Consider the following 72,089-nt stretch of genomic DNA (forward strand, 5'->3'; position numbering starts at 1 on the left):
TGGCAATGGGAAAGAGTGGAACGAATCGGACAGCTCTTCCAATGGGCCGAATGGCCTGCGTCATTCCGTGAAACTGGGCGACAGAGCTCTCAAAAGCCGACACACAGCTCTACAATACGGCCTGCCGGATAACCCGACGAACACGCACAGGGGGAGGGAGCGCGCCGCGAGAGGGCTGCTGACCTTGTTCTGGTCGCCGCTGCTGGGCGACGCCGCGTAGTCGTGGTACATCGGGGGCGCGGAGCCGCGCTCTCCGTCGTCCGACAGCGACTCGGGCTCCGTCTTCACCTGTGCCAGCTGCTCCTTGATCATCACCAGCTCGTCGTCCCTCACCCGCAGGAGTTTCTGGCAAAATAGAGCAGAGTTTAAGCGAGAGCTGGCTGGCGCCAAACTGGCACCTGCAGCTGAGAGAGAGTGAGAATGAGAGCGAGCGACAGCGGGAGAGAGAGAGAGAGACACAGAGAGAGGGAGAGAGTCTGTTTGCGTGTGAGCGAGTGAGTGCGTGCGTGCGTCCAGAGGCTCTGCTCAGTGCGGAGTCGATGAAGTGCAGCCAAAGTGTTAAGAGAGGAGAATAAAAAATAAAACTACCAGAGAGCACGGGGCGTGTGAACAAAATAATCTCTTTATTGTAGATGGTCTTTCTTTTTTTTTGTTTAAATGTTCTTTTTTTTCTCCCCCCGACAGAAGACGATACAGAATTTTGCTTTCGTTTCTGGCCGATTCGTACCAGGCGTGTCGGACGCAACGACTCTGGAGCGGCTGAACTAGCAAGCGAGAGCTGGGACACGGCCAGGGAAAGTAGGGAGGGAGAGGGAGGCGAAAGGAGAGAGAGCGGAGGGAGCAGGAAGGTGAAGTGAGGGTATATCGGCAGGGGGGGGTGAGATTATACAAGGACAACGCAGATAAGAGGAATGCGGAAAGCAAGGAGAGGAAGGAAAAGGCAGGGCAAAAATTAGGAGGGCGAGGGAGCAGGTACGCGGGGACAATTGAAGGGTGAGCGAGGGGAAGCGGGGAAAGGGAGGTGGGGAGGGAGAGGTGGGCGAGAAATGGGGACAGTTAAGGAGCGGTTAGGGGGAGAAAGGGGGGGGAAGCAGGGAGAGGAGAAGATAAGCCACAGGGGGGAGGGGAGAAAAGTGAAGGGGGCCACGGGGGGGGGGGGGGGGGGGGAAGAGGGGAGGAAAGAGGAGGCCACGGGGGGGAGAGGGGAGGAAAGAGGAGGCGCCACGGGGGGGGAGGGGGGAAAGAGAAGGAGGCCACGGGGGGGAGAGGGGAGGAAAGAGGAGGCCACGGGGGGGGGGGGAGGGGGGGAAAGAGAAGGAGGCCACGGGGGGGGGGGGAGAGGGGAGGAAAGAGGAGGCCACGGGGCGGAGAGGGGAGGAAAGAGAAGGAGGCCACGGGGCGGAGAGGGGAGGAAAGAGAAGGAGGCCACGGGGAGGGGAGGGGGGACAAAAAAGAGAAGGGGGGGGGAAAGAGAAGGGGCCACGGGAGAGAGAGAGGGGGCAGGAAAGCAAAGGTCAATGGGGGAGGGAGGAACAAGAGCGAGGGGAATGTGAACGAATAGCCATATCAGGTAAGTCAAACGCGGACATACTGGAGACTACAAATCATCAGAACAGGCCCTGCATGATTGGAAGGGCCTGGAACTCCCACACCGCCAGGGATTTAGCCCAGAGAAAGATTTACAGCTCCCAGCGGGCCGCAGCCCCGGTCACCGTCCTTCTGATGCTAAGAGGAGAGTTTTCCTGCCGACTCTCGCCGAGTACGATTCCTCAAGGCCTCCGCTGCCTCTCTCGAGTGGCAACTCCTCATCTGCGAGTGCCAGCTATTCTACCACAGGAGCGGCGCAGTAGCCAAGCCAGATCCTGACTGGTTTCTCCCCCCAATACCGAACACGGGGTGCCGAGGCCCACAGCAGCACCACCTAGCGGCTGCCCCTGGCGACCCTCAGGCAGCTCAACCCAAGATGGGGCTGGGACCTGGGATCGTCACTGGCCCTGGTGACTCATGTAAAGGGGCTGTTTATACTCATTCCAGGTATCACTTTCTCACCAGGGGGGGGGGGAAAGACACACACACACACACACACACACACACACACACGGGGGGGGGGGGGGGGGGGGAGGACACACACACACACACACACACGGGGGGGGGGGGGGGGGGGAGGACACACACACACACGGGGGGTGGGGGGGGGGGGGGGGGGGAGGACACACACACACACACACACGGGGGGGGGGGGGGGGGGAGGACACACACACACACGGGGGGTGGGGGGGGGGGGGGGGGAGGACACACCACACACACGGGGGGTGGGGGGGGGGAGGACACACCACACACACAGAGAGGGGGGGGGAGGACACACACACACACACACACAGAGAGGGGGGGAGGACACACACACACACACACACAGAGAGGGGGGGGAGGACACACACACACACACACACGGGGGGGGGGGGAGGGGGGGGAGGACACACACACACACGGGGGGTGGGGGGGGGGGGGGGGGGGGGGAGGACACACCACACACACACACACACACACACACACAGAGAGGGGGGGGAGGACACACACACACACACACACACACGGGGGGTGGGGGGGGGGGGGGGGGGGGGGAGGACACACCACACACACACAGAGAGGGGGGGAGGACACACACACACACACACAGAGAGGGGGGGGAGGACACACACACACACACAGAGAGGGGGGGGAGGACACACACACACACACACACACAGAGAGGGGGGGGAGGACACACACACACACACAGAGAGGGGGGGGAGGACACACACACACACACACACACACAGAGAGGGGGGGGAGGACACACACACACACACAGAGAGGGGGGGAGGACACACACACACACACACACACAGAGAGGGGGGGGAGGACACACACACCACACACAGAGAGGGGGGGGAGGACACACACACCACACACACAGAGAGGGGGGGGAGGACACACACACACACACACACACGGGGGGGGGGGAGGGGGGGGAGGACACACACACACACACACACACAGAGAGGGGGGGAGGACACACACACACACACACACACAGAGAGGGGGGGGAGGACACACACACACACACACACACGGGGGGTGGGGGGGGGGGGGGGAGGACACACCACACACACAGAGAGGGGGGGGAGGACACACACACACACACAGAGAGGGGGGGAGGACACACACACACACACAGAGAGGGGGGGAGGACACACACACACACACACACACAGAGAGGGGGGGAGGACACACACACACACACACACACAGAGAGAGGGGGGGGAGGACACACACACACACACAGAGGGGGGGGGGAGGACACACACACACACACACACACACACACAGAGAGGGGGGGAGGACACACACACACACACAGAGAGGGGGGGGAGGACACACACACACACACACACACAGAGAGGGGGGGGAGGACACACACACACACACACACAGAGAGGGGGGGAGGACACACACACACACACACACACAGAGAGGGGGGGGAGGACACACACACACACACACACAGAGAGGGGGGGGAGGACACACACACACACACAGAGGGGGGGGGGGGGGAGGACACACACACACACAGAGAGGGGGGGGGGAGGACACACACACACACACACACAGGGGGAGGACACACACACACACACAGGGGGAGGACACACACACACACACACAGGGGGAGGACACACACACACACACACACACAGGGGGAGGACACACACACACACACAGGGGGAGGACACACACACACACACGGGGGAGGACACACACACACACACACACAGGGGGAGGACACACACACACACAGGGGAGGACACACACACACACACACACAGGGGAGGACACACACACACACAGGGGGAGGACACACACACACACAGGGGAGGACACACACACACACACACACACACAGGGGGAGGACACACACACACACACACACAGGGGGAGGACACACACACACACACACACACAGGGGGAGGACACACACACACACACACACACAGGGGGAGGACACACACACACACACACACACAGGGGGAGGACACACACACACACACACACACAGGGGGAGGACACACACACACACAGGGGAGGACACACACACACACAGGGGGAGGACACACACACACACAGGGGGAGGACACACACACACACAGGGGGAGGACACACACACACACAGGGGAGGACACACACACACACAGGGGGAGGACACACACACACACACAGGGGGAGGACACACACACACACACACACACAGGGGGAGGACACACACACACACACAGGGGAGGACACACACACACACACACAGGGGGAGGACACACACACACACACAGGGGGAGGACACACACACACACACACAGGGGGAGGACACACACACACACAGGGGGAGGACACACACACACACAGGGGGAGGACACACACACACACAGGGGGAGGACACACACACACACAGGGGGAGGACACACACACACACAGGGGGAGGACACACACACACACACACACACACACACACAGGGGGAGGACACACACACACACACACACACACACAGGGGGAGGACACACACACACACAGGGGAGGACACACACACACACACAGGGGGAGGACACACACACACACACACACACACACACACACAGGGGGAGGACACACACACACACAGGGGGAGGACACACACACACACAGGGGGAGGACACACACACACACAGGGGAGGACACACACACACACAGGGGGAGGACACACACACACACAGGGGGAGGACACACACACACACAGGGGGAGGACACACACACACACACAGGGGGAGGACACACACACACACAGGGGGAGGACACACACACACACACAGGGGGAGGACACACACACACACACAGGGGGAGGACACACACACACACACAGGGGAGGACACACACACACACACACACACACACACACAGGGGGAGGACACACACACACACACACACAGGGGGAGGACACACACACACACAGGGGGAGGACACACACACACACAGGGGGAGGACACACACACACACGGGGAGGACACACACACACACAGGGGAGGACACACACACACACAGGGGAGGACACACACACACACAGGGGAGGACACACACACACACACGGGGAGGACACGGGGAGAACACACACACACACAGGGGGAGGACACACACACACACACAGGGGGAGGACACACACACACACACACACACAGGGGGAGGACACACACACACACACAGGGGGAGGACACACACACACACACACAGGGGAGGACACACACACACACACAGGGGGAGGACACACACACACACACAGGGGGAGGACACACACACACACACACAGGGGGAGGACACACACACACACACACAGGGGGAGGACACACACACACACAGGGGGAGGACACACACACACACACAGGGGGAGGACACACACACACACACAGGGGGAGGACACACACACACACACAGGGGGAGGACACACACACACACACAGGGGAGGACACACACACACACACACAGGGGGAGGACACACACACACACACAGGGGGAGGACACACACACACACAGGGGGAGGACACACACACACACACACAGGGGGAGGACACACACACACACACAGGGGGAGGACACACACACACACACAGGGGGAGGACACACACACACACACAGGGGGAGGACACACACACACACACACAGGGGGAGGACACACACACACACACAGGGGGAGGACACACACACACACACACAGGGGGAGGACACACACACACACACACAGGGGAGGACACACACACACACACAGGGGGAGGACACACACACACACACAGGGGGAGGACACACACACACACACACAGGGGGAGGACACACACACACACACACAGGGGGAGGACACACACACACACACACAGGGGGAGGACACACACACACACACACAGGGGGAGGACACACACACACACACAGGGGGAGGACACACACACACACACAGGGGGAGGACACACACACACACACACACAGGGGAGGACACACACACACACACACACAGGGGAGGACACACACACACACACACACACACACAGGGGGAGGACACACACACACACACACAGGGGGAGGACACACACACACACACAGGGGGAGGACACACACACACACACAGGGGGAGGACACACACACACACACACAGGGGGAGGACACACACACACACAGGGGGAGGACACACACACACACACACACACAGGGGGAGGACACACACACACACACAGGGGGAGGACACACACACACACACAGGGGGAGGACACACACACACACACACAGGGGGAGGACACACACACACACACACAGGGGGAGGACACACACACACACACACAGGGGGAGGACACACACACACACACACAGGGGGAGGACACACACACACACACACAGGGGGAGGACACACACACACACACAGGGGGAGGAGACACACACACACACACAGGGGGAGGACACACACACACACACAGGGGGAGGACACACACACACACACACACAGGGGGAGGACACACACACACACAGGGGAGGACACACACACACATCACACACAGGGGGAGGACACACACACACACACACACACACAGGGGGAGGACACACACACACACACAGGGGGAGGACACACACACACACACAGGGGGAGGACACACACACACACACAGGGGGAGGACACACACACACACACACACAGGGGGAGGACACACACACACACAGGGGGAGGACACACACACACACACACACAGGGGGAGGACACACACACACACACAGGGGAGGACACACACACACACACAGGGGGAGGACACACACACACACAGGGGGAGGACACACACACACACGGGAGGACACACACACACACACAGGGGGAGGACACACACACACACACAGGGGGAGGACACACACACACACACAGGGGGAGGACACACACACACACACAGGGGGAGGACACACACACACACACAGGGGAGGACACACACACACACACAGGGGGAGGACACACACACACACACAGGGGGAGACACACACACACACAGGGGGAGGACACACACACACACACAGGGGAGGACACACACACACACACGGGGAGGACACGGGGAGAACACACACACACACAGGGGGAGGACACACACACACACACAGGGGGAGGACACACACACACACACACACACAGGGGGAGGACACACACACACACACACACACAGGGGGAGGACACACACACACACACAGGGGGAGGACACACACACACACACAGGGGAGGACACACACACACACACAGGGGGAGGACACACACACACACAGGGGGAGGACACACACACACACACGGGGAGGACACACACACACACACGGGGAGGACACGGGGAGAACACACACACACACAGGGGGAGGACACACACACACACACAGGGGGAGGACACACACACACTCACACACACAGGGGGAGGACACACACACACACACACACAGGGGGAGGACACACACACACACACAGGGGGAGGACACACACACACACACAGGGGGAGGACACACACACACACACAGGGGGAGGACACACACACACACACAGGGGGAGGACACACACACACACACAGGGGGAGGACACACACACACACAGGGGGAGGACACACACACACACACACAGGGGGAGGACACACACACACACACAGGGGAGGACACACACACACACACAGGGGGAGGACACACACACACACAGGGGGAGGACACACACACACACAGGGGGAGGACACACACACACACACAGGGGGAGGACACACACACACACACAGGGGGAGGACACACACACACACACAGGGGGAGGACACACACACACACACACAGGGGGAGGACACACACACACACACACAGGGGGAGGACACACACACACACACACAGGGGGAGGACACACACACACACACAGGGGGAGGACACACACACACACACAGGGGGAGGACACACACACACACACAGGGGGAGGACACACACACACACACAGGGGGAGGACACACACACACACACACAGGGGGAGGACACACACACACACACACAGGGGGAGGACACACACACACACACAGGGGGAGGACACACACACACACACAGGGGGAGGACACACACACACACACACACAGGGGGAGGACACACACACACACAGGGGAGGACACACACACACACACACACAGGGGGAGGACACACACACACACACAGGGGGAGGACACACACACACACACAGGGGGAGGACACACACACACACGCAGGGGGAGGACACACACACACACACACACAGGAGGAGGACACACACACACACACAGGGGGAGGACACACACACACACACAGGGGGAGGACACACACACACACACACAGGGGGAGGACACACACACACACAGGGGGAGGACACACACACACACAGGGGGAGGACACACACACACACAGGGGGAGGACACACACACACACAGGGGGAGGACACACACACACACAGGGGGAGGACACACACACACACACAGGGGGAGGACACACAGCACACAGGGGGAGGACACACACACACACACAGGGGGAGACACACACACACACACAGGGGGAGGACACACACACACACACAGGGGGAGGACACACACACACACACACAGGGGGAGGACACACACACACACACAGGGGGAGGACACACACACACACACAGGGGGAGGACACACACACGGGGGGGGGGGGGGGGGGAAGACACACACACACACACCGGGGCGGGGGGGGGGGGGAGGACACACACACACACACACACACGCAGAGGGGAGGGGGAGAGACACACACACACACACACGCAGAGGGGAGGGGGAGAGACACACACACACACGCAGAGGGAGGGGGAGAGACACACACACACACACGCAGAGGGGAGGGGGAGAGACACACACACACACACACGCAGAGGGGAGGGGGAGACACACACACACACACGCAGAGGGGAGGGGAGACACACACACACACACGCAGAGGGGAGGGGGAGACACACACACACACACGCAGAGGGGAGGGGGAGAGACACACACACACACACGCAGAGGGGAGGGGAGACACACACACACACACGCAGAGGGGAGGGGGAGAGACACACACACACACACGCAGAGGGGAGGGGGAGACACACACACACACACGCAGAGGGGAGGGGGAGAGACACACACACACACACACACACACACAGACACACGCAGAGGGGAGGGGGAGAGACACACACACACACACGCAGAGGGGAGGGGGAGAGACACACACACACACACACGCAGAGGGGAGGGGGAGAGACACACACACACACACACACAGACACACAGAGGGAAGTTAGACCTCGTAAAAAAAAAGAGGGAGGTCAATAAACACGTACCCCGAACTGTGTAGTGGCAGCTTCGGCTGGTAACAGAATCGGGGAACAGAACAGGAGAGGGAAGGAGGATGTGCAGGAGGGGAGAAGTGGGGGGGTGGGGGGTGGAGAGGGGGTGCCGGGGAAAGAGAGGCACAAAGAGCAGAGGACGACAGCTTGTTCATTCTCGAAAGTGGGTCCCAGCTCAGCCCAACGACATGCACCAAGTCCTTCGAGAGCGCCTCGCAAAGAGGGCCCGGCCTCCAGCTCCCCGAGGGGCCCGGCCTCCAGCTCCCCGAGGGGCCCGGCCTCCAGCTCCCCGAGGGGCCCGGCCTCCAGCTCCCCGAGGGGCCCGGCCTCCAGCTCCCCGAGGGGCCCGGCCTCCAGCTCCCCGAGGGGCCCGGCCTCCAGCTCCCCGAGGGGCCCGGCCTCCAGCTCCCCGAGGGGCCCGGCCTCCAGCTCCCCGAGGGGCCCGGCCTCCAGCTCCCCGAGGGGCCCGGCCTCCAGCTCCCCGAGGGGCCCGGCCTCCAGCTCCCCGAGGGGCCCGGCCTCCAGCTCCCCGAGGGGCCCGGCCTCCAGCTCCCCGAGGGGCCCGGCCTCCAGCTCCCCGAGGGGCCCGGCCTCCAGCTCCCCGAGGGGCCCGGCCTCCAGCTCCCCGAGGGGCCCGGCCTCCAGCTCCCCGAGGGGCCCGGCCTCCAGCTCCCCGAGGGGCCCGGCCTCCAGCTCCCCGAGGGGCCCGGCCTCCAGCTCCCCGAGGGGCCCGGCCTCCAGCTCCCCGAGGGGCCCGGCCTCCAGCTCCCCGAGGGGCCCGGCCTCCAGCTCCCCGAGGGGCCCGGCCTCCAGCTCCCGAGGGGCCCGGCCTCCAGCTCCCCGAGGGGCCCGGCCTCCAGCTCCCCGAGGGGCCCGGCCTCCAGCTCCCCGAGGGGCCCGGCCTCCAGCTCCCCGAGGGGCCCGGCCTCCAGCTCCCCGAGGGGCCCGGCCTCCAGCTCCCCGAGGGGCCCGGCCTCCAGCTCCCCGAGGGGCCGGCCTCCAGCTCCCCGAGGGGCCCGGCCTCCAGCTCCCCGAGGGGCCCGGCCTCCAGCTCCCCGAGGGGCCCGGCCTCCAGCTCCCCGAGGGGCCCGGCCTCCCGCCAGGCCACACGAATTCCAACGAACACACCTCTGGCACGGAAGCAGGATGAAAAATCCTCTCCTCCTTCTCCCCGGACCAAAATAAAAATAATGTCTCCCGTGCATTTTAACTCTTCCCCCCCCTCTCCGCCCAGGTACTTTCCCCTTTAAGCATGGCCCTGCCCCGGAGGAGGTGGGGTGGGTGGGATGGTGATGACAAGTAACAGGAACACTGGCCTCCAGAACTCGACCCCACAGTGTGTTGTGAAGAGATAGGCAGGTGTCAGCCTGGCGATGGATTAAGGGTAAGCAAGCATGCCATTAAGGTATGGAGGGGGGGGTAGAATTTCTCGTGCCAAACCGCAGCGGATGGAATCGCCCTGATCCCGTAGCGTTCTCAACTAAGTGCCGGGAGAGCGGGTGGGAACGGCGGATTGCTCGGGGTTGAGGGGAGGGGGGAGGCCCGAGCGGAGAGATCCAATTGCAACGTCTGTATACGATACCTGTTCAATCCGGGTTACGTCAGGGAGGGGGGAGGGGGAGGAGGAGAGGGGCGGCCGAGCACGAGGGATGGCAGCGAGTCTCGTCAAGAGCTAGACGTCAGCGAAGTGAGGGCTGGTTACGGGAGATATGGCGGGGAGGGGGTTGCCGGGGTGGGGGCGTAACCTTTTTTCCAATGAAGCTCGGAAGATTACTGCAGTTAGAGAGAGTCTACAGTGCACTGTACGAGTGACGGAGCCAGATCTTAACATGGACGTACCACTGCCCCCCCTGGCCAACGCCTGCGAATACGGCAGGTCAAAGGGCACAACCACCCCCCCACTCTCGCTCCGAGAAGGCGGATACCATCAAACCAACGTCAAATACCCACCTTCTGAAACCGGTCAGGAGCACGGCCCCTTTTGCGCTCGAAAGAAACAGCCACGTGACATCAAGAGCACCCCCCCTCACCGCCTCTGTCGTCAACCCCCGCCCCCCCCCCCCACCGGCACGAGGGGCCGGGGGACAAAGCTTCTGATCAGCCGCTCCCCACGGGGAAGCGGCTAGCTCTCAGCATCTCAGCCGCGCTCACCTCCCCGCCCCACAGCAGCAGGCACCCAGCCCCGTGGGTGGCGGAGAGGGGGGGCATAAAGTAGGGTTCATAAACAGCAGGCAGCGTCCTTCAAACTCTAGTCCCTTGCCCCCTCCCTCCATATAAGACCATCGGTTGATTCCCGAACAGATTCACTCAATACCAGAAACCCCCCCCTCAAAAAACTTAACCACCTCTAATGGGGGGAAAGCAAGCGAACCAGATGGCATCACATTGACCGCAATTCTTACAGGAGGGCCGAACGGTGGACGAGAGAGCGGCAAACACAAACGCGGACCCTCGCCCGCCCAGAGAGGAGGCGATGGGAGTCGCCCCCTCCCGCCCACTTACCCGTGCTCGGATCTCGCACTGCCGCAGGCGGCATTTCTGGCGAATCTTGTTGGGGCCCCCGAACTTCTTCATGTCCTTGCAGAAGTCGCACTGGCCGCAGTCCTCTGTCCGGCGGCACGCCTCGCACTCCCCGCACATGCGCGCCGATCTCTTTATTTGCTTAATGACGGGGAAAGTTGGGGAGGGGGGGGGGGGTTGGAGAGAAAGGGGGGAGGGGGGAGACAGAAACAGAAAGAAAGGGTTTAAAAGACGGTTGACGCAAAACAGGACGCAGCGAAACCTCAACTCCTGCGCGACTTGGGGACAATCGAAAACGGCAGCGGTAACGGTACGTGCGGAGCTAACTTTGGGTGGGGAGGGGGGGAATTGAATTACAGAGAATTTACAGCACAGAAACAGGCCATTCGGCCCAACTGGTCTATCCCGGTGTTTATGCTCCACACGAGCCTCCTCCCTCCCTACTCCATCTCACCCTATCACCATCTCCTTCTATTCCTCTCTCCCTCATGTGTTTATCGAGCTTCCCCTTAAATCCATCGATTCTATTCCCCTCGACCGCTCCCTGTGGGAGCGAGTTCCACATTCTCACCGCTCTCTGGGTAAAGAAGTTTCTCCTGAATTCCCTGATTCCCTGCCTGAAAGCAGATTCAATAGTAACTTTCAAAAGGGAATTGGATAAATACTTGAAAAGGAAATAATTTTCAGGGCTACGGGAAAAGAGCAGGCGGGGGGGGGGGGGGGGGGGGGGGGGGAAGACACTAATCAGATAGGTCTTCCAAAGAGCCAGCACAGGCACGATGGGACGAATGGCCTCCTTCTGTCGTGTATGTAAACTGGTGGTGTGGGGGGAAGAGGGAAGTGTTTATTAAGCAATATAGAACTCTACGACAGAAGTCCTTTGGACCTGTGGAGTGAACAGGAATGACCCAAAGCCTCTTATTGACCGCTGATGGCGAATGAACTGCATGCACAAGTCACAAACTATTACAAGTGGGTTTATCTGTCAGACCAGCATTCAAGACAAGGTCATGGGGAGTCTGTGCTGGACGGCACTGCTTAACGTTACGGCCTGCCTCAGCGACCCGCGCTTCAAACTAATTCACCGGCCCCACTAGTCACAAGGCAGACTAGGGGGATTAAAAAACACCAACGGGATTCTGACCGGACGGTCACCCACGTGGAAACCGGAGGGAATGTTCCTCTCTGAACGGAAAGAAATAGCTGTTCCCTCTCCGTTAATTCACGGGGTCCCCAGGAAGGCGGAGGTCTGATAGGTGGAGAGTGGGACCGAGGTGAAGCCTTGCCGATCGCAGGGAAAACAGGCACGGAGAGGAATTTCACCCCAATCTGTTTGAGGAAGGGTCTTTACTCCCATTACCACTCAACTGGACACGTGAAAGCATCACGGCAAGTAGGTACAAGGCCCCGGGGCTGAGTGCGGAACGTGGGAAGGCCATTCAGCCCCTCGAGCCATTCAATTAGACCGTGGCTGATCTGTATCTTAACTCCATCTTACCCGCCTTGGTTCCGTAACCCGTAATAAAAATCAATCAATCTCAGTTTTGAAAGCTCCAATTGACCCCCAGCATCCACAGCCTTTTTGGGGGGAGAGTGTTCCAGATTTCCCCCTCCCCTTTGTGTGAGGAAGTGCTTCCTGACATCACCCCTGGCTCTAATTTTAAGGTTCTGCCCCCTTTGTTCTGGACTCCCCCCACCAGAGGAAATAGTTTCTCTCTCTCTCTCGACCCTATCGAATCCTTTAATCATCTTAAACCCCTCGATTAGATCACCCCTTAATCTTCTACACTCGAGGGAATACAAGCCCAGTCTGTGCGACCTGCCCTCGTAATTTAACCCTTTTAACCCCGGTATCATTCTGGCGAATCTGCGCTGGACCCCCTCCAAGCCGATATATCCCTCCCGAGCTCACGAGACACACACTCGACCTGCCGGTCCTTACATTTGCTGCCACTTTCCGCTTGTCCATTCGCATCTCGCTCTGCTCTTTCCTCTTCTCCAGCTCCGCCTCGCCGTCCCGCTCTCGTTCCTTCTCTTTCTCCTTCGTCTTCTTCTGACGGTATTTGATGGCGAGCGTCGGGTCGTTAACTGGAGAGAAGCAAAAAGGGGGGGGGGGGGGGGGGGGGCAGAGGCTGGTTAATAAATGAAAGGGGGCTGCTCCCTCGGGACCAGGGGCGGGACGATTCACTGCTGGGGGCGCGACAGACAGACCGGGGGTTGGGCACAGACAGACAGACACGGGGGGCGCCGCAACAGACGCGGTGGGGGGTCCACACGACAGACTGCTAAATATGTTACAGCTAAAGTCGCTCGAGTTGTTTTGTGCTGCAAAATGAGATTGATAGCGGTCAGCTCGGGGATCCTGGAGCCAGCACAGCGAGTAAGACCAACACCTCCCCGCACCTCCTCCCCACCGCCGGCCGCGGCCTCACCTCGGCACTGCTGGCAGTACCACTGCCGGATGCCTTTGGCCATCTTCTCGGTGATCTGGATGCAGCTGCCATGGAACCACTCGTTGCACTTGTCACAGCCGCTGTCCGGGGTGGGGGGGGGGGGAAAAAGAGAAGAGAAGGTTACACAGTGAACGGGACGGCCCCTCCGTCTCCCCCCACCTCGCCATCCAGCGCCTCGCCCTGGCCGCTGCGAACGGACCCAGAACGGCGCCGCGGCGGCCAAGCTATTTGACCGCGGGGGGCATCAGAAGCTAGTCGAACGTCCGGGCTGCAGAGGGTCACCTGGGGGTGGGGGTAAGAACTCTAGCCCGGGGCGGGGAGCCGAAGTCAATCGCAGTAGCCCTAGCATCCTCCACTCCCCCACCCCATTTCACCCGTTCAGGAGCGTGACCAGGCAGGGTCAGTCCCGGGTCACGTTGGGCTTTGGAAGAGGGGTTCACTGCTGCTCGAGGCTGTCGTCACAAGAAACTCTTTCCACTGGCGGGAGGGTCGGTAACCAGAGGACACGGATTTAAGATAAATCGGCAAAGAGCCAGAGGCGGAGATGTGGAGAATTTGTTTTTTTATATATAAACACTGCGAGTTGTTCTGATCTGGAACGCGGTGCCTGAAAGGGCGGGGGAAGCAGGTTCAATATTAACTATCACACACCCTCCCCATGCCCCTAACGCTCCATTGCCGGGGGCAGCCGATCCACTCACTACCATGCCACCAGGGGTCCGGCGACACTAGCTATTCAGGAACGGTGGCCACCCTGTGAGGCCCCGCCTCTGCCCTGCACCGTCCGGGCACAGCGACCGGTGTGTCCCCTGCGGGAAGGGGCTGCACGCCAGGACGACACCTCCCACCCCAAGTAACCAAAACCCTTCTGATATCTGACCCCCTGCCAAGGGGTTGGGTTCAGTGGCGCCTCTCGGAGGGGTGGGGAGAGGGGGTACTGAATAACCCACACCTTCAGGTCTGGCTGCTTTAAACAAAAAGGGGCAGAAACGAAACGCAGAGCGAGCGAGAGACAGTGAGCGAGAGACAGCGAGCGAGAGACAGACACACACACACACACACATCCCTCCTCCTTGTAGTTAAGGACTTTTGCACGGAGATGAAAACGGAGCGAGAGAACGCCCAGGTCGAACCTCAACTCCCCCCACCCCGGTCACTCACATCATGAAGCAGTTGATGTCAGGCCGCCGGCAGATGCATGCAGTAGACGGGGGCGCTGGCCGCGTCAGGGTCCGTCAGTTCCAGGTCTTCCAGCCGAGCAGCCTCCAGGCTCACCGAGTCACTTGCCGCGGCGTCCTGTCAACAGGGAACGGAAACCACCGGTCAGGTCGCTGTAAACATGTGAACGGGGGGAGGCCATTCAGCCCCTCGAGCCTGTTCCGCCATTCAATTGGATCATGCCTGAGCTGCACTGTAACTCCGTCTACCCGCCTTCACTCCATATCTCTCGATGCCCAACAACAATCCATCGATCTCAGTTTTGAATTTTCCAATTGACCCACAGCCTTTTTGGGGGAAGACCCCCCACCAGAGGAAAGAGTTTCTCTCTCTCTCTGCCCATTCAAATCTTGTAATCATCTGAACACACAGGCCGCTCCGCACCCTCCCCAAACACACACAGAGCCCACCGTCCCCCACTCCCCCCAACACACACACAGAGCCCACCGTCCCCCACTCCCCCAAACACACACACAGACCCCACCGTCCCCCAAACACACACACAGACCCCACCGTCCCCCACTCCCCCAAACACACACACAGACCCCACCGTCCCCCACTCCCCCCAAACACACACACAGACCCCACCGTCCCCCACTCCCCCCAAACACACACACACAGACCCCACCGTCCCCCACTCCCCCAAACACACACACAGACCCCACCGTCCCCCACTCCCCCAAACACACACACAGACCCCACCGTCCCCCAAACACACACACAGACCCCACCGTCCCCCAAACACACACACAGACCCCACCGTCCCCCACTCCCCCAAACACACACACAGACCCCACCGTCCCCCACTCCCCCCAAACACACACACAGACCCCACCGTCCCCCACTCCCCCCAAACACACACACAGACCCCACCGTCCCCCACTCCCCCAAACACACACACAGACCCCACCGTCCCCCACTCCCCCAAACACACACACAGACCCCACCGTCCCCCAAACACACACACAGACCCCACCGTCCCCCCAAACACACACACAGACCCCACCGTCCCCCACTCCCCCAAACACACACACAGACCCCACCGTCCCCCACTCCCCCCAAACACACACACAGACCCCACCGTCCCCCACTCCCCCCAAACACACACACAGACCCCACCGTCCCCCACTCCCCCAAACACACACACAGACCCCACCGTCCCCCACTCCCCCAAACACACACACAGACCCCACCGTCCCCCACTCCCCCAAACACACACACAGACCCCACCGTCCCCCACTCCCCCAAACACACACAGACCCCACCGTCCCCCACTCCCCCCAAACACACACACAGACCCCACCGTCCTCCACTCCCCCAAACACACACACAGACCCCACCGTCCCCCACTCCCCCCAAACACACACACAGACCCCACCGTCCCCCACTCCCCCCAAACACACACACAGACCCCACCGTCCCCCACTCCCCCAAACACACACACAGACCCCACCGTCCCCCACTCCCCCAAACACACACAGACCCCACCGTCCCCCACTCCCCCCAAACACACACACAGACCCCACCGTCCCCCACTCCCCCCAAACACACACACAGACCCCACCGTCCCCCACTCCCCCAAACACACACACAGACCCCACCGTCCCCCACTCCCCCCAAACACACACACAGACCCCACCGTCCCCCACTCCCCCAAACACACACACAGACCCCACCGTCCCCCACTCCCCCCAAACACACACACAGACCCCACCGTCCCCCACTCCCCCAAACACACACACAGACCCCACCGTCCCCCAAACACACACACAGACCCCACCGTCCCCCAAACACACACACAGACCCCACCGTCCCCCACTCCCCCAAACACACACACAGACCCCACCGTCCCCCACTCCCCCCAAACACACACACAGACCCCACCGTCCCCCACTCCCCCCAAACACACACACAGACCCCACCGTCCCCCACTCCCCCAAACACACACACAGACCCCACCGTCCCCCACTCCCCCCAAACACACACACAGACCCCACCGTCCCCCACTCCCCCCAAACACACACACAGACCCCACCGTCCCCCACTCCCCCAAACACACACACAGACCCCACCGTCCCCCACTCCCCCAAACACACACACAGACCCCACCGTCCCCCACTCCCCCAAACACACACACAGACCCCACCGTCCCCCACTCCCCCCAAACACACACACAGACCCCACCGTCCCCCACTCCCCCCAAACACACACACAGACCCCACCGTCCCCCACTCCCCCAAACACACACACAGACCCCACCGTCCCCCACTCCCCCAAACACACACACAGACCCCACCGTCCCCCACTCCCCCCAAACACACACACAGACCCCACCGTCCCCCACTCCCCCCAAACACACACACAGACCCCACCGTCCCCCACTCCCCCAAACACACACACAGACCCCACCGTCCCCCACTCCCCCAAACACACACACAGACCCCACCGTCCCCCAAACACACACACAGACCCCACCGTCCCCCAAACACACACACAGACCCCACCGTCCCCCACTCCCCCAAACACACACACAGACCCCACCGTCCCCCACTCCCCCCAAACACACACACAGACCCCACCGTCCCCCACTCCCCCCAAACACACACACAGACCCCACCGTCCCCCACTCCCCCAAACACACACACAGACCCCACCGTCCCCCACTCCCCCAAACACACACACAGACCCCACCGTCCCCCACTCCCCCAAACACACACACAGACCCCACCGTCCCCCACTCCCCCAAACACACACACAGACCCCACCGTCCCCCACTCCCCCCAAACACACACAGACCCCACCGTCCCCCACTCCCCCAAACACACACACAGACCCCACCGTCCCCCACTCCCCCAAACACACACACAGACCCCACCGTCCCCCACTCCCCCAAACACACACACAGACCCCACCGTCCCCCACTCCCCCCAAACACACACAGACCCCACCGTCCCCCACTCCCCCAAACACACACACAGACCCCACCGTCCCCCACTCCCCCAAACACACACACAGACCCCACCGTCCCCCACTCCCCCCAAACACACACACAGACCCCACCGTCCCCCACTCCCCCAAACACACACACAGACCCCACCGTCCCCCACTCCCCCCAAACACACACACAGACCCCACCGTCCCCCACTCCCCCCAAACACACACACAGACCCCACCGTCCCCCACTCCCCCCAAACACACACACAGACCCCACCGTCCCCCACTCCCCCAAACACACACACAGACCCCACCGTCCCCCACTCCCCCAAACACACACACAGACCCCACCGTCCCCCACTCCCCCAAACACACACACAGACCCCACCGTCCCCCACTCCCCCAAACACACAGCCCTCGCTGTCACATCTCGCCTTGACCTCAGGGATTTCAAGCCATGATCTTCTGACTCAGAGACTGACCAATCCAAGCTGACAGACCCGCGGGTGTCTCTCGACACGTTTCTCTTTCTGGACGTATAGAATTGTAAACAATTTTACAACACCAAGTTATAGTCCAACGATTTTATTTTTAATCCCACAAGCTTTCGGGGGCTTTCCCCTTCCTCAGGCGGTGTCCACACCGCCTGAGGAAGGGGAAAGCCCCCGAAAGCTTGTGGGATTAAAAACAAAATCGTTGGACTATAACTTGGTGTTGTAAAATTGTTTACAATTGTTAACCCCAGACCATCACCGGCATATCCACATCATAGACGTATAGATGTAGATAGGCGTATAGATGTACATATTTATATATACACACACGTGTGTGCATGTGTATACGTGTGTTTATAGATGAGAGTACATGGATCGATACATATGTATATAGATCTATACACGCCTATATATGTGCGGATACAGACACCGCGAGTTACGCGCGGATCTGTAGAATTATAGAATGGTTACAGGCTGGAAGGTGGCCATTCGGCCCATCGAGTCTGTTCTGGCTCTCTGCAAGAGCAATCCAGTTAGTCCCATATACGCACAGATACACTATATATATACACACACACATATACACACACACCTCCGTATACCCGCAGATACATATATATATATATATATATATATACACACCTCCGTATACCCGCAGATACATATATATATATATATATATATATACACACACCTCCGTATACCCGCAGATACATATATATATATACACACACCTCCGTATACCCGCAGATACATATATAAATATACACACACCTCCGTATACCCGCAGGTACATATATAAATATACACACACCTCCGTATACCCGCAGATACATATATATATATATACACACACACACACCTCCGTATACCCGCAGATACATATATATATATACACACACCTCCGTATACCCGCAGATACACATATATACACACACACCTCCGTATACCCGCAGATACACATATATACACACACACCTCCATATAACCGCAGATACATATATATATATATACACACTCCTCCGTATACCCGCAGATACATGTATAAATATACACACACCTCTGTATACGTGCAGGTACATATAGTATATGTCTCCGTATACGCGCAGGTACATACAGATCGCTATCCGTGCACCCGCGAGCACATATAGACTATATATATATATATATATATATCTCCGTACACCCGCAGATACATATAGACTATATATATATATCTCCGTACACCCGCAGGTACATATAGACTATACATATATATATATCTCCGTATACCCGCAGGTACATATATACTATATATATATATATATAAATATATATATATCTCCGTACACCCACAGATACATATAGACTATATATATATATATATATCTCCGTACACCCGCAGGTACATATAGACTATATATATATCTCTCCGTACACCCGCAGGTACATATAGACTATATATATATATATCTCCGTACACCCGCAGATACATATAGACTATATATATATCTCTCCGTACACCCGCAGATACATATAGACTATATATATATATATCTCCGTATACCCGCAGATACATATATACCATATATATATATCTCCGTACACCCGCAGGTACATATAGACTATATATATATATATCTCTCCGTATACCCGCAGGTACATATAGACTATATATATATATATCTCCGTACACCCGCAGGTACATATAGACTATATATATATATCTCCGTACACCCGCAGGTACATATAGACTATACATATATATATATCTCCGTATACCCGCAGGTACATATATACTATATATATATATATATAAATATATATATATCTCCGTACACCCACAGATACATATAGACTATATATATATATATATATCTCCGTACACCCGCAGGTACATATAGACTATATATATATCTCTCCGTACACCCGCAGGTACATATAGACTATATATATATATATCTCCGTACACCCGCAGATACATATAGACTATATATATATCTCTCCGTACACCCGCAGATACATATAGACTATATATATATATATCTCCGTATACCCGCAGATACATATATACCATATATATATATCTCCGTACACCCGCAGGTACATATAGACTATATATATATATATCTCTCCGTATACCCGCAGGTACATATAGACTATATATATATATATCTCCGTACACCCGCAGGTACATATAGACTATATATATATATCTCCGTACACCCGCAGGTACATATAGACTATATATATATATATATATATATATCTCCGTACACCCGCAGGTACAGATAGACGATATATATATATATATATCTCCGTACACCCGCAGATACATATAGACTATATAAAAATCTCTCCGTACACCCGCAGATACATATAGACTATATATATATATCTCCGTACACCCGCAGATACATATATACTATATATATATATCTCCGTACACCCGCAGGTACATATAGACTATATATATATATATCTCTCCGTATACCCGCAGGTACATATAGACGATATATATATCTCTCCGTACACCCGCAGGTACATATAGACTATATATATATATATCTCCGTATACCCGCAGGTACATATAGACTACATATATATATCTCTCCGTACACCCGCAGGTACATATAGACTATATATATATATCTCCGTACACCGCAGGTACATATATACTATATATATATATATCTCCGTACACCCGCAGATACATATAGACTATATATATATATATATCTCCGTACACCCGCAGATACATATAGACTATACATATATCTCTCCGTACACCCGCAGATACATATATACAATATATCTCTCCGTACACCCGCAGATACATATAGACTATATATATATATCTCCGTAACACCCGCAGGTACATATAGACTATATATATATATCTCCGTACACCCGCAGGTACATATAGACTATATATATATATATCTCCGTACACCCGCAGATACATACAGACTATACATATATCTCTCCGTACACCCGCAGGTACATATATACTATATATCTCTCCGTACACCCGCAGATACATATAGACTATATATATATCTCCGTACACCCGCAGATACATAGAGACTATATATATATATCTCCGTACACCCGCAGATACATATGGACTATATATATATATATCTCCGTACACCCGCAGGTACATATAGACTATATATATATATCTCCGTACACCCGCAGGTACATATAGACTATATATATATATATATATCTCCGTGCACCCGCAGGTACATATAGACTATATATATATCTATCTCCGTACACCCGCAGATACATATAGACTATATATATATATCTCCGTACACCCGCAGGTACATATAGACTATATATATATCTATCTCCGTATACCCGCAGATACATATAGACTATATATATATATATATATATCTCCGTACACCCGCAGGTACATATAGACTATATATATATATATATATATATATATATATCTCCGTACACCCGCAGATACATATAGACTATATATATATATATCTCCGTACACCCGCAGATACATATAGACTATATATATATATATCTCCGTACACCCGCAGATACATATAGACTATATATATATATATCTCCGTACACCCGCAGATACATATAGACTATATATATATATATGTCCGTACACCCGCAGGTACATATAGACTATATATATATATATATATCTCCGTACACCCGCAGATACATATAGACTATATATATATCTCTCCGTACACCCGCAGATACATATAGACTATATATATATATCTCCGTACACCCGCAGATACATATATACTATATATATATATCTCCGTACACCCGCAGGTACATATAGACTATATATATATATATCTCTCCGTATACCCGCAGGTACATATAGACGATATATATATCTCTCCGTACACCCGCAGGTACATATAGACTATATATATATATATCTCCGTATACCCGCAGGTACATATAGACTATATATATATATATCTCCGTACACCCGCAGGTACATATAGACTATATATATATATCTCCGTAACACCCGCAGGTACATATAGACTATATATATATATCTCCGTACACCCGCAGGTACATATAGACTATATATATATATATCTCCGTACACCCGCAGATACATATAGACTATACATATATCTCTCCGTACACCCGCAGGTACATATATACTATATATCTCTCCGTACACCCGCAGATACATATAGACTATATATATATCTCCGTACACCCGCAGATACATAGAGACTATATATATATATCTCCGTACACCCGCAGATACATATGGACTATATATATATATATCTCCGTACACCCGCAGGTACATATAGACTATATATATATATCTCCGTACACCCGCAGGTACATATAGACTATATATATATATATATATCTCCGTGCACCCGCAGGTACATATAGACTATATATATATCTATCTCCGTACACCCGCAGATACATATAGACTATATATATATATCTCCGTACACCCGCAGGTACATATAGACTATATATATATCTATCTCCGTATACCCGCAGATACATATAGACTATATATATATATATATATATCTCCGTACACCCGCAGGTACATATAGACTATATATATATATATATATATATATATATATATATATCTCCGTACACCCGCAGATACATATAGACTATATATATATATATATCTCCGTACACCCGCAGATACATATAGACTATATATATATATATCTCCGTACACCCGCAGATACATATAGACTATATATATATATATCTCCGTACACCCGCAGATACATATAGACTATATATATATATATGTCCGTACACCCGCAGGTACATATAGACTATATATATATATATATATCTCCGTACACCCGCAGATACATATAGACTATATATATATCTCTCCGTACACCCGCAGATACATATAGACTATATATATATATCTCCGTACACCCGCAGATACATATATACTATATATATATATCTCCGTACACCCGCAGGTACATATAGACTATATATATATATATCTCTCCGTATACCCGCAGGTACATATAGACGATATATATATCTCTCCGTACACCCGCAGGTACATATAGACTATATATATATATATCTCCGTATACCCGCAGGTACATATAGACTATATATATATATATCTCCGTACACCCGCAGGTACATATAGACTATATATATATCTCCGTACACCGCAGGTACATATATACTATATATATATATATATATATATATATATATCTCCGTACACCCGCAGGTACATATAGACTATATATATATATATCTCCGTACACCCGCAGGTACATATAGACTATATATATATATATCTCCGTACACCCGCAGATACATATAGACTATATATATATATATATCTCCGTACACCCGCAGATACATATAGACTATATATATATATATATCTCCGTACACCCGCAGATACATATAGACTATACATATATCTCTCCGTACACCCGCAGATACATATATACAATATATCTCTCCGTACACCCGCAGATACATATAGACTATATATATATATCTCCGTAACACCCGCAGGTACATATAGACTATATATATATATCTCCGTACACCCGCAGGTACATATAGACTATATATATATATATATATATATATATATATATATCTCCGTACACCCGCAGGTACATATAGACTATATATATATATATCTCCGTACACCCGCAGATACATATAGACTATACATATATCTCTCCGTACACCCGCAGGTACATATATACTATATATCTCTCCGTACACCCGCAGATACATATAGACTATATATATATCTCCGTACACCCGCAGATACATAGAGACTATATATATATATCTCCGTACACCCGCAGATACATATGGACTATATATATATATATCTCCGTACACCCGCAGGTACATATAGACTATATATATATATCTCCGTACACCCGCAGGTACATATAGACTATATATATATATATATATATCTCCGTGCACCCGCAGGTACATATAGACTATATATATATCTATCTCCGTACACCCGCAGATACATATAGACTATATATATATATCTCCGTACACCCGCAGGTACATATAGACTATATATATATCTATCTCCGTATACCCGCAGATACATATAGACTATATATATATATATATATATCTCCGTACACCCGCAGGTACATATAGACTATATATATATATGTCCGTACACCCGCAGGTACATATAGACTATATATATATATATATATCTCCGTACACCCGCAGATACATATAGACTATATTTATATATATCTCCGTACACCCGCAGACACATATAGACTATATATATATATATCTCCGTACACCCGCAGACACATATAGACTATATATATATATATCTCCGTACACCCGCAGATACATACAGACTATATATATATCTCTCCGTACACCCGCAGATACATATAGACTATATATATATATATCTCCGTACACCCGCAGATACATATATACTATATATCTCTCCGTACACCCGCAGATACATATAGACTATATATATATATATCTCTCCGTACACCCGCAGATACATATAGACTATATATATATATCTCCGTACACCCGCAGGTACATATAGACTATATATATATATCTCCGTACACCCGCAGGTACATATAGACTATATATATATATATATATATATATCTCCGTACACCCGCAGGTACATATAGACTATATATATATATATCTCCGTACACCCGCAGATACATATAGACTATACATATATCTCTCCGTACACCCGCAGATACATATATACAATATATCTCTCCGTACACCCGCAGATACATATAGACTATATATATATATCTCCGTACACCCGCAGGTACATATAGACTATATATATATATCTCCGTACACCCGCAGGTACATATAGACTATATATATATATATCTCCGTACACCCGCAGATACATATAGACTATACATATATCTCTCCGTACACCCGCAGGTACATATATACTATATATCTCTCCGTACACCCGCAGATACATATAGACTATATATATATATCTCCGTACACCCGCAGATACATAGAGACTATATATATATATCTCCGTACACCCGCAGATACATATGGACTATATATATATATATCTCCGTACACCCGCAGGTACATATAGACTATATATATATCTCTCCGTACACCCGCAGGTACATATAGACTATATATATATATATCTCCGTACACCCGCAGATACATATATACTATATATCTCTCCGTACACCCGCAGATACATATAGACTATATATATATATATCTCTCCGTACACCCGCAGATACATATAGACTATATATATATATCTCCGTACACCCGCAGGTACATATAGACTATATATATATATCTCCGTACACCCGCAGGTACATATAGACTATATATATATATCTCCGTACACCCGCAGGTACATATAGACTATATATATATATATATATATATATATATATCTCCGTACACCCGCAGGTACATATAGACTATATATATATATATCTCCGTACACCCGCAGATACATATAGACTATACATATATCTCTCCGTACACCCGCAGGTACATATATACTATATATCTCTCCGTACACCCGCAGATACATATAGACTATATATATATCTCCGTACACCCGCAGATACATAGAGACTATATATATATATCTCCGTACACCCGCAGATACATATGGACTATATATATATATATCTCCGTACACCCGCAGGTACATATAGACTATATATATATATCTCCGTACACCCGCAGGTACATATAGACTATATATATATATATATATCTCCGTGCACCCGCAGGTACATATAGACTATATATATATCTATCTCCGTACACCCGCAGATACATATAGACTATATATATATATCTCCGTACACCCGCAGGTACATATAGACTATATATATATCTATCTCCGTATACCCGCAGATACATATAGACTATATATATATATATATATATCTCCGTACACCCGCAGGTACATATAGACTATATATATATATGTCCGTACACCCGCAGGTACATATAGACTATATATATATATATATATCTCCGTACACCCGCAGATACATATAGACTATATTTATATATATCTCCGTACACCCGCAGACACATATAGACTATATATATATATATCTCCGTACACCCGCAGACACATATAGACTATATATATATATATCTCCGTACACCCGCAGATACATACAGACTATATATATATCTCTCCGTACACCCGCAGATACATATAGACTATATATATATATATCTCCGTACACCCGCAGATACATATATACTATATATCTCTCCGTACACCCGCAGATACATATAGACTATATATATATATATCTCTCCGTACACCCGCAGATACATATAGACTATATATATATATCTCCGTACACCCGCAGGTACATATAGACTATATATATATATCTCCGTACACCCGCAGGTACATATAGACTATATATATATATATATATATATATATATATCTCCGTACACCCGCAGGTACATATAGACTATATATATATATATCTCCGTACACCCGCAGATACATATAGACTATACATATATCTCTCCGTACACCCGCAGATACATATATACAATATATCTCTCCGTACACCCGCAGATACATATAGACTATATATATATATCTCCGTACACCCGCAGGTACATATAGACTATATATATATATCTCCGTACACCCGCAGGTACATATAGACTATATATATATATATCTCCGTACACCCGCAGATACATATAGACTATACATATATCTCTCCGTACACCCGCAGGTACATATATACTATATATCTCTCCGTACACCCGCAGATACATATAGACTATATATATATATCTCCGTACACCCGCAGATACATAGAGACTATATATATATATCTCCGTACACCCGCAGATACATATGGACTATATATATATATATCTCCGTACACCCGCAGGTACATATAGACTATATATATATCTCTCCGTACACCCGCAGGTACATATAGACTATATATATATATATCTCTCCGTGCACCCGCAGGTACATATAGACTATATATATATCTATCTCCGTACACCCGCAGATACATATAGACTATATATATATATATCTCCGTACACCCGCAGGTACATATAGACTATATATATATCTATCTCCGTATACCCGCAGATACATATAGACTATATATATATATATATCTCCGTACACCCGCAGGTACATATAGACTATATATATATATATATATATATATATACCTCCGTACACCCGCAGATACATATAGACTATATATATATATATATATCTCCGTACACCCGCAGATACATATAGACTATATATATATATATCTCCGTACACCCGCATATACATATAGACTATATATATATATATCTCCGTACACCCGCAGGTACATATCGACTATATATATATATATCTCCGTACACCCACAGATACATATGGACTATATATATATATATATCTCCGTACACCCGCAGGTACATATAGACTATATATATATATATATCTCCGTACACCCGCAGGTACATATAGACTATATATATATATATATCTCCGTACACCCGCAGATACATATAGACTATATATGTATATCTCCGTACACCCGCAGATACATATAGACTATATATATATATATCTCTCCGTACACCCGCAGATACATATAGACTATATATATATATCTCCGTACACCCGCAGGTACATATAGACTATATATATATATATCTCTCCGTGCACCCGCAGGTACATATAGACTATATATATATCTATCTCCGTACACCCGCAGATACATATAGACTATATATATATATATCTCCGTACACCCGCAGGTACATATAGACTATATATATATCTATCTCCGTATACCCGCAGATACATATAGACTATATATATATATATATCTCCGTACACCCGCAGGTACATATAGACTATATATATATATATATATATATATATATATACCTCCGTACACCCGCAGATACATATAGACTATATATATATATATATATCTCCGTACACCCGCAGATACATATAGACTATATATATATATATCTCCGTACACCCGCATATACATATAGACTATATATATATATATCTCCGTACACCCGCAGGTACATATCGACTATATATATATATATCTCCGTACACCCACAGATACATATGGACTATATATATATATATATCTCCGTACACCCGCAGGTACATATAGACTATATATATATATATCTCCGTACACCCGCAGGTACATATAGACTATATATATATATATATCTCCGTACACCCGCAGATACATATAGACTATATATGTATATCTCCGTACACCCGCAGATACATATAGACTATATATATATATATCTCTCCGTACACCCGCAGATACATATAGACTATATATATATATATCTCCGTACACCCGCAGGTACATATAGACTATATGTACATATATATCTCCGTACACCCACAGGTACATATAGACTATATATATATCTCTCCCTATACCCGCAGATACATATAGACTATATATATATATATATCTCCGTACACCCGCAGGTACATATAGACTATAGAGATATATCTCTCTCCGTGCACCCGCAGGTACATATAGACTATATACACCCGCAGATACATATAGACTATATATATATATCTCCGTACACCCGCAGATACATATAGACTATATACATATATATATATATCTCCGTACACCCGCAGATACATATAGACTATATATATATATCTCCGTACACCCGCAGGTACATATAGACTATATATATATATCTCCGTACACCCGCAGATACATATAGACTATATTTATATATATCTCCGTACACCCGCAGACACATATAGACTATATATATATATATCTCCGTACACCCGCAGATACATACAGACTATATATATATCTCTCCGTACACCCGCAGATACATATAGACTATATATATATATATCTCCGTACACCCGCAGATACATATATACTATATATCTCTCCGTACACCCGCAGATACATATAGACTATATATATATATCTCCGTACACCCGCAGATACATATAGACTATATATATACATCTCCGTATACCCGCAGATACATATAGACTACATATATATATCTCCGTACACCCGCAGATACATATAGACTATATATATATCTCCGTACACCCGCAGATACATATAGACTATATATATATATATATCTCTCCGTACACCCGCAGATACATATAGACTATATATATATATCTCCGTACACCCGCAGATACATATAGACTATAGATATATCTCCGTATACCCGCAGATACATATATACTATATATATATAGATATATAGATATATCTCCGTATACCCGCAGATATATATAATATATGCAGATAAAGTAATTCATCGGCTACAAAGTGCTTTGGGCCAGATGGACATTTCGGGACGTCCCAAAGCGCTTTGCAGCCAATGAATTAGTTTTATGTGTGGTCACGGTTGTAATGTAGGAGACAACAGATATATGTACACACACATGCGTGTGCTGATATATATGTGTATACATGCGGAGATATACTTGTGTAGATGTGGCGAACGTCAGGTACAGCTCTGTGTGTCTATCTATATATATCAATCTATCTATAGATACACACACATTGTATATTCACTCTACACTATATGAACACACAGTGGGGGGGGGGGAGACACTGCCTGGGCCCGAGTGACTCCCGGGCTCTCTCACAAAGGCAGCCCCTCCACCACCAACCTCAGTCACTCATCAGCCGTCCCCAGTCCCCCTCCTCCTCCCCCCAGTCTCCCCTTCCACTCGGTCTCCCCCTCCTCCTCCACTCGGTCTCCCCTTCCTCCTCCCCCCAGTCTCCCCTTCCCCTCGGTCTCCCCCTCCTCCTCCACTCGGTCTCCCCCTCCACCTCCTCCCCCACCCCTCAGTCTCCCCCTCCCCAATCTCCTCCTCCCCTCAGTCTCCCCCTCCCCAGTCTCCCCCCCCCCTCACCCCTCAGTCTCCTCCTCCCCTCAGTCTCCCCCTCCCCTCAGTCTCCCCCTCCCCAGTCTCCCCCTCCCCAGTCTCCCCCTCCACCTCCTCCCCCACCCCTCAGTCTCCTCCTCCTCCCCCACCCCTCAGTCTCCTCCTCCTCCCCAATCTCCTCCCCCCCTCAGTTTCCCCCTCCACCTCCTCCCCCACCCCTCAGTCTCCTCCTCCTCCCCAATCTCCTCCTCCCCTCAGTCTCCCCCTCCCCAGTCTCCCCCTCACTCACCCCTCAGTCTCCTCCCCCCCTCAGTCTCCCCCTCCCCAGTCTCCTCCTCCTCCCCCACCCTTCAGTCTCCTCCTCCTCCCCCACCCTTCAGTCTCCTCCTCCTCCCCAATCTCCTCCTCCCCCTCCCCTCCGTCACTCACCGCCTCCCCTCAGACACTCACCCCCCTCTCCATGTCTCTCTCCCTCTCTCTCGCCTCCAACTCGATGCCGAGGCTCCGCTCCGATCACCAGGCCTCCCTTAACAACCGCCACTTCCGCTTCCGACCCAGCCAACCGCCGCCCGCCCCGGCGTCCACTTCCGGGTCACCCCGCGACCTCTCTCTCCCTCTCCCTCTCTCCATCGCGCCCTTTATTACCAACAATTGTCACCGATCGCGCTGCAAACCGAAGAGAGAAAAAAAAATCAATCCACCGACTCCGGCACACGACCGAAAACCGCAGGCCTCCCTCCACACACGACGAGAGTCCGCCCGCGGACAAGATGGGTGGAGGTGGCTTGGGTACTGCCTCCGCCCAGGCGCAGCAGCGCCCCCTCTGCTGGGCGAGCGGTACTGCAGGCGATTTGGGCTCTCCCTCTGAGGGTTTGGCTCCCACTGCAATCCCCAAACTAATCCCACTGCCCCGCTCTCTCCCCATAGCCCTGTATCAATCCCCAAACTAATCCCACTGCCCCGCTCTCTCCCCATAGCCCTGTATCAATCCCCAAACTAATCCCACTGCCCCACTCTCTCCCCATAGCCCTGTATCAATCCCCAAACGAATCCCACTGCCCCACTCTCTCCCCATAGCCCTGTATCAATCCCCAAACTAATCCCACTGCCCCGCTCTCTCCCCATAGCCCTGTATCAATCCCAAACTAATCCCACTGCCCCGCTCTCTCCCCATAGCCCTGTATCAATCCCAAACTAATCCCACTGCCCCGCTCTCTCCCCATAGCCCTGTATCAATCCCCAAACTAATCCCACTGCCCCACTCTCTCCCCATAGCCCTGTATCAATCCCAAACTAATCCCACTGCCCCGCTCTCTCCCCATAGCCCTGTATCAATCCCCATCTAATCCCACTGCCCCGCTCTCTCCCCATAGCCCTGTATCAATCCCCAAACTAATCCCACTGCCCCGCTCTCTCCCCAAACTAATCCCACTGCCCCGCTCTCTCTCCATAGCCCTGTATCAATCCCCAAACTAATCCCACTGCCCCACTCTCTCCCCATAGCCCTGTATCAATCCCCAAACTAATCCCACTGCCCCGCTCTCTCCCCATAGCCCTGTATCAATCACCAAACTAATCCCACTGCCCCACTCTCTCCCCATAGCCCTGTATCAATCCCAAACTAATCCCACTGCCCCACTCTCTCCCCATAGCCCTGTATCAATCACCAAACTAATCCCACTGCCCCACTCTCTCCCCATAGCCCCGTATCAATCCCAAAACTAATCCCACTGCCCCGCTCTCTCCCCATAGCCCTGTATCAATCCCCAAACTAATCCCACTGTCCCACTTTCTCCCCATAGCCCTGTATCAATCCCAAACTAATCCCACTGCCCCACTCTCTCCCCATAGCCCTGGATCAATCCCCAAACTAATCCCACTGCCCCACTCTCTCTCCATAGCCCTGTATCAATCCCCAAACTAATCCCACTGCCCCACTCTCTCCCCAGAGCCCTGTATCAATCCCCAAACTAATCCCACTGCCCCGCTCTCTCCCCATAGCCCTGTATCAATCCCCAAACTAATCCCACTGCCCCACTCTCTCCCCATAGCCCTGTATCAATCCCCAAACTAATCCCACTGCCCCACTCTCTCCCCATAGCCCTGTATCAATCCCAAACTAATCCCACTGCCCCGCTCTCTCCCCATAGCCCTGTATCAATCCCAAACTAATCCCACTGCCCCGCTCTCTCCCCATAGCCCTGTATCAATCCCCAAACTAATCCCACTGCCCCGCTCTCTCCCCATCGCCCTGTATCAATCCCCAAACTAATCCCACTGCCCCGCTCTCTCCCCATAGCCCTGTATCAATCCCCAAACTAATCCCACTGCCCCGCTCTCTCCCCATAGCCCTGTATCAATCCCAAACTAATCCCACTGCCCCGCTCTCTCCCCATAGCCCTGTATCAATCCCAAACTAATCCCACTGCCCCACTCTCTCCCCATAGCCCTGTATCAATCCCCAAACTAATCCCACTGCCCCGCTCTCTCCCCATAGCCCTGTATCAATCCCCAAACTAATCCCACTGCCCCGCTCTCTCCCCATAGCCCTGTATCAATCCCCAAACTAATCCCACTGCCCCGCGCTCTCCCCATAGCCCTGTATCAATCCCCAAACTAATCCCACTGCCCCGCTCTCTCCCCATAGCCCTGTATCAATCCCCAAACTAATCCCACTGCCCCGCTCTCTCCCCATAGCCCTGTATCAATCCCCAAACTAATCCCACTGCCCCGCTCTCTCCCCATAGCCCTGTATCAATCCCCAAACTAATCCCACTGCCCCGCTCTCTCCCCATAGCCCTGTATCAATCCCAAACTAATCCCACTGCCCCACTCTCTCCCCATAGCCCTGTATCAATCCCCAAACTAATCCCACTGCCCCGCTCTCTCCCCATAGCCCTGTATCAATCACCAAACTAATCCCACTGCCCCGCTCTCTCCCCATAGCCCTGTATCAATCCCCAAACTAATCCCACTGCCCCGCTCTCTCCCCATAGCCCTGTATCAATCCCCAAACTAATCCCACTGCCCCGCTCTCTCCCCATAGCCCTGTATCAATCCCCAAACTAATCCCACTGCCCCGCTCTCTCCCCACAGCCCTGTATCAATCCCCAAACTAATCCCACTGCCCCACTCTCTCCCCATAGCCCTGTATCAATCCCAAAACTAATCCCACTGCCCCGCTCTCTCCCCATAGCCCTGTATCAATCCCCAAACTAATCCCACTGCCCCGCTCTCTCCCCATAGCCCTGTATCAATCCCCAAACTAATCCCACTGGCCCACTCTCTCCCCATAGCCCTGTATCAATCCCCAAACTAATCCCACTGCCCCGCTCTCTCCCCAAACTAATCCCACTGCTCCGCTCTCTCTCCATAGCCCTGTATCAATCCCCAAACTAATCCCACTGCCCCACTCTCTCCCCATAGCCCTGTATCAATCCCCAAACTAATCCCACTGCCCCGCTCTCTCCCCATAGCCCTGTATCAATCACCAAACTAATCCCACTGCCCCACTCTCTCCCCATAGCCCTGTATCAATCCCAAACTAATCCCACTGCCCCACTCTCTCCCCATAGCCCTGTATCAATCACCAAACTAATCCCACTGCCCCACTCTCTCCCCATAGCCCCGTATCAATCCCAAAACTAATCCCACTGCCCCGCTCTCTCCCCATAGCCCTGTATCAATCCCCAAACTAATCCCACTGTCCCACTTTCTCCCCATAGCCCTGTATCAATCCCAAACTAATCCCACTGCCCCACTCTCTCCCCATAGCCCTGTATCAATCCCCAAACTAATCCCACTGCCCCACTCTCTCCCCATAGCCCTGTATCAATCCCCAAACTAATCCCACTGCCCCACTCTCTCCCCAGAGCCCTGTATCAATCCCCAAACTAATTCCACTGCCCCGCTCTCTCCCCATAGCCCTGTATCAATCCCCAAACTAATCCCACTGCCCCGCTCTCTCCCCATAGCCCTGTATCAATCCCCAAACTAATCCCACTGCCCCGCTCTCTCCCCATCGCCCTGTATCAATCCCCAAACTAATCCCACTGCCCCGCTCTCTCCCCATAGCCCTGTATCAATCCCCAAACTAATCCCACTGCCCCGCTCTCTCCCCATAGCCCTGTATCAATCCCAAACTAATCCCACTGCCCCACTCTCTCCCCAGAGCCCTGTATCAATCCCCAAACTAATCCCACTGCCCCGCTCTCTCCCCATAGCCCTGTATCAATCCCCAAACTAATCCCACTGCCCCGCTCTCTCCCCATAGCCCTGTATCAATCCCCAAACTAATCCCACTGCCCCGCTCTCTCCCCATAGCCCTGTATCAATCCCCAAACTAATCCCACTGCCCCGCTCTCTCCCCATAGCCCTGTATCAATCCCCAAACTAATCCCACTGCCCCGCTCTCTCCCCACAGCCCTGTATCAATCCCCAAACTAATCCCACTGCCCCTCTCTCTCCCCATAGCCCTGTATCAATCCCAAACTAATCCCACTGCCCCACTCTCTCCCCATAGCCCTGTATCAATCCCCAAACTAATCCCACTGCCCCCCTCTCTCCCCATAGCCCTGTATCAATCCCCAAACTAATCCCACTGCCCCACTCTCTCCCCAGAGCCCTGTATCAATCCCCAAACTAATCCCACTGCCCCACTATCTCCCCATCGCCCTGTATCAATCCCCAAACTAATCCCACTGCCCCACTCTCTCCCCATAGCCCTGTATCAATCCCCAAACTAATCCCACTGCCTCACTCTCTCCCCATAGCCCTGTATCAATCCCCAAACTAATCCCACTGCCCCACTCTCTCCCCATAGCCCCGTATCAATCCCAAAACTAATCCCACTGCCCCGCTCTCTCCCCATAGCCCTGTATCAATCCCCAAACTAATCCCACTGCCCCGCTCTCTCCCCACAGCCCTGTATCAATCCCCAAACTAATCCCACTGCCCCACTCTCTCCCCATAGCCCTGTATCAATCCCAAACTAATCCCACTGCCCCGCTCTCTCCCCATAGCCCTGTATCAATCCCAAACTAATCCCACTGCCCCGCTCTCTCCCCATAGCCCTGTATCAATCCCCAAACTAATCCCACTGCCCCGCTCTCTCCCCATCGCCCTGTATCAATCCCCAAACTAATCCCACTGCCCCGCTCTCTCCCCATAGCCCTGTATCAATCCCCAAACTAATCCCACTGCCCCGCTCTCTCCCCATAGCCCTGTATCAATCCCAAACTAATCCCACTGCCCCGCTCTCTCCCCACAGCCCTGTATCAATCCCAAACTAATCCCACTGCCCCACTCTCTCCCCATAGCCCTGTATCAATCCCCAAACTAATCCCACTGCCCCGCTCTCTCCCCATAGCCCTGTATCAATCCCCAAACTAATCCCACTGCCCCGCTCTCTCCCCATAGCCCTGTATCAATCCCCAAACTAATCCCACTGCCCCGCGCTCTCCCCATAGCCCTGTATCAATCCCCAAACTAATCCCACTGCCCCGCTCTCTCCCCATAGCCCTGTATCAATCCCCAAACTAATCCCACTGCCCCGCTCTCTCCCCATAGCCCTGTATCAATCCCCAAACTAATCCCACTGCCCCGCTCTCTCCCCATAGCCCTGTATCAATCCCCAAACTAATCCCACTGCCCCGCTCTCTCCCCATAGCCCTGTATCAATCCCAAACTAATCCCACTGCCCCACTCTCTCCCCATAGCCCTGTATCAATCCCCAAACTAATCCCACTGCCCCGCTCTCTCCCCATAGCCCTGTATCAATCCCCAAACTAATCCCACTGCCCCGCTCTCTCCCCATAGCCCTGTATCAATCCCCAAACTAATCCCACTGCCCCGCTCTCTCCCTATAGCCCTGTATCAATCCCCAAACTAATCCCACTGCCCCGCTCTCTCCCCATAGCCCTGTATCAATCCCCAAACTAATCCCACTGCCCCGCTCTCTCCCCATAGCCCTGTATCAATCCCCAAACTAATCCCACTGCCCCTCTCTCTCCCCATAGCCCTGCATCAATCCCCAAACTAATCCCACTGCCCCGCTCTCTCCCCATAGCCCTGTATCAATCCCCAAACTAATCCCACTGCCCCGCTCTCTCCCCATAGCTCTGTATCAATCCCCAAACTATTCCCACTGCCCCGCTCTCTCCCCATAGCCCTGTATCAATCCCCAAACTAATCCCACTGCCTCTCTCTCTCCCCATATCCCTGTATCAATCCCCAAAACTAATCCCACTGCCCCACTCTCTCCCCATAGCCCTGTATCAATCCCCAAATCTAATCCCACTGCCCCGCTCTCTCCCCATAGCCCTGTATCAATCCCCAAACTAATCCCACTGCCCCACTCTCTCCCCATAGCCCTGTATCAATCCCCAAACTAATCCCACTGCCCCACTCTCTCCCCATAGCCCTGTATCAATCCCCAAACTAATCCCACTGCCCCGCTCTCTCCCCATAGCCCTGTATCAATCCCCAAACTAATCCCACTGCCCCGCTCTCTCCCCATAGCCCTGTATCAATCCCCAAACTAATCCCACTGCCCCGCTCTCTCCCCATAGCCCTGTATCAATCCCCAAACTAATCCCACTGCCCCGCTCTCTCCCCATAGCCCTGTAACAATCCCCAAACTAATCCCACTGCCCCGCTCTCTCCCCATAGCCCTGTATCAATCCCCAAACTAATCACACTGCCCCGCTCTCTCCCCATAGCCCTGTATCAATCCCCAAACTAATCCCACTGCCCCGCTCTCTCCCCACAGCCCTGTATCAATCCCCAAACTAATCCCACTGCCCCGCTCTCTCCCCATAGCCCTGTATCAATCCCCAAACTAATCCCACTGCCCCGCTCTCTCCCCATAGCCCTGTATCAATCCCCAAACTAATCCCACTGCCCCGCTCTCTCCCCATAGCCCTGTATCAATCCCCAAACTAATCCCACTGCCCCGCTCTCTCCCCATAGCCCTGTATCAATCCCCGAACTAATCCCACTGCCCCGCTCTCTCCCCATAGCCCTGTATCAATCCCCATACTAATCCCACTGCCCCGCTCTCTCCCCATAGCCCTGTATCAATCCCCAAACTAATCCCACTGCCCCCTCTCTCCCCATAGCCCTGAATCAATCCCCAAACTAATCCCACTGCCCCACTCTCTCCCCATAGCCCTGTATTAATCCCCAAACTAATCCCACTGCCCCGCTCTCTCCCCATAGCCCTGTATCAATCCCCAAACTAATCCCACTGCCCCGCTCTCTCCCCATAGCCCTGTGTCAATCCCCAAACTAATCCCAGTGCCCCGCTCTCTCCCCATAGCCCTGTGTCAATCCCCAAACTAATCCCACTGCCCCGCTCTCTCCCCATAGCCCTGTATCAATCCCCAAACTAATCCCACTGCCCCGCTCTCTCCCCATAGCCCTGTGTCAATCCCCAAACTAATCCCACTGCCCCGCTCTCTCCCCATAGCCCTGTATCAATCCCCAAACTAATCCCACTGCCCCGCTCTCTCCCCATAGCCCTGTATCAATCCCCAAACTAATCCCACTGCCCCGCTCTCTCCCCATAGCCCTGTATCAATCCCCAAACTAATCCCACTGCCCCGCTCTCTCCCCATAGCCCTGTATCAATCCCCAAACTAATCCCACTGCCCCGCTCTCTCCCCATAGCCCTGTATCAATCCCCAAACTAATCCCACTGCCCCGCTCTCTCCCCATAGCCCTGTGTCAATCCCCAAACTAATCCCACTGCCCCGCTCTCTCCCCATAGCCCTGTGTCAATCCCCAAACTAATCCCACTGCCCCGCTCTCTCCCCATAGCCCTGTATCAATCCCCAAACGAATCCCACTGCCCCGCTCTCTCCCCATAGCCCTGTATCAATCCCCAAACTAATCCCACTGCCCCGCTCTCTCCCCATAGCCCTGTATCAATCCCCAAACTAATCCCACTGCCCCTCTCTCTCCCCATAGCCCTGTATCAATCCCCAAACTAATCCCACTGCCCCGCTCTCTCCCCATAGCCCTGTATCAATCCCCAAACTAATACCACTGCCCCGCTCTCTCCCCATAGCCCTGTATCAATCCCCAAACTAATCCCACTGCCCCGCTCTCTCCCCATAGCCCTGTATCAATCCCCAAACTAATCCCACTGCCCCACTCTCTCCCCATAGCCCTGTATCAATCCCAAACTAATCCCACTGCCCCACTCTCTCCCCATAGCCCTGTATCAATCCCAAACTAATCCCACTGCCCCGCTCTCTCCCCATAGCCCTGTATCAATCCCCAAACTAATCCCACTGCCCCGCTCTCTCCCCATCGCCCTGTATCAATCCCCAAACTAATCCCACTGCCCCGCTCTCTCCCCATAGCCCTGTATCAATCCCCAAACTAATCCCACTGCCCCACTCTCTCCCCATAGCCCTGTATCAATCCCCAAACTAATCCCACTGCCTCACTCTCTCCCCATAGCCCTGTATCAATCCCCAAACTAATCCCACTGCCCCACTCTCTCCCCATAGCCCCGTATCAATCCCAAAACTAATCCCACTGCCCCGCTCTCTCCCCATAGCCCTGTATCAATCCCCAAACTAATCCCACTGCCCCGCTCTCTCCCCACAGCCCTGTATCAATCCCCAAACTAATCCCACTGCCCCACTCTCTCCCCATAGCCCTGTATCAATCCCAAACTAATCCCACTGCCCCGCTCTCTCCCCATAGCCCTGTATCAATCCCAAACTAATCCCACTGCCCCGCTCTCTCCCCATAGCCCTGTATCAATCCCCAAACTAATCCCACTGCCCGGCTCTCTCCCCATCGCCCTGTATCAATCCCCAAACTAATCCCACTGCCCCGCTCTCTCCCCATAGCCCTGTATCAATCCCCAAACTAATCCCACTGCCCCGCTCTCTCCCCATAGCCCTGTATCAATCCCAAACTAATCCCACTGCCCCGCTCTCTCCCCATAGCCCTGTATCAATCCCAAACTAATCCCACTGCCCCGCTCTCTCCCCATAGCCCTGTATCAATCCCCAAACTAATCCCAATGCCCCGCTCTCTCCCCATAGCCCTGTATCAATCCCCAAACTAATCCCACTGCCCCGCTCTCTCCCCATAGCCCTGTATCAATCCCCAAACTAATCCCACTGCCCCGCGCTCTCCCCATAGCCCTGTATCAATCCCCAAACTAATCCCACTGCCCCGCTCTCTCCCCATAGCCCTGTATCAATCCCCAAACTAATCCCACTGCCCCGCTCTCTCCCCATAGCCCTGTATCAATCCCCAAACTAATCCCACTGCCCCGCTCTCTCCCCATAGCCCTGTATCAATCCACAAACTAATCCCACTGCCCCGCTCTCTCCCCATAGCCCTGTATCAATCCCAAACTAATCCCACTGCCCCACTCTCTCCCCATAGCCCTGTATCAATCCCCAAACTAATCCCACTGCCCCGCTCTCTCCCCATAGCCCTGTATCAATCCCCAAACTAATCCCACTGCCCCGCTCTCTCCCCATAGCCCTGTATCAATCCCCAAACTAATCCCACTGCCCCGCTCTCTCCCTATAGCCCTGTATCAATCCCCAAACTAATCCCACTGCCCCGCTCTCTCCCCATAGCCCTGTATCAATCCCCAAACTAATCCCACTGCCCCGCTCTCTCCCCATAGCCCTGTATCAATCCCCAAACTAATCCCACTGCCCCTCTCTCTCCCCATAGCCCTGCATCAATCCCCAAACTAATCCCACTGCCCCGCTCTCTCCCCATAGCCCTGTATCAATCCCCAAACTAATCCCACTGCCCCGCTCTCTCCCCATAGCTCTGTATCAATCCCCAAACTATTCCCACTGCCCCGCTCTCTCCCCATAGCCCTGTATCAATCCCCAAACTAATCCCACTGCCTCTCTCTCTCCCCATATCCCTGTATCAATCCCCAAACTAATCCCACTGCCCCGCTCTCTCCCCACAGCCCTGTATCAATCCCCAAACTAATCCCACTGCCCCGCTCTCTCCCCATAGCCCTGTATCAATCCCCAAACTAATCCCACTGCCCCGCTCTCTCCCCATAGCCCTGTATCAATCCCCAAACTAATCCCACTGCCCCGCTCTCTCCCCATAGCCCTGTATCAATCCCCATACTAATCCCACTGCCCCGCTCTCTCCCCATAGCCCTGTATCAATCCCCAAACTAATCCCACTGCCCCCTCTCTCCCCATAGCCCTGTATCAATCCCCAAACTAATCCCACTGCCCCACTCTCTCCCCATAGCCCTGTATTAATCCCCAAACTAATCCCACTGCCCCGCTCTCTCCCCATAGCCCTGTATCAATCCCCAAACTAATCCCACTGCCCCGCTCTCTCCCCATAGCCCTGTGTCAATCCCCAAACTAATCCCAGTGCCCCGCTCTCTCCCCATAGCCCTGTGTCAATCCCCAAACTAATCCCACTGCCCCGCTCTCTCCCCATAGCCCTGTATCAATCCCCAAACTAATCCCACTGCCCCGCTCTCTCCCCATAGCCCTGTGTCAATCCCCAAACTAATCCCACTGCCCCGCTCTCTCCCCATAGCCCTGTATCAATCCCCAAACTAATCCCACTGCCCCGCTCTCTCCCCATAGCCCTGTATCAATCCCCAAACTAATCCCACTGCCCCGCTCTCTCCCCATAGCCCTGTATCAATCCCCAAACTAATCCCACTGCCCCGCTCTCTCCCCATAGCCCTGTATCAATCCCCAAACTAATCCCACTGCCCCGCTCTCTCCCCATAGCCCTGTATCAATCCCCAAACTAATCCCACTGCCCCGCTCTCTCCCCATAGCCCTGTGTCAATCCCCAAACTAATCCCACTGCCCCGCTCTCTCCCCATAGCCCTGTGTCAATCCCCAAACTAATCCCACTGCCCCGCTCTCTCCCCATAGCCCTGTGTCAATCCCCAAACTAATCCCACTGCCCCGCTCTCTCCCCATAGCCCTGTGTCAATCCCCAAACGAATCCCACTGCCCCGCTCTCTCCCCATAGCCCTGTATCAATCCCCAAACTAATCCCACTGCCCCGCTCTCTCCCCATAGCCCTGTATCAATCCCCAAACTAATCCCACTGCCCCTCTCTCTCCCCATAGCCCTGTATCAATCCCCAAACTAATCCCACTGCCCCGCTCTCTCCCCATAGCCCTGTATCAATCCCCAAACTAATACCACTGCCCCGCTCTCTCCCCATAGCCCTGTATCAATCCCCAAACTAATCCCACTGCCCCGCTCTCTCCCCATAGCCCTGTATCAATCCCCAAACTAATCCCACTGCCCCACTCTCTCCCCATAGCCCTGTATCAATCCCAAACTAATCCCACTGCCCCACTCTCTCCCCATAGCCCTGTATCAATCCCAAACTAATCCCACTGCCCCGCTCTCTCCCCATAGCCCTGTATCAATCCCCAAACTAATCCCACTGCCCCGCTCTCTCCCCATCGCCCTGTATCAATCCCCAAACTAATCCCACTGCCCCGCTCTCTCCCCATAGCCCTGTATCAATCCCCAAACTAATCCCACTGCCCCACTCTCTCCCCATAGCCCTGTATCAATCCCCAAACTAATCCCACTGCCTCACTCTCTCCCCATAGCCCTGTATCAATCCCCAAACTAATCCCACTGCCCCACTCTCTCCCCACAGCCCCGTATCAATCCCAAAACTAATCCCACTGCCCCGCTCTCTCCCCATAGCCCTGTATCAATCCCCAAACTAATCCCACTGCCCCGCTCTCTCCCCACAGCCCTGTATCAATCCCCAAACTAATCCCACTGCCCCACTCTCTCCCCATAGCCCTGTATCAATCCCAAACTAATCCCACTGCCCCGCTCTCTCCCCATAGCCCTGTATCAATCCCAAACTAATCCCACTGCCCCGCTCTCTCCCCATAGCCCTGTATCAATCCCCAAACTAATCCCACTGCCCGGCTCTCTCCCCATCGCCCTGTATCAATCCCCAAACTAATCCCACTGCCCCCCTCTCTCCCCATAGCCCTGTATCAATCCCCAAACTAATCCCACTGCCCCGCTCTCTCCCCATAGCCCTGTATCAATCCCAAACTAATCCCACTGCCCCGCTCTCTCCCCATAGCCCTGTATCAATCCCAAACTAATCCCACTGCCCCGCTCTCTCCCCATAGCCCTGTATCAATCCCCAAACTAATCCCACTGCCCCGCTCTCTCCCCATAGCCCTGTATCAATCCCCAAACTAATCCCACTGCCCCGCTCTCTCCCCATAGCCCTGTATCAATCCCCAAACTAATCCCACTGCCCCGCGCTCTCCCCATAGCCCTGTATCAATCCCCAAACTAATCCCACTGCCCCGCTCTCTCCCCATAGCCCTGTATCAATCCCCAAACTAATCCCACTGCCCCGCTCTCTCCCCATAGCCCTGTATCAATCCCCAAACTAATCCCACTGCCCCGCTCTCTCCCCATAGCCCTGTATCAATCCCCAAACTAATCCCACTGCCCCGCTCTCTCCCCATAGCCCTGTATCAATCCCAAACTAATCCCACTGCCCCACTCTCTCCCCATAGCCCTGTATCAATCCCCAAACTAATCCCACTGCCCCGCTCTCTCCCCATAGCCCTGTATCAATCCCCAAACTAATCCCACTGCCCCGCTCTCTCCCCATAGCCCTGTATCAATCCCCAAACTAATCCCACTGCCCCGCTCTCTCCCTATAGCCCTGTATCAATCCCCAAACTAATCCCACTGCCCCGCTCTCTCCCCATAGCCCTGTATCAATCCCCAAACTAATCCCACTGCCCCGCTCTCTCCCCATAGCCCTGTATCAATCCCCAAACTAATCCCACTGCCCCTCTCTCTCCCCATAGCCCTGCATCAATCCCCAAACTAATCCCACTGCCCCGCTCTCTCCCCATAGCCCTGTATCAATCCCCAAACTAATCCCACTGCCCCGCTCTCTCCCCATAGCTCTGTATCAATCCCCAAACTATTCCCACTGCCCCGCTCTCTCCCCATAGCCCTGTATCAATCCCCAAACTAATCCCACTGCCTCTCTCTCTCCCCATATCCCTGTATCAATCCCCAAAACTAATCCCACTGCCCCACTCTCTCCCCATAGCCCTGTATCAATCCCCAAATCTAATCCCACTGCCCCGCTCTCTCCCCATAGCCCTGTATCAATCCCCAAACTAATCCCACTGCCCCACTCTCTCCCCATAGCCCTGTATCAATCCCCAAACTAATCCCACTGCCCCACTCTCTCCCCATAGCCCTGTATCAATCCCCAAACTAATCCCACTGCCCCGCTCTCTCCCCATAGCCCTGTATCAATCCCCAAACTAATCCCACTGCCCCGCTCTCTCCCCATAGCCCTGTATCAATCCCCAAACTAATCCCACTGCCCCGCTCTCTCCCCATAGCCCTGTATCAATCCCCAAACTAATCCCACTGCCCCGCTCTCTCCCCATAGCCCTGTATCAATCCCCAAACTAATCCCACTGCCCCGCTCTCTCCCCATAGCCCTGTATCAATCCCCAAACTAATCCCACTGCCCCGCTCTCTCCCCATAGCCCTGTATCAATCCCCAAACTAATCCCACTGCCCCGCTCTCTCCCCACAGCCCTGTATCAATCCCCAAACTAATCCCACTGCCCCGCTCTCTCCCCATAGCCCTGTATCAATCCCCAAACTAATCCCACTGCCCCGCTCTCTCCCCATAGCCCTGTATCAATCCCCAAACTAATCCCACTGCCCCGCTCTCTCCCCATAGCCCTGTATCAATCCCCAAACTAATCCCACTGCCCCGCTCTCTCCCCATAGCCCTGTATCAATCCCCAAACTAATCCCACTGCCCCGCTCTCTCCCCATAGCCCTGTATCAATCCCCATACTAATCCCACTGCCCCGCTCTCTCCCCATAGCCCTGTATCAATCCCCAAACTAATCCCACTGCCCCCTCTCTCCCCATAGCCCTGTATCAATCCCCAAACTAATCCCACTGCCCCACTCTCTCCCCATAGCCCTGTATTAATCCCCAAACTAATCCCACTGCCCCGCTCTCTCCCCATAGCCCTGTATCAATCCCCAAACTAATCCCACTGCCCCGCTCTCTCCCCATAGCCCTGTTTCAATCCCCAAACTAATCCCAGTGCCCCGCTCTCTCCCCATAGCCCTGTGTCAATCCCCAAACTAATCCCACTGCCCCGCTCTCTCCCCATAGCCCTGTATCAATCCCCAAACTAATCCCACTGCCCCGCTCTCTCCCCATAGCCCTGTGTCAATCCCCAAACTAATCCCACTGCCCCGCTCTCTCCCCATAGCCCTGTATCAATCCCCAAACTAATCCCACTGCCCCGCTCTCTCCCCATAGCCCTGTATCAATCCCCAAACTAATCCCACTGCCCCGCTCTCTCCCCATAGCCCTGTATCAATCCCCAAACTAATCCCACTGCCCCGCTCTCTCCCCATAGCCCTGTATCAATCCCCAAACTAATCCCACTGCCCCGCTCTCTCCCCATAGCCCTGTATCAATCCCCAAACTAATCCCACTGCCCCGCTCTCTCCCCATAGCCCTGTGTCAATCCCCAAACTAATCCCACTGCCCCGCTCTCTCCCCATAGCCCTGTGTCAATCCCCAAACTAATCCCACTGCCCCGCTCTCTCCCCATAGCCCTGTATCAATCCCCAAACGAATCCCACTGCCCCGCTCTCTCCCCATAGCCCTGTATCAATCCCCAAACTAATCCCACTGCCCCGCTCTCTCCCCATAGCCCTGTATCAATCCCCAAACTAATCCCACTGCCCCTCTCTCTCCCCATAGCCCTGTATCAATCCCCAAACTAATCCCACTGCCCCGCTCTCTCCCCATAGCCCTGTATCAATCCCCAAACTAATACCACTGCCCCGCTCTCTCCCCATAGCCCTGTATCAATCCCCAAACTAATCCCACTGCCCCGCTCTCTCCCCATAGCCCTGTATCAATCCCCAAACTAATCCCACTGCCCCACTCTCTCCCCATAGCCCTGTATCAATCCCAAACTAATCCCACTGCCCCACTCTCTCCCCATAGCCCTGTATCAATCCCAAACTAATCCCACTGCCCCGCTCTCTCCCCATAGCCCTGTATCAATCCCCAAACTAATCCCACTGCCCCGCTCTCTCCCCATCGCCCTGTATCAATCCCCAAACTAATCCCACTGCCCCGCTCTCTCCCCATAGCCCTGTATCAATCCCCAAACTAATCCCACTGCCCCGCTCTCTCCCCATAGCCCTGTATCAATCCCCAAACTAATCCCACTGCCCCGCTCTCTCCCCATAGCCCTGTATCAATCCCCAAACTAATCCCACTGCCCCGCTCTCTCTCCATATCCCTGTATCAATCCCCAAACTAATCCCACTGCCCCGCTCTCTCCCCATAGCCCTGTATCAATCTCCAAACTAATCCCACTGCCCTGCTCTCTCCCCAAAGCCCTGTATCAATCCCCAAACTAATCCCACTGCCCCACTCTCTCCCCATAGCCCTGTATCAATCCCCAAACTAATCCCACTGCCCCGCTCTATCCCCATAGCCCTGTATCAATCCCCAAACTAATCCCACTGCCCCGCTCTCTCCCCAGAGCCCTGAATCAATCCCCAAACTAATCCCACTGCCCCACTCTCTCCCCATAGCCCTGTATCAATCCCAAACTAATCCCACTGCCCCACTCTCTCCCCATAGCCCTGTATCAATCCCCAAACTAATCCCACTGCCCCACTCTCTCCCCAGAACCCTGAATCAATCCCCAAACTAATCCCACTGCCCCGCTCTCTCCCCATAGCCCTGTATCAATCCCCAAACTAATCCCACTGCCCCACTCTCTCCCCAGAGCCCTGAATCAATCCCCAAACTAATCGCACTGCCCCCCTCTCTCCCAGAGCCCTGTATCAATCCCAAACTAATCCCACTGCCCCACTCTCTCCCCATAGCCCTGTATCAATCCCCAAACTAATCCCACTGCCCCCCTCTCTCCCCATAGCCCTGTATCACTCCCCAAACTAATCCCACTGCCCCGCTCTCTCCCCAGAGCCCTGAATCAATCCCCAAACTAATCCCACTGCCCCACTCTCTCCCCAGAGCCCTGTATCAATCCCCAAACTAATCCCACTGCCCCGCTCTCTCCCCAGAGCCCTGAATCAATCCCCAAACTAATCCCACTGCCCCACTCTCTACCCATAGCCCTGTATCAATCCCCAAACTAATCCCACTGCCCCGCTCTCTCCCAACAGCCCTGAATCAATCCCCAAACTAATCCCACTGCCCCACTCTCTCCCCATAGCCCTGTATCAATCCCAAACTAATCCCACTGCCCCACTCTCTCCCCATAGCCCTGTATCAATCCCCAAACTAATCCCACTGCCCCACTCTCTCCCCAGAGCCCTGAATCAATCCCCAAACTAATCCCACTGCCCCGCTCTCTCCCCATAGCCCTGTATCAATCCCCAAACTAATCCCACTGCCCCACTCTCTCCCCAGAGCCCTGAATCAATCCCCAAACTAATCCCACTGCCCCACTCTCTCCCTATAGCCCTGTATCAATCCCCAAACTAATCCCACTGCCCCGCTCTCTCCCCATAGCCCTGTATCAATCCCCAAACTAATCCCACTGCCCCGCTCTCTCCTCATAGCCCTGTATCAATCCCCAAACTAATCCCACTGCCCCTCTCTCTCCCCATAGCCCTGTATCAATCCCCAAACTAATCCCACTGCCCCACTCTCTCCCCATAGCCCTGTATCAATCCCCAAACTAATCCCACTGCCCCCCTCTCTCCCCATAGCCCTGTATCAATCCCCAAACTAATCCCACTGCCCCGCTCTCTCCCCATATCCCTGTATCAATCCCCAAACTAATCCCACTGCCCCACTCTCTCCCCATAGCCCTGTATCAATCCCCAAATCTAATCCCACTGCCCCACTCTCTCCCCATATCCCTGTATCAATCCCCAAAACTAATCCCACTGCCCCACTCTCTCCCCATAGCCCTGTATCAATCCCCAAAACTAATTCCACTGCCCCGCTCTCTCCCCATAGCCCTGTATCAATCCCCAAAACTAATCCCACTGCCCCGCTATCTCCCCATAGCCCTGTATCAATCCCCAAACTAATCCCACTGCCCCGCTCTCTCCCCATAGCCCTGCATCAATCCCCAAAACTAATCCCACTGCCCCGCTCTCTCCCCATATCCCTGTATCAATCCCCAAACTAACCCCACTGCCCCGCTCTCTCCCCATAGTCCTGTATCAATCCCCAAAACTAATCCCACTGCCCCACTCTCTCCCCACAGCCCTGTATCAATCCCCAAACTAATCCCACTGTCCCACTTTCTCCCCATAGCCCTGTATCAATCCCAAACTGATCCCACTGCCCCCCTCTCTCCCCATAGCCCTGTATCAATCAAAACTAATCCCACTGCCCCACTCTCTCCCCATAGCCCTGTATCAATCCCCAAACTAATCCCACTGCCCCGCTCTCTCCCCATAGCCCTGCATCAATCCCCAAACTAATCCCACTGCCCTGCTCTCTCTCCATAGCCCTGTTTCAATCCCCAAACTAATCCCATTGCCCCACTCTCTCCCAGAGCCCTGTATCAATCCCCAAACTAATCCCACTGCCCCACTCTCTCCCCATAGCCCTGCATCAATCACCAAACTAATCCCACTGCCCCACTCTCTCCCCACAGCCCTGTATCAATCACCAAACTAATCCCACTGCCCCACTCCCTCCCCATAGCCGTGTATCAATCCCAAACTAATCCCACTGCCCCGCTCTCTCCCCATAGCCCGACATCAATCTCAAACTAATCCCACTGCCCCGCTCTCTCCCCAAAGACCTGTATCAATCCCCAAAACTAATCCCACTGCCCCACTCTCTCCTCATAGCCCTGTATCAATCCCCAAACTAATCCCACTGCCACCCTCTCTCCCATAGCCCTGTATCAATCCCCAAACTAATCCCACTGCCCCGCTCTCTCCCAGAGCCCTGTATCAATCCCCAAACTAATCCCACTGCCCCGCTCTCTCCCCATCGCCCTGTATCAATCCCCAAACTAATCCCACTGACCCACTCTCTCCCCATAGCCCTGTATCAATCCCCAAACGAATCCCACTGCCCCCCTCTCTCCCCATCGCCCTGTATCAATCCCAAACTAATCCCACTGCCCCACTCTCTCCCCACAGCCCTGTATCAATCCCCAAACTAATCCCACTGCCCCCCTCTCTCCCCATAGCCCTGTATCAATCCCCAAACTAATCCCACTGCCCCACTCTCTCCCCATAGCCCTGTATCAATCCACAAACTAATCCCACAGCCCCACTCTCTCCCCATCGCCCTGTATCAATCCCCAAACTAATCCCACTGCCCCGCTCTCTCCCCACAGCCCTGTATCAATCCCCAAACTAATCCCACTGCCCCACTCTCTCCCCATATCCCTGTATCAGTCCGCAAACTAATCCCACTGCCCCACTCTCTTCCCATAGCCCTGTATCAATCCCCAAACTAATCCCACTGCCCCACTCTATCCCCATAGCCCTGTATCAATCCCCAAACTAATCCCACTGCCCCACTCTCTCCCCAGAGCCCTGAATCAATCCCCAAACTAATCCCACTGCCCCGCTCTCTCCCCATAGCCCTGTATCAATCCCCAAACTAATCCCACTGCCCCGCTCTCTCCCCATAGCCCTGTATCAATCCCCAAACTAATCCCACTGCCCCGCTCTCTCCCCATAGCCCTGTATCAATCCCAAACTAATCCCACTGCCCCGCTCTCTCCCCATAGCCCTGTATCAATCCCAAACTAATCCCACTGCCCCGCTCTCTCCCCATAGCCCTGTATCAATCCCCAAACTAATCCCACTGCCCCGCTCTCTCCCCATAGCCCTGTATCAATCCCCAAACTAATCCCACTGCCCCGCTCTCTCCCCATAGCCCTGTATCAATCCCCAAACTAATCCCACTGCCCCGCGCTCTCCCCATAGCCCTGTATCAATCCCCAAACTAATCCCACTGCCCCGCTCTCTCCCCATAGCCCTGTATCAATCCCCAAACTAATCCCACTGCCCCGCTCTCTCCCCATAGCCCTGTATCAATCCCCAAACTAATCCCACTGCCCCGCTCTCTCCCCATAGCCCTGTATCAATCCCCAAACTAATCCCACTGCCCCGCTCTCTCCCCATAGCCCTGTATCAATCCCAAACTAATCCCACTGCCCCACTCTCTCCCCATAGCCCTGTATCAATCCCCAAACTAATCCCACTGCCCCGCTCTCTCCCCATAGCCCTGTATCAATCCCCAAACTAATCCCACTGCCCCGCTCTCTCCCCATAGCCCTGTATCAATCCCCAAACTAATCCCACTGCCCCGCTCTCTCCCTATAGCCCTGTATCAATCCCCAAACTAATCCCACTGCCCCGCTCTCTCCCCATAGCCCTGTATCAATCCCCAAACTAATCCCAGTGCCCCGCTCTCTCCCCATAGCCCTGTATCAATCCCCAAACTAATCCCACTGCCCCTCTCTCTCCCCATAGCCCTGCATCAATCCCCAAACTAATCCCACTGCCCCGCTCTCTCCCCATAGCCCTGTATCAATCCCCAAACTAATCCCACTGCCCCGCTCTCTCCCCATAGCTCTGTATCAATCCCCAAACTATTCCCACTGCCCCGCTCTCTCCCCATAGCCCTGTATCAATCCCCAAACTAATCCCACTGCCTCTCTCTCTCCCCATATCCCTGTATCAATCCCCAAAACTAATCCCACTGCCCCACTCTCTCCCCATAGCCCTGTATCAATCCCCAAATCTAATCCCACTGCCCCGCTCTCTCCCCATAGCCCTGTATCAATCCCCAAACTAATCCCACTGCCCCACTCTCTCCCCATAGCCCTGTATCAATCCCCAAACTAATCCCACTGCCCCACTCTCTCCCCATAGCCCTGTATCAATCCCCAAACTAATCCCACTGCCCCGCTCTCTCCCCATAGCCCTGTATCAATCCCCAAACTAATCCCACTGCCCCGCTCTCTCCCCATAGCCCTGTATCAATCCCCAAACTAATCCCACTGCCCCGCTCTCTCCCCATAGCCCTGTATCAATCCCCAAACTAATCCCACTGCCCCGCTCTCTCCCCATAGCCCTGTATCAATCCCCAAACTAATCCCACTGCCCCGCTCTCTCCCCATAGCCCTGTATCAATCCCCAAACTAATCCCACTGCCCCGCTCTCTCCCCATAGCCCTGTATCAATCCCCAAACTAATCCCACTGCCCCGCTCTCTCCCCACAGCCCTGTATCAATCCCCAAACTAATCCCACTGCCCCGCTCTCTCCCCATAGCCCTGTATCAATCCCCAAACTAATCCCACTGCCCCGCTCTCTCCCCATAGCCCTGTATCAATCCCCAAACTAATCCCACTGCCCCGCTCTCTCCCCATAGCCCTGTATCAATCCCCAAACTAATCCCACTGCCCCGCTCTCTCCCCATAGCCCTGTATCAATCCCCAAACTAATCCCACTGCCCCGCTCTCTCCCCATAGCCCTGTATCAATCCCCATACTAATCCCACTGCCCCGCTCTCTCCCCATAGCCCTGTATCAATCCCCAAACTAATCCCACTGCCCCCTCTCTCCCCATAGCCCTGTATCAATCCCCAAACTAATCCCACTGCCCCACTCTCTCCCCATAGCCCTGTATTAATCCCCAAACTAATCCCACTGCCCCGCTCTCTCCCCATAGCCCTGTATCAATCCCCAAACTAATCCCACTGCCCCGCTCTCTCCCCATAGCCCTGTTTCAATCCCCAAACTAATCCCAGTGCCCCGCTCTCTCCCCATAGCCCTGTGTCAATCCCCAAACTAATCCCACTGCCCCGCTCTCTCCCCATAGCCCTGTATCAATCCCCAAACTAATCCCACTGCCCCGCTCTCTCCCCATAGCCCTGTGTCAATCCCCAAACTAATCCCACTGCCCCGCTCTCTCCCCATAGCCCTGTATCAATCCCCAAACTAATCCCACTGCCCCGCTCTCTCCCCATAGCCCTGTATCAATCCCCAAACTAATCCCACTGCCCCGCTCTCTCCCCATAGCCCTGTATCAATCCCCAAACTAATCCCACTGCCCCGCTCTCTCCCCATAGCCCTGTATCAATCCCCAAACTAATCCCACTGCCCCGCTCTCTCCCCATAGCCCTGTATCAATCCCCAAACTAATCCCACTGCCCCGCTCTCTCCCCATAGCCCTGTGTCAATCCCCAAACTAATCCCACTGCCCCGCTCTCTCCCCATAGCCCTGTGTCAATCCCCAAACTAATCCCACTGCCCCGCTCTCTCCCCATAGCCCTGTATCAATCCCCAAACGAATCCCACTGCCCCGCTCTCTCCCCATAGCCCTGTATCAATCCCCAAACTAATCCCACTGGCCCGCTCTCTCCCCATAGCCCTGTATCAATCCCCAAACTAATCCCACTGCCCCTCTCTCTCCCCATAGCCCTGTATCAATCCCCAAACTAATCCCACTGCCCCGCTCTCTCCCCATAGCCCTGTATCAATCCCCAAACTAATACCACTGCCCCGCTCTCTCCCCATAGCCCTGTATCAATCCCCAAACTAATCCCACTGCCCCGCTCTCTCCCCATAGCCCTGTATCAATCCCCAAACTAATCCCACTGCCCCACTCTCTCCCCATAGCCCTGTATCAATCCCAAACTAATCCCACTGCCCCACTCTCTCCCCATAGCCCTGTATCAATCCCAAACTAATCCCACTGCCCCGCTCTCTCCCCATAGCCCTGTATCAATCCCCAAACTAATCCCACTGCCCCGCTCTCTCCCCATCGCCCTGTATCAATCCCCAAACTAATCCCACTGCCCCGCTCTCTCCCCATAGCCCTGTATCAATCCCCAAACTAATCCCACTGCCCCGCTCTCTCCCCATAGCCCTGTATCAATCCCCAAACTAATCCCACTGCCCCGCTCTCTCCCCATAGCCCTGTATCAATCCCCAAACTAATCCCACTGCCCCGCTCTCTCTCCATATCCCTGTATCAATCCCCAAACTAATCCCACTGCCCCGCTCTCTCCCCATAGCCCTGTATCAATCTCCAAACTAATCCCACTGCCCTGCTCTCTCCCCAAAGCCCTGTATCAATCCCCAAACTAATCCCACTGCCCCACTCTCTCCCCATAGCCCTGTATCAATCCCCAAACTAATCCCACTGCCCCGCTCTATCCCCATAGCCCTGTATCAATCCCCAAACTAATCCCACTGCCCCGCTCTCTCCCCAGAGCCCTGAATCAATCCCCAAACTAATCCCACTGCCCCACTCTCTCCCCATAGCCCTGTATCAATCCCAAACTAATCCCACTGCCCCACTCTCTCCCCATAGCCCTGTATCAATCCCCAAACTAATCCCACTGCCCCACTCTCTCCCCAGAACCCTGAATCAATCCCCAAACTAATCCCACTGCCCCGCTCTCTCCCCATAGCCCTGTATCAATCCCCAAACTAATCCCACTGCCCCACTCTCTCCCCAGAGCCCTGAATCAATCCCCAAACTAATCGCACTGCCCCCCTCTCTCCCAGAGCCCTGTATCAATCCCAAACTAATCCCACTGCCCCCCTCTCTCCCCATAGCCCTGTATCAATCCCCAAACTAATCCCACTGCCCCGCTCTCTCCCCATAGCCCTGTATCAATCCCCAAACTAATCCCACTGCCCCGCTCTCTCCCCATAGCCCTGTATCAATCCCCAAACTAATCCCACTGCCCCGCTCTCTCCCCATAGCCCTGTATCAATCCCCAAACTAATCCCACTGCCCCGCTCTCTCCCCATAGCCCTGTATCAATCCCCAAACTAATCCCACTGCCCCACTCTCTCCCCATAGCCCTGTATCAATCCCAAACTAATCCCACTGCCCCACTCTCTCCCCATAGCCCTGTATCAATCCCAAACTAATCCCACTGCCCCGCTCTCTCCCCATAGCCCTGTATCAATCCCCAAACTAATCCCACTGCCCCGCTCTCTCCCCATCGCCCTGTATCAATCCCCAAACTAATCCCACTGCCCCGCTCTCTCCCCATAGCCCTGTATCAATCCCCAAACTAATCCCACTGCCCCGCTCTCTCCCCATAGCCCTGTATCAATCCCCAAACTAATCCCACTGCCCCGCTCTCTCCCCATAGCCCTGTATCAATCCCCAAACTAATCCCACTGCCCCGCTCTCTCTCCATATCCCTGTATCAATCCCCAAACTAATCCCACTGCCCCGCTCTCTCCCCATAGCCCTGTATCAATCTCCAAACTAATCCCACTGCCCTGCTCTCTCCCCAAAGCCCTGTATCAATCCCCAAACTAATCCCACTGCCCCACTCTCTCCCCATAGCCCTGTATCAATCCCCAAACTAATCCCACTGCCCCGCTCTATCCCCATAGCCCTGTATCAATCCCCAAACTAATCCCACTGCCCCGCTCTCTCCCCAGAGCCCTGAATCAATCCCCAAACTAATCCCACTGCCCCACTCTCTCCCCATAGCCCTGTATCAATCCCAAACTAATCCCACTGCCCCACTCTCTCCCCATAGCCCTGTATCAATCCCCAAACTAATCCCACTGCCCCACTCTCTCCCCAGAACCCTGAATCAATCCCCAAACTAATCCCACTGCCCCGCTCTCTCCCCATAGCCCTGTATCAATCCCCAAACTAATCCCACTGCCCCACTCTCTCCCCAGAGCCCTGAATCAATCCCCAAACTAATCGCACTGCCCCCCTCTCTCCCAGAGCCCTGTATCAATCCCAAACTAATCCCACTGCCCCACTCTCTCCCCATAGCCCTGTATCAATCCCCAAACTAATCCCACTGCCCCCCTCTCTCCCCATAGCCCTGTATCACTCCCCAAACTAATCCCACTGCCCCGCTCTCTCCCCAGAGCCCTGAATCAATCCCCAAACTAATCCCACTGCCCCACTCTCTCCCCAGAGCCCTGTATCAATCCCCAAACTAATCCCACTGCCCCGCTCTCTCCCCAGAGCCCTGAATCAATCCCCAAACTAATCCCACTGCCCCACTCTCTACCCATAGCCCTGTATCAATCCCCAAACTAATCCCACTGCCCCGCTCTCTCCCAACAGCCCTGAATCAATCCCCAAACTAATCCCACTGCCCCACTCTCTCCCCATAGCCCTGTATCAATCCCAAACTAATCCCACTGCCCCACTCTCTCCCCATAGCCCTGTATCAATCCCCAAACTAATCCCACTGCCCCACTCTCTCCCCAGAGCCCTGAATCAATCCCCAAACTAATCCCACTGCCCCGCTCTCTCCCCATAGCCCTGTATCAATCCCCAAACTAATCCCACTGCCCCACTCTCTCCCCAGAGCCCTGAATCAATCCCCAAACTAATCCCACTGCCCCACTCTCTCCCTATAGCCCTGTATCAATCCCCAAACTAATCCCACTGCCCCGCTCTCTCCCCATAGCCCTGTATCAATCCCCAAACTAATCCCACTGCCCCGCTCTCTCCTCATAGCCCTGTATCAATCCCCAAACTAATCCCACTGCCCCTCTCTCTCCCCATAGCCCTGTATCAATCCCCAAACTAATCCCACTGCCCCACTCTCTCCCCATAGCCCTGTATCAATCCCCAAACTAATCCCACTGCCCCCCTCTCTCCCCATAGCCCTGTATCAATCCCCAAACTAATCCCACTGCCCCGCTCTCTCCCCATATCCCTGTATCAATCCCCAAACTAATCCCACTGCCCCACTCTCTCCCCATAGCCCTGTATCAATCCCCAAATCTAATCCCACTGCCCCACTCTCTCCCCATATCCCTGTATCAATCCCCAAAACTAATCCCACTGCCCCACTCTCTCCCCATAGCCCTGTATCAATCCCCAAAACTAATTCCACTGCCCCGCTCTCTCCCCATAGCCCTGTATCAATCCCCAAAACTAATCCCACTGCCCCGCTATCTCCCCATAGCCCTGTATCAATCCCCAAACTAATCCCACTGCCCCGCTCTCTCCCCATAGCCCTGCATCAATCCCCAAAACTAATCCCACTGCCCCGCTCTCTCCCCATATCCCTGTATCAATCCCCAAACTAACCCCACTGCCCCGCTCTCTCCCCATAGTCCTGTATCAATCCCCAAAACTAATCCCACTGCCCCACTCTCTCCCCACAGCCCTGTATCAATCCCCAAACTAATCCCACTGTCCCACTTTCTCCCCATAGCCCTGTATCAATCCCAAACTGATCCCACTGCCCCCCTCTCTCCCCATAGCCCTGTATCAATCAAAACTAATCCCACTGCCCCACTCTCTCCCCATAGCCCTGTATCAATCCCCAAACTAATCCCACTGCCCCGCTCTCTCCCCATAGCCCTGCATCAATCCCCAAACTAATCCCACTGCCCTGCTCTCTCTCCATAGCCCTGTTTCAATCCCCAAACTAATCCCATTGCCCCACTCTCTCCCAGAGCCCTGTATCAATCCCCAAACTAATCCCACTGCCCCACTCTCTCCCCATAGCCCTGCATCAATCACCAAACTAATCCCACTGCCCCACTCTCTCCCCACAGCCCTGTATCAATCACCAAACTAATCCCACTGCCCCACTCCCTCCCCATAGCCGTGTATCAATCCCAAACTAATCCCACTGCCCCGCTCTCTCCCCATAGCCCGACATCAATCTCAAACTAATCCCACTGCCCCGCTCTCTCCCCAAAGACCTGTATCAATCCCCAAAACTAATCCCACTGCCCCACTCTCTCCTCATAGCCCTGTATCAATCCCCAAACTAATCCCACTGCCACCCTCTCTCCCATAGCCCTGTATCAATCCCCAAACTAATCCCACTGCCCCGCTCTCTCCCAGAGCCCTGTATCAATCCCCAAACTAATCCCACTGCCCCGCTCTCTCCCCATCGCCCTGTATCAATCCCCAAACTAATCCCACTGACCCACTCTCTCCCCATAGCCCTGTATCAATCCCCAAACGAATCCCACTGCCCCCCTCTCTCCCCATCGCCCTGTATCAATCCCAAACTAATCCCACTGCCCCACTCTCTCCCCACAGCCCTGTATCAATCCCCAAACTAATCCCACTGCCCCCCTCTCTCCCCATAGCCCTGTATCAATCCCCAAACTAATCCCACTGCCCCACTCTCTCCCCATAGCCCTGTATCAATCCACAAACTAATCCCACAGCCCCACTCTCTCCCCATCGCCCTGTATCAATCCCCAAACTAATCCCACTGCCCCGCTCTCTCCCCACAGCCCTGTATCAATCCCCAAACTAATCCCACTGCCCCACTCTCTCCCCATATCCCTGTATCAGTCCGCAAACTAATCCCACTGCCCCACTCTCTTCCCATAGCCCTGTATCAATCCCCAAACTAATCCCACTGCCCCACTCTATCCCCATAGCCCTGTATCAATCCCCAAACTAATCCCACTGCCCCACTCTCTCCCCAGAGCCCTGAATCAATCCCCAAACTAATCCCACTGCCCCGCTCTCTCCCCATAGCCCTGTATCAATCCCCAAACTAATCCCACTGCCCCGCTCTCTCCCCATAGCCCTGTATCAATCCCCAAACTAATCCCACTGCCCCGCTCTCTCCCCATAGCCCTGTATCAATCCCAAACTAATCCCACTGCCCCGCTCTCTCCCCATAGCCCTGTATCAATCCCAAACTAATCCCACTGCCCCGCTCTCTCCCCATAGCCCTGTATCAATCCCCAAACTAATCCCACTGCCCCGCTCTCTCCCCATAGCCCTGTATCAATCCCCAAACTAATCCCACTGCCCCGCTCTCTCCCCATAGCCCTGTATCAATCCCCAAACTAATCCCACTGCCCCGCGCTCTCCCCATAGCCCTGTATCAATCCCCAAACTAATCCCACTGCCCCGCTCTCTCCCCATAGCCCTGTATCAATCCCCAAACTAATCCCACTGCCCCGCTCTCTCCCCATAGCCCTGTATCAATCCCCAAACTAATCCCACTGCCCCGCTCTCTCCCCATAGCCCTGTATCAATCCCCAAACTAATCCCACTGCCCCGCTCTCTCCCCATAGCCCTGTATCAATCCCAAACTAATCCCACTGCCCCACTCTCTCCCCATAGCCCTGTATCAATCCCCAAACTAATCCCACTGCCCCGCTCTCTCCCCATAGCCCTGTATCAATCCCCAAACTAATCCCACTGCCCCGCTCTCTCCCCATAGCCCTGTATCAATCCCCAAACTAATCCCACTGCCCCGCTCTCTCCCTATAGCCCTGTATCAATCCCCAAACTAATCCCACTGCCCCGCTCTCTCCCCATAGCCCTGTATCAATCCCCAAACTAATCCCAGTGCCCCGCTCTCTCCCCATAGCCCTGTATCAATCCCCAAACTAATCCCACTGCCCCTCTCTCTCCCCATAGCCCTGCATCAATCCCCAAACTAATCCCACTGCCCCGCTCTCTCCCCATAGCCCTGTATCAATCCCCAAACTAATCCCACTGCCCCGCTCTCTCCCCATAGCTCTGTATCAATCCCCAAACTATTCCCACTGCCCCGCTCTCTCCCCATAGCCCTGTATCAATCCCCAAACTAATCCCACTGCCTCTCTCTCTCCCCATATCCCTGTATCAATCCCCAAAACTAATCCCACTGCCCCACTCTCTCCCCATAGCCCTGTATCAATCCCCAAATCTAATCCCACTGCCCCGCTCTCTCCCCATAGCCCTGTATCAATCCCCAAACTAATCCCACTGCCCCACTCTCTCCCCATAGCCCTGTATCAATCCCCAAACTAATCCCACTGCCCCACTCTCTCCCCATAGCCCTGTATCAATCCCCAAACTAATCCCACTGCCCCGCTCTCTCCCCATAGCCCTGTATCAATCCCCAAACTAATCCCACTGCCCCGCTCTCTCCCCATAGCCCTGTATCAATCCCCAAACTAATCCCACTGCCCCGCTCTCTCCCCATAGCCCTGTATCAATCCCCAAACTAATCCCACTGCCCCGCTCTCTCCCCATAGCCCTGTATCAATCCCCAAACTAATCCCACTGCCCCGCTCTCTCCCCATAGCCCTGTATCAATCCCCAAACTAATCCCACTGCCCCGCTCTCTCCCCATAGCCCTGTATCAATCCCCAAACTAATCCCACTGCCCCGCTCTCTCCCCACAGCCCTGTATCAATCCCCAAACTAATCCCACTGCCCCGCTCTCTCCCCATAGCCCTGTATCAATCCCCAAACTAATCCCACTGCCCCGCTCTCTCCCCATAGCCCTGTATCAATCCCCAAACTAATCCCACTGCCCCGCTCTCTCCCCATAGCCCTGTATCAATCCCCAAACTAATCCCACTGCCCCGCTCTCTCCCCATAGCCCTGTATCAATCCCCAAACTAATCCCACTGCCCCGCTCTCTCCCCATAGCCCTGTATCAATCCCCATACTAATCCCACTGCCCCGCTCTCTCCCCATAGCCCTGTATCAATCCCCAAACTAATCCCACTGCCCCCTCTCTCCCCATAGCCCTGTATCAATCCCCAAACTAATCCCACTGCCCCACTCTCTCCCCATAGCCCTGTATTAATCCCCAAACTAATCCCACTGCCCCGCTCTCTCCCCATAGCCCTGTATCAATCCCCAAACTAATCCCACTGCCCCGCTCTCTCCCCATAGCCCTGTTTCAATCCCCAAACTAATCCCAGTGCCCCGCTCTCTCCCCATAGCCCTGTGTCAATCCCCAAACTAATCCCACTGCCCCGCTCTCTCCCCATAGCCCTGTATCAATCCCCAAACTAATCCCACTGCCCCGCTCTCTCCCCATAGCCCTGTGTCAATCCCCAAACTAATCCCACTGCCCCGCTCTCTCCCCATAGCCCTGTATCAATCCCCAAACTAATCCCACTGCCCCGCTCTCTCCCCATAGCCCTGTATCAATCCCCAAACTAATCCCACTGCCCCGCTCTCTCCCCATAGCCCTGTATCAATCCCCAAACTAATCCCACTGCCCCGCTCTCTCCCCATAGCCCTGTATCAATCCCCAAACTAATCCCACTGCCCCGCTCTCTCCCCATAGCCCTGTATCAATCCCCAAACTAATCCCACTGCCCCGCTCTCTCCCCATAGCCCTGTGTCAATCCCCAAACTAATCCCACTGCCCCGCTCTCTCCCCATAGCCCTGTGTCAATCCCCAAACTAATCCCACTGCCCCGCTCTCTCCCCATAGCCCTGTATCAATCCCCAAACGAATCCCACTGCCCCGCTCTCTCCCCATAGCCCTGTATCAATCCCCAAACTAATCCCACTGGCCCGCTCTCTCCCCATAGCCCTGTATCAATCCCCAAACTAATCCCACTGCCCCTCTCTCTCCCCATAGCCCTGTATCAATCCCCAAACTAATCCCACTGCCCCGCTCTCTCCCCATAGCCCTGTATCAATCCCCAAACTAATACCACTGCCCCGCTCTCTCCCCATAGCCCTGTATCAATCCCCAAACTAATCCCACTGCCCCGCTCTCTCCCCATAGCCCTGTATCAATCCCCAAACTAATCCCACTGCCCCACTCTCTCCCCATAGCCCTGTATCAATCCCAAACTAATCCCACTGCCCCACTCTCTCCCCATAGCCCTGTATCAATCCCAAACTAATCCCACTGCCCCGCTCTCTCCCCATAGCCCTGTATCAATCCCCAAACTAATCCCACTGCCCCGCTCTCTCCCCATCGCCCTGTATCAATCCCCAAACTAATCCCACTGCCCCGCTCTCTCCCCATAGCCCTGTATCAATCCCCAAACTAATCCCACTGCCCCGCTCTCTCCCCATAGCCCTGTATCAATCCCCAAACTAATCCCACTGCCCCGCTCTCTCCCCATAGCCCTGTATCAATCCCCAAACTAATCCCACTGCCCCGCTCTCTCTCCATATCCCTGTATCAATCCCCAAACTAATCCCACTGCCCCGCTCTCTCCCCATAGCCCTGTATCAATCTCCAAACTAATCCCACTGCCCTGCTCTCTCCCCAAAGCCCTGTATCAATCCCCAAACTAATCCCACTGCCCCACTCTCTCCCCATAGCCCTGTATCAATCCCCAAACTAATCCCACTGCCCCGCTCTATCCCCATAGCCCTGTATCAATCCCCAAACTAATCCCACTGCCCCGCTCTCTCCCCAGAGCCCTGAATCAATCCCCAAACTAATCCCACTGCCCCACTCTCTCCCCATAGCCCTGTATCAATCCCAAACTAATCCCACTGCCCCACTCTCTCCCCATAGCCCTGTATCAATCCCCAAACTAATCCCACTGCCCCACTCTCTCCCCAGAACCCTGAATCAATCCCCAAACTAATCCCACTGCCCCGCTCTCTCCCCATAGCCCTGTATCAATCCCCAAACTAATCCCACTGCCCCACTCTCTCCCCAGAGCCCTGAATCAATCCCCAAACTAATCGCACTGCCCCCCTCTCTCCCAGAGCCCTGTATCAATCCCAAACTAATCCCACTGCCCCACTCTCTCCCCATAGCCCTGTATCAATCCCCAAACTAATCCCACTGCCCCCCTCTCTCCCCATAGCCCTGTATCACTCCCCAAACTAATCCCACTGCCCCGCTCTCTCCCCAGAGCCCTGAATCAATCCCCAAACTAATCCCACTGCCCCACTCTCTCCCCAGAGCCCTGTATCAATCCCCAAACTAATCCCACTGCCCCGCTCTCTCCCCAGAGCCCTGAATCAATCCCCAAACTAATCCCACTGCCCCACTCTCTACCCATAGCCCTGTATCAATCCCCAAACTAATCCCACTGCCCCGCTCTCTCCCAACAGCCCTGAATCAATCCCCAAACTAATCCCACTGCCCCACTCTCTCCCCATAGCCCTGTATCAATCCCAAACTAATCCCACTGCCCCACTCTCTCCCCATAGCCCTGTATCAATCCCCAAACTAATCCCACTGCCCCACTCTCTCCCCAGAGCCCTGAATCAATCCCCAAACTAATCCCACTGCCCCGCTCTCTCCCCATAGCCCTGTATCAATCCCCAAACTAATCCCACTGCCCCACTCTCTCCCCAGAGCCCTGAATCAATCCCCAAACTAATCCCACTGCCCCACTCTCTCCCTATAGCCCTGTATCAATCCCCAAACTAATCCCACTGCCCCGCTCTCTCCCCATAGCCCTGTATCAATCCCCAAACTAATCCCACTGCCCCGCTCTCTCCTCATAGCCCTGTATCAATCCCCAAACTAATCCCACTGCCCCTCTCTCTCCCCATAGCCCTGTATCAATCCCCAAACTAATCCCACTGCCCCACTCTCTCCCCATAGCCCTGTATCAATCCCCAAACTAATCCCACTGCCCCCCTCTCTCCCCATAGCCCTGTATCAATCCCCAAACTAATCCCACTGCCCCGCTCTCTCCCCATATCCCTGTATCAATCCCCAAACTAATCCCACTGCCCCACTCTCTCCCCATAGCCCTGTATCAATCCCCAAATCTAATCCCACTGCCCCACTCTCTCCCCATATCCCTGTATCAATCCCCAAAACTAATCCCACTGCCCCACTCTCTCCCCATAGCCCTGTATCAATCCCCAAAACTAATTCCACTGCCCCGCTCTCTCCCCATCGCCCTGTATCAATCCCCAAAACTAATCCCACTGCCCCGCTATCTCCCCATAGCCCTGTATCAATCCCCAAACTAATCCCACTGCCCCGCTCTCTCCCCATAGCCCTGCATCAATCCCCAAAACTAATCCCACTGCCCCGCTCTCTCCCCATATCCCTGTATCAATCCCCAAACTAACCCCACTGCCCCGCTCTCTCCCCATAGTCCTGTATCAATCCCCAAAACTAATCCCACTGCCCCACTCTCTCCCCACAGCCCTGTATCAATCCCCAAACTAATCCCACTGTCCCACTTTCTCCCCATAGCCCTGTATCAATCCCAAACTGATCCCACTGCCCCCCTCTCTCCCCATAGCCCTGTATCAATCAAAACTAATCCCACTGCCCCACTCTCTCCCCATAGCCCTGTATCAATCCCCAAACTAATCCCACTGCCCCGCTCTCTCCCCATAGCCCTGCATCAATCCCCAAACTAATCCCACTGCCCTGCTCTCTCTCCATAGCCCTGTTTCAATCCCCAAACTAATCCCATTGCCCCACTCTCTCCCAGAGCCCTGTATCAATCCCCAAACTAATCCCACTGCCCCACTCTCTCCCCATAGCCCTGCATCAATCACCAAACTAATCCCACTGCCCCACTCTCTCCCCACAGCCCTGTATCAATCACCAAACTAATCCCACTGCCCCACTCCCTCCCCATAGCCGTGTATCAATCCCAAACGAATCCCACTGCCCCGCTCTCTCCCCATAGCCCGACATCAATCTCAAACTAATCCCACTGCCCCGCTCTCTCCCCAAAGACCTGTATCAATCCCCAAAACTAATCCCACTGCCCCACTCTCTCCTCATAGCCCTGTATCAATCCCCAAACTAATCCCACTGCCACCCTCTCTCCCATAGCCCTGTATCAATCCCCAAACTAATCCCACTGCCCCGCTCTCTCCCAGAGCCCTGTATCAATCCCCAAACTAATCCCACTGCCCCGCTCTCTCCCCATCGCCCTGTATCAATCCCCAAACTAATCCCACTGACCCACTCTCTCCCCATAGCCCTGTATCAATCCCCAAACGAATCCCACTGCCCCCCTCTCTCCCCATCGCCCTGTATCAATCCCAAACTAATCCCACTGCCCCACTCTCTCCCCACAGCCCTGTATCAATCCCCAAACTAATCCCACTGCCCCCCTCTCTCCCCATAGCCCTGTATCAATCCCCAAACTAATCCCACTGCCCCACTCTCTCCCCATAGCCCTGTATCAATCCACAAACTAATCCCACTGCCCCACTCTCTCCCCATCGCCCTGTATCAATCCCCAAACTAATCCCACTGCCCCGCTCTCTCCCCACAGCCCTGTATCAATCCCCAAACTAATCCCACTGCCCCACTCTCTCCCCATATCCCTGTATCAGTCCGCAAACTAATCCCACTGCCCCACTCTCTTCCCATAGCCCTGTATCAATCCCCAAACTAATCCCACTGCCCCACTCTATCCCCATAGCCCTGTATCAATCCCCAAACTAATCCCACTGCCCCACTCTCTCCCCAGAGCCCTGAATCAATCCCCAAACTAATCCCACTGCCCCGCTCTCTCCCCATAGCCCTGTATCAATCCCCAAACTAATCCCACTGCCCCACTCTCTCCCCAGAGCCCTGAATCAATCCCCAAACTAATCCCATTGCCCCACTCTCTCCCCATAGCCCTGTATCAATCTCCAAACTAATCCCACTGCCCTGCTCTCTCGCCATAGCCCTGTATCAATCCCCAAACTAATCCCACTGCCCCACTCTCTCCCCATAGCCCTGCATCAATCCCCAAACTAATCCCACTGCCCCGCTCTCTCCCCATAGCCCTGTATCAATCCCCAAACTAATCCCACTGCCCCACTCTCTCCCCAGAGCCCTGAATCAATCCCCAAACTAATCCCAATGCCCCACTCTCTCCCCATAGCCCTGTATCAATCCCCAAACTAATCCCACTGCCCCGCTCTCTCCCCATAGCCCTGTATTAATCCCCAAACAAATCCCACTGCCCCGCTCTCTCCCCATAGCCCTGTATCAATCCCCAAACTGATCCCACTGCCCCGCTCTCTCCCCATAGCCCTGTATCAATCCCCAAACTAATCCCACTGCCCCACTCTCTCCACAGAGCCCTGAATCAATCCCCAAACTAATCCCAATGCCCCACTCTCTCCCCATAGCCCTGTATCAATCCCCAAACTAATCCCACTGCCCCACTCTCTCCCCAGAGCCCTGAATCAATCCCCAAACTAATCCCACTGCCCCACTCTCTCCCCATAGCTCTGTATCAATCCCCAAACTAATCCCACTGCCCCACTCTCTCCCCAGAGCCCTGTATCAATCCCCAAACTAATCCCACTGCCCCGCTCTCTCCCCATAGCCCTGTATCAATCCCCAAACTAATCCCACTGCCCCACTCTCTCCCCACAGCCCTGTATCAATCCCCAAACTAATCCCACTGACCCTCTCTCTCCCCAGAGCCCTGTATCAATCCCCAAACTAATCCCACTGCCCCACTCTCTCCCCATAGCCCTGTATCAATCCCCAAACTAATCCCACTGCCCCACTCTCTCCCCATAGCCCTGTATCAATCCCCGAACTAATCCCACTGCCCCCCTCTCTCCCAGAGCCCTGTATCAATCCCCAACTAATCCCACTGCCCCACTCTCTCCCCATAGCCCTGTATCAATCCCCAACTAATCCCACTGCCCCACTCTCTCCCCATAGCCCTGTATCAATCCCCAAACTAATCCCACTGCCCCCCTCTCTCCCAGAGCCCTGTATCAATCCCCAACTAATCCCACTGCCCCACTCTCTCCCCATAGCCCTGTATCAATCCCCAAACTAATCCCACTGCCCCGCTCTCTCCCCATAGCCCTGTATCAATCCCCAAACTAATCCCACTGCCCCCCTCTCTCCCCATAGCCCTGTATCACTCCCCAAACTAATCCCACTGCCCCACTCTCTCCCCATAGCCCTGTATCAATCCCCAAACTAATCCTACTGCCCCCCTCTCTCCCCATAGCCCTGTATCAATCCCCAAACTAATCCCACTGCCCCGCTCTCTCCCCATATCCCTGTATCAATCCCCAAAACTAATCCCACTGCCCCACTCTCTCCCCATAGCCCTGTATCAATCCCCAAAACTAATCCCACTGCCCCGCTCTCTCCCCATAGCCCTGCATCAATCCCCAAACTAATCCCACTGCCCCGCTCTCTCCCCATAGCCCTGTATCAATCCCCAAACTAATCCCACTGCCCCGCTCTCTCCCCATAGCCCTGTATCAATCCCCAAAACTAATCCCACTGCCCCGCTATCTCCCCATAGCCCTGTATCAATCCCCAAACTAATCCCACTGCCCCGCTCTCTCCCCATAGCCCTGTATCAATCCCCAAAACTAATCCCAATGCCCCGCTCTCTCCCCATATCCCTGTATCAATCCCCAAACTAATCCCACTGCCCCGCTCTCTCCCCATAGCCCTGTATCAATCCCCAAAACTAATCCCACTGCCCCACTCTCTCCCCACAGCCCTGTATCAATCCCCAAACTAATCCCACTGTCCCACTTTCTCCCCATAGCCCTGTATCAATCCCAAACTAATCCCACTGCCCCCCTCTCTCCCCATAGCCCTGTATCAATCCCCAAACTAATCCCACTGCCCCACTCTCTCCCCATAGCCCTGTATCAATCCCCAAACTAATCCCACTGCCCCGCTCTCTCCCCATAGCCCTGTATCAATCCCCAAACTAATCCCACTGCCCTGCTCTCTCCCCATAGCCCTGTATCAATCCCCAAACTAATCCCACTGCCCTGCTCTCTCTCCATAGCCCTGTATCAATCCCCAAACTAATCCCATTGCCCCACTCTCTCCCCATAGCCCTGTATCAATCCCCAAACTAATCCCACTGCCCCACTCTCTCCCCATAGCCCTGCATCAATCACCAAACTAATCCCTCTGCCCCACTCTCTCCCCACAGCCCTGTTTCAATCACCAAACTAATCCCACTGCCCCACTCCCTCCCCATAGCCGTGTATCAATCCCAAACTAATCCCACTGCCCCGCTCTCTCCCCATAGCCCGACATCAATCTCAAACTAATCCCACTGCCCCGCTCTCTCCCCAAAGCCCTGTATCAATCCCCAAAATTAATCCCACTGCCCCACTCTCTCCCCATAGCCCTGTATCAATCCCCAAACTAATCCCACTGCCACCCTCTCTCCCAGAGCCCTGTATCAATCCCCAAACTAATCCCACTGCCCCGCTCTCTCCCAGAGACCTGTATCAATCCCCAAACTAATCCCACTGCCCCGCTCTCTCCCCATAGCCCTGTATCAATCCCCAAAACTAATCCCACTGCCCCGCTCTCTCCCCATATCCCTGTATCAATCCCCAAACTAACCCCACTGCCCCGCTCTCTCCCCATAGCCCTGTATCAATCCCCAAAACTAATCCCACTACCCCACTCTCTCCCCACAGCCCTGTATCAATCACCAAACTAATCCCACTGTCCCACTTTCTCCCCATAGCCCTGTATCAATCCCAAACTGATCCCACTGCCCCCCTCTCTCCCCATCGCCCTGTATCAATCAAAACTAATCCCACTGCCCCACTCTCTCCCCATAGCCCTGTATCAATCCCCAAACTAATCCCACTGCCCCGCTCTCTCCCCATAGCCCTGTATCAATCCCCAAACTAATCCCACTGCCCTGCTCTCTCTCCATAGCCCTGTATCAATCCCCAAACTAATCCCATTGCCCCACTCTCTCCCAGAGCCCTGTATCAATCCCCAAACTAATCCCACTGCCCCACTCTCTCCCCATAGCCCTGCATCAATCACCAAACTAATCCCTCTGCCCCACTCTCTCCCCACAGCCCTGTATCAATCACCAAACTAATCCCACTGCCCCACTCCCTCCCCATAGCCGTGTATCAATCCCAAACTAATCCCACTGCCCCGCTCTCTCCCCATAGCCCGACATCAATCTCAAACTAATCCCACTGCCCCGCTCTCTCCCCAAAGACCTGTATCAATCCCCAAAACTAATCCCACTGCCCCACTCTCTCCCCATAGCCCTGTATCAATCCCCAAACTAATCCCACTGCCCCGCTCTCTCCCAGAGCCCTGTATCAATCCCCAAACTAATCCCACTGCCCCGCTCTCTCCCCATCGCCCTGTATCAATCCCCAAACTAATCCCACTGACCCACTCTCTCCCCATAGCCCTGTATCAATCCCCAAACTAATCCCACTGCCCCCCTCTCTCCCCATAGCCCTGTATCAATCCCAAACTAATCCCACTGCCCCACTCTCTCCCCACAGCCCTGTATCAATCCCCAAACTAATCCCACTGCCCCCCTCTCTCCCCATCGCCCTGTATCAATCCCCAAACTAATCCCACTGCCCCACTCTCTCCCCATAGCCCTGTATCAATCCACAAACTAATCCCACTGCCCCACTCTCTCCCCATAGCCCTGTATCAATCCCCAAACTAATCCCACTGCCCCGCTCTCACCCCACAGCCCTGTATCAATCCCCAAACTAATCCCACTGCCCCACTCTCTCCCCATATCCCTGTATCAGTCCGCAAACTAATCCCACTGCCCCACTCTCTCCCCATAGCCCTGTATCAATCCCCAAACTAATCCCACTGCCCCACTCTATCCCCATAGCCCTGTATCAATCCCCAAACTAATCCCACTGCCCCACTCTCTCCCCAGAGCCCTGAATCAATCCCCAAACTAATCCCACTGCCCCGCTCTCTCCCCATAGCCCTGTATCAATCCCCAAACTAATCCCACTGCCCCACTCTCTCCCCAGAGCCCTGAATCAATCCCCAAACTAATCCCACTGCCCCACTCTCTCCCCATAGACCTGTATCAATCTCCAAACTAATCCCACTGCCCTGCTCTCTCCCCATAGCCCTGTATCAATCCCCAAACTAATCCCACTGCCCCACTCTCTCCCCAGAGCCCTGAATCAATCCCCAAACTAATCCCAATGCCCCACTCTCTCCCCATAGCCCTGTATCAATCCCCAAACTAATCCCACTGCCCCGCTCTCTCCCCATAGCCCTGTATTAATCCCCAAACAAATCCCACTGCCCCGCTCTCTCCCCATAGCCCTGTATCAATCCCCAAACTGATCCCACTGCCCCGCTCTCTCCCCATAGCCCTGTATCAATCCCCAAACTAATCCCACTGCCCCACTCTCTCCCCAGAGCCCTGAATCAATCCCCAAACTAATCCCAATGCCCCACTCTCTCCCCATAGCCCTGTATCAATCCCCAAACTAATCCCACTGCCCCACTCTCTCCCCAGAGCCCTGAATCAATCCCCAAACTCATCCCACTGCCCCACTCTCTCCCCATAGCTCTGTATCAATCCCCAAACTAATCCCACTGCCCCACTCTCTCCCCAGAGCCCTGTATCAATCCCCAAACTAATCCCACTGCCCCGCTCTCTCCCCATAGCCCTGTATCAATCCCCAAACTAATCCCACTGCCCCACTCTCTCCCCATAGCCCTGTATCAATCCCCAAACTAATCCCACTGCCCCTCTCTCTCCCCAGAGCCCTGTATCAATCCCCAAACTAATCCCACTGCCCCACTCTCTCCCCATAGCCCTGTATCAATCCCCAAACTAATCCCACTGCCCCACTCTCTCCCCATAGCCCTGTATCAATCCCCAAACTAATCCCACTGCCCCCCTCTCTCCCAGAGCCCTGTATCAATCCCAAACTAATCCCACTGCCCCACTCTCTCCCCATAGCCCTGTATCAATCCCCAAACTAATCCCACTGCCCCCCTCTCTCCCCATAGCCCTGTATCACTCCCCAAACTAATCCCACTGCCCCACTCTCTCCCCATAGCCCTGTATCAATCCCCAAACTAATCCTACTGCCCCCCTCTCTCCCCATAGCCCTGTATCAATCCCCAAACTAATCCCACTGCCCCGCTCTCTCCCCATAGCCCTGTATCAATCCCCAAAACTAATCCCACTGCCCCGCTCTCTCCCCATAGCCCTGCATCAATCCCCAAACTAATCCCACTGCCCCGCTCTCTCCCCATAGCCCTGTATCAATCCCCAAACTAATCCCACTGCCCCGCTCTCTCCCCATAGCCCTGTATCAATCCCCAAAACCAATCCCACTGCCCCGCTATCTCCCCATAGCCCTGTATCAATCCCCAAACTAATCCCACTGCCCCGCTCTCTCCCCATAGCCCTGTATCAATCCCCAAAACTAATCCCACTGCCCCGCTCTCTCCCCATATCCCTGTATCAATCCCCAAACTAATCCCACTGCCCCGCTCTCTCCCCATAGCCCTGTATCAATCCCCAAAACTAATCCCACTGCCCCACTCTCTCCCCACAGCCCTGTATCAATCCCCAAACTAATCCCACTGTCCCACTTTCTCCCCATAGCCCTGTATCAATCCCAAACTAATCCCACTGCCCCCCTCTCTCCCCATAGCCCTGTATCAATCCCCAAACTAATCCCACTGCCCCACTCTCTCCCCATAGCCCTGTATCAATCCCCAAACTAATCCCACTGCCCCGCTCTCTCCCCATAGCCCTGTATCAATCCCCAAACTAATCCCACTGCCCTGCTCTCTCCCCATAGCCCTGTATCAATCCCCAAACTAATCCCACTGCCCTGCTCTCTCTCCATAGCCCTGTATCAATCCCCAAACTAATCCCATTGCCCCACTCTCTCCCCATAGCCCTGTATCAATCCCCAAACTAATCCCACTGCCCCACTCTCTCCCCATAGCCCTGTATCAATCCCCAAACTAATCCCACTGCCCCACTCTCTCCCCATAGCCCTGCATCAATCACCAAACTAATCCCACTGCCCCACTCTCTCCCCACAGCCCTGTATCAATCACCAAACTAATCCCACTGCCCCACTCCCTCCCCATAGCCGTGTATCAATCCCAAACTAATCCCACTGCCCCGCTCTCTCCCCATAGCCCGACATCAATCTCAAACTAATCCCACTGCCCCGCTCTCTCCCCAAAGCCCTGTATCAATCCCCAAAATTAATCCCACTGCCCCACTCTCTCCCCATAGCCCTGTATCAATCCCCAAACTAATCCCACTGCCACCCTCTCTCCCAGAGCCCTGTATCAATCCCCAAACTAATCCCACTGCCCCGCTCTCTCCCAGAGACCTGTATCAATCCCCAAACTAATCCCACTGCCCCGCTCTCTCCCCATAGCCCTGTATCAATCCCCAAACTAATCCCACTGACCCACTCTCTCCCCATAGCCCTGTATCAATCCCCAAACTAATCCCACTGCCCCCCTCTCTCCCCATAGCCCTGTATCAATCCCAAACTAATCCCACTGCCCCACTCTCTCCCCATAGCCCTGTATCAATCCCCAAACTAATCCCACTGCCCCCCTCTCTCCCCATAGCCCTGTATCAATCCCCAAACTAATCCCACTGCCCCACTCTCTCCCCATAGCCCTGTATCAATCCCCAAACTAATCCCACTGCCCTGCTCTATCTCCATAGCCCTGTATCAATCCCCAAACTAATCCCATTGCCGCACTCTCTCCCAGAGCCCTGTATCAATCCCCAAACTAATCCCACTGCCCCACTCTCTCCCAACAGCCCTGCATCAATCACCAAACTAATCCCACTGCCCCGCTCTCTCCCCATAGCCCTGTATCAATCCCCAAACTAATCCCTCTGCCCCACTCTCTCCCCATAGCCCTGTATCAATCACCAAACTAATCCCACTGCCCCACTCCCTCCCCATAGCCGTGTATCAATCCCAAACTAATCCCACTGCCCCCCTCTCTCCCCATAGCCCTGTATCAATCCCAAACTAATCCCACTGCCCCCCTCTCTCCCCATAGCCCTGTATCAATCCCCAAACTAATCCCACTGCCCCACTCTCTCCCCATAGCCCTGTATCAATCCCCAAACTAATCCCACTGCCCCACTCTCTCCCCATAGCCCTGTATCAATCCCCAAACTAATCCCACTGCCCCACTCTCTCCCCACAGCCCTGTATCAATCCCCAAACTAATCCCACTGTCCCACTTTCTCCCCATAGCCCTGTATCAATCCCAAACTAATCCCACTGCGCCCCTCTCTCCCCATAGCCCTGTATCAATCCCAAACTAATCCCACTGCCCCACTCTCTCCCCATAGCCCTGTATCAATCCCCAAACTAATCCCACTGCCCCGCTCTCTCCCCATAGCCCTGTATCAATCCCCAAACTAATCCCACTGCCCTGCTCTCTCTCCATAGCCCTGTATCAATCCCCAAACTAATCCCATTGCCGCACTCTCTCCCAGAGCCCTGTATCAATCCCCAAACTAATCCCACTGCCCCACTCTCTCCCCATAGCCCTGCATCAATCACCAAACTAATCCCACTGCCCCGCTCTCTCCCCATAGCCCTGTATCAATCCCCAAACTAATCCCTCTGTCCCACTCTCTCCCCAT

The 72,089-nt window shown here is 53.7% G+C and overlaps 1 protein-coding gene across 1 annotated transcript; it reads right to left on the minus strand.

The window, feature by feature from the left end:
- Window positions 1-60: 60 nt before the first annotated feature.
- LOC137313851 (CXXC-type zinc finger protein 1-like) lies at window positions 61-31,548 on the minus strand. The gene is made up of 6 exons (XM_067979599.1): window positions 31,439-31,548; window positions 15,545-15,679; window positions 14,363-14,463; window positions 13,873-14,018; window positions 11,913-12,071; window positions 61-345 (listed from the first exon to the last, which is right to left on the minus strand). The coding sequence occupies exons 2-6, from the start codon at window positions 15,547-15,549 to the stop codon at window positions 61-63; spliced, it is 696 nt and encodes a 231-aa protein (XP_067835700.1). The 5' UTR covers window positions 15,550-15,679; window positions 31,439-31,548.
- Window positions 31,549-72,089: the final 40,541 nt, after the last annotated feature.

This window comes from Heptranchias perlo, unplaced genomic scaffold, assembly GCF_035084215.1.
Source record: "Heptranchias perlo isolate sHepPer1 unplaced genomic scaffold, sHepPer1.hap1 HAP1_SCAFFOLD_489, whole genome shotgun sequence".
NCBI classification, from domain to species: domain Eukaryota; kingdom Metazoa; phylum Chordata; class Chondrichthyes; order Hexanchiformes; family Hexanchidae; genus Heptranchias; species Heptranchias perlo.

Bases quoted from the DNA above. Each gene is read 5' to 3' on its own strand.
- LOC137313851 (XM_067979599.1), bottom strand. The intron at 14,019-14,362 runs GTGAGGCCGCGG...GCTTCTCTCCAG, and splicing joins GTACTGCCAGCAGTGCCGAG to TTAACGACCCGACGCTCGCC. The intron at 346-11,912 runs GTAAGTGGGCGG...CTATTTTGCCAG, and splicing joins AGTGCGAGATCCGAGCACGG to AAACTCCTGCGGGTGAGGGA.